Below are 70,592 nucleotides of genomic sequence, written 5' to 3'. Positions count from 1 at the left end.
ACTCTGTTAAAGAATTATCAATCTATAACATCAATGTTGCAAAAACTATGATTCAAAGAGCAGCACTACCACATTCCTTTGCCTCAAAGGTATAATGCTGCACATATTGCATATCCATTTCATACTTACATGCAAGTAGGTGGAAATGTAGAAAAATATGCAGAACATACTCCTCACTTTTCAGGCTGTCTGGGCAACAAAGTTTTTATCCAATTTCATTAATACCTTTTTTTAAAAAATACATTTTGGTTTTCATGTGTCATTAATATTTAGTATGACAGTAAATGTATCCTTTTAACAATAATATTGACTAAAAACTAACCGAGCACACAGTAAGGCCTCAGAAAAGTTCAAAGTACATTGTGATAACCACTAATCAATCTCAAATGTTTACTGTAGGTTTACGATGTAATGTTAAAAGCTTTGCACATCTATTGAAGCATCCATTCACACATATGCTCAATCGTGACTCATGTTTTTATACTACATCCACATCTATAACTGGACTCAAATACAGATCAAGTGAAATATTATATGCCTGGATTACGTCGTTCTCAGCAAAGGTATATTTGTGTGATATTTGCATAGCCTATGTATGTAATAGAGCAGATACATTATGCAAAAAGCATGACTATAAACGTGCAAAAAGCATGACTATAAACTGCTTAGTGCATTTCAAAAATATTGAATTACAGCATGAGGAACAAACAGACGTTTCAGCGTCAAGCTTTCATCAGTGTATGAGGACTTTAATCCAAAATGAGTAAACACATTCAAAGAGCACAACTTCAAACCTTGCCTGGTCTTTGGTGATAAAACAGGCGTGCAGCACTGACAATCCTCTCGGTAGAGATGGGTGGCGATAACACGGGGCTGAAATGTTAATGGAACGGACACAAACACACTTAACACATATATACATGCACACGCACACACACCCAACACAAACACACACCCATGCACACCACATACACCATCACTTCATTCTATGGCACAGGATAAAAGCCCAGGCCCAGCACTATGTCACCCTCAGACCGTCTCATAGCAACCTCTCCTCTACTTCCACATCAAATGAGCATTGTAATGCTAATAAACCCTGATAGCAAATGTACGTATAAGAAAACCCCAGCACTGGGAAAGAAATCTTCTTGTATCAGAAAAATGCTATTTTGATTTGTGTATATCTTCATACAACCTTCACCATCATATATGTGGCATTGAGATGGATATTTCCCTCAGTGGGTGAAGGGCTCAGGACTTTGGAGTTTGGTTGGCTGTCAGGAAGAGAGTATTAGCCCATAATACATAGTCATAAATACAGTGCAGAGAAGATCAGGTTTTACGACTCTTACCAAATTGAAAATTCAGAGGAGTAACTGAGGCCTTTGCTATTGATTCTTATGGTTATACACAACTTCCAATATCCGTGCCTTGTTCTCTCAGCAGTTGGTGAAACCTGAGAGCTGAATAGACTGAGTTTTATCAAGAAACTTTATCAAGAAACGTGCTACCTGGACTGTGATCACAAAATAAAGTAACTAACAATTAATTTAACTTTGGTTGAACATTGCTCTAAGTCAGAGCAATGTGGAAATCACACAGTTGTTGGTGAATGGACTCTGACAAAACACTCCGCTGCTGCTTGCAGGATCGATCCTTTCAGCTGGGCATTCGCAGATGTGTGCTCAGGTGGTGCGTCGCCTGTCACGAATTTCATCTATCTTCTCCACAAAAGCACCTTTGCGCCCTGTCCCCTCGGTAGAAATCCTCTTCGAAAGAATAGGCAAGGATCTCATCAGGCCATCAGACTGCAGTGCATGGGGACTTCACTTCATTAGTCTTGGCTGATTATGCAATGTGTCTTGTCTTGTCTAATGAGGGTCTTGTACTATCAGCTGGCTGCTGTGTCCTGTCTTGTCTTGTCCTGTGTAACTGTGTCCTGTACCATTCCAACCCGGTCTCAGGCAGTTTGTGAAATAGTCACGAAATTTAATCTATTGATTCGTGTACATGGACACGATTTTCCCATTTTTTTCGTGACACTCAGAACGACTTTCAAACTAATGTATTTCAACTGGAAGTATCTTTCGTGCCTGCAGCACGTTTTTTTTTCTGTCAGTTGGGACTCAGGAAGTAGTGTGACATTGAAATAAAACGTTTGCCTTCGATGCCGACGACCAGGGTTCGATTCCCAGCGTGTTCAAAGTACATTGCAGCCGTAAGCCACATTTAAATTTTTAACGAACGTTTTTCTTATTTAACCATGACCAAACCATTTCTCTAACCTTAACCGAGTTGTTTTATTTGCCTAAACTTACGTTTTCAAATTCATGGTGCAGGAACGTAATTCAGGTTGTGGTGGAGGCACGTTTTTTAGGTCGTGTTCATTTCACGAAAAAAAGGTTGTTTTTAAGTCGTTATGAGTGTCACAAAAAAATGGCAAGATCGCGTCCATGTACACGAATCAATAGATTAGATTTTCGTGACTATTTCACGAACTGCCGTGAGACCGTGTTGACCATTAGGTAGCTATTGTCTTGTCATGCCTCATTTTTGTATGCATTTAGTACAAGCGATTTTTTAGTGGATTGGCAACATATTTATACTTTTTACAGATTTATAAATATAACCTTGTCTACAGCCTACAGATAGGCTGCAACTATTTTTGGCTGGACCGCAACAGCGGGGCCCGCCCTATAAACGTGAATGTCTGTCACTCACTGACTGAGTGAGTGAGTGACTGACTGACTGACTGAGTGATGAAGTTACACCATTGGTCGGCCGTGGCACGTGGCACATCATAGGATCACAGAGCCAAAAATTAAAGTTTTGTTTTCTCCGCCATCTTGTTTCTCCGCTGAGATCGGGAGCCCGTTTCTCCCACACAGTAAGCAGGCTGACCAATATCATGCATGTAAGCTGAAGCTAACTGAAGCTAAAGTAGAATCTGTACAATTATATCATATCGCCGTTTATTTCGATGCATATGCGCGAGCTCAGTCCACCTGACAGCCCTCTGTTCTGTCGGCGGAGAGAGAGACACAGACAAGCATGGAGGTTTCGGTGCGCTGAGGGCTTACTGCTGACGCTTCCCGGAGTTTCCCGGGGGCACGGTTCTGGCCAGTGCCGATAGCTGGGCGGCGATTTGTTCCTGGCGAACGGCGTTTTCGGCACCGATGGGTACCAGAGCGACGGGGCTTGGATCGGGAGGATCAATGCGGGCCATTGGTCGGCCGTGGCACGTGGCACACCCATACACGGTCCAACCATATACTAGGTTCTGACCTAGTCTTGTTTCAAGATTGCATGTCTGACGCAACAATTCACCATTTGACAGTATGAATGTCAATGGCTTCTGAATCCTACTTTCAATGTCTCATAATTTCTTATATTTTTTAGCAAAATGTATTCATGGAATAATCAATAGATTCAATATTGGATGCCTTGAATACATTGCATACTGGGATTTATACTGAGAATAACTTCATACTTACCTACTGTACATGGCCAAGGTCTTGTTATGTGTAATGGAAATGCCAGTGTATGTTGCATCCCTTAAAAGTGGTGATAATATTCTGGATTAAATAGAAGAACAAAAGAAAATACATCCATACATCCATCCATTTTCTAACCACTTATCCAAGTCAGGGTCGCAGTGGCAGCAGGGTGAGTAGAGCAGCGTGGATGTTCTTGTCCCCAGCAACTTCCTCCAGCTCCTCCTGGAGGATCTGCAGGCGCTCCCAGGCATGCTGGGAGATGTATTCCCTCCAGTGTGTCCTGGGTCTGCACCGGGGTCTGCTCCCTGTCGGTCCTGCCTGGTACACCTCCAAAGGGAAGGGGGACATCCTGACTAGGTGCCCGAACCACCTCATCTGGCTCCTCTCAATGTGACCCTGACCTGGACAAGCTGCTAGAAAACTGATGGATGGATGGATGCATTTTCTTTTATTATTCTATTCAAAATAAAGCTATTAAGGAAACAGCACAGAATCCACTCAAACAGTATAACTACTACTTCTACTACTATTCAAGGTATATTCTGCTAAAGCCCATCTACAACTTCTGCTATGACCCTCTTTTGTGTTGTAACCAAATCACTGTGCTATGTTATTTCAGTGAAGGAGACTGAAGAATAGGCTAATTCATATTCAAGCGTAGGGAGGATTAATAAACAAGAAATAATAAACAGACTCTTCAGCTCGGGGTAATGGGCTTCCTGAAATCGACACAAAACACTCTGGTGGGCCTTTGATTATTTTTGTTGATATTGAGGAGATAAGAGCTCTTGACAGATGCGATGGATAAATTAGTACTCTCCATTATCAAAAGGTACCGTATTGACATAATTGAATGATTATATTACACTAGCTGCCTGCCACCCATCTTGCAGACTGAGATTTATTTATGATCTTTATATCAAGCTGAAAATGGTGTAGCGGCTTATGAGATTCATCTGAGAATTCACTAACATTATTTTTCAGATGAAGATATCTAAATTGCCAATAAAAAAGCAACATTTTATCTTTCAATATGATAACTCTACCATAAAAACGAATGTGTTTGCAGATAGGAGTTGTAGGTTATCACAAATCCAAAGCTGTAAACTTTGGATTTGCCATCCAAAACCATTACTTAATAATAATAGGCCTATTACATACAACAAGACTTTTCAGTGGCTGTAAAATATACTACACTACAGTTTTGACACTACTATTATGTACTGAACAAGGTAGAAAGTGGGGCGATCAAACCTTTTCCACTCTGAATGACCCCACATTTTTTGTCCTGCCCATGGACAATAAGCATTACAGTCATAGCCATGAGCCTCATCATGAGCTGTGACACATCTGTGCAGCAGCTGCAACTGTTTGATAATTAAAGCCTAGAAGTTTCAAGTCCCAGCTCTGGTTGCAAGTGCAAGACAAGGACGTGTGTGTTTTGCATTGTGAATGACGGGTGAGAATCCACTCGGTAACAGAAGGGTGCTTATGTAAGGTGTGGGACGGGCTGAATAATACAAGGAAGCTGTTTCAAAATGTATGCATTGATGAATATATAATGTTCAATGTCATCTATAAAGCACAGTAGAAGGTGATTCTGTGGTTGGGATTTTAAATGGAACAGTCTATTGCTGCTTATTTACATCTACACATTCAAACTTCGTAGCTGAGATATCATTCCTCTGTGTCTGATTTTTCAGACGCTCTCAATCTAAGAATTCTTCAGTAGTGATAAAAACAGTCTTAAGAGATTTGACTTGATTCGTGGCAAATGTGTTGTGGGTTCTCAGAGCTACAGTAGAGAGAATATCATTCTCTTTATTTCACCCTCTCCATTTCATCTTTTCCACCCCATCTACAGTAGAATTTATAATGTGAACCGTTTTCTGTAAAAGCAGACTTTACTCTTCTTTCACTGACATGTCAATTCTAAATGAAACCCTGACATGAAGTATACTGCATATAAATTGGGGTGAAATGGCTGAAACCCTTTAGGTGGCTGTATTTCAGTATTATCTTATACTCCCTGAGCAAAAGGCTCTCTGCTTAGAGTTCTGTGGTTAAACCCGACCACCTCGCAAAGGACACTTGTAGTTCATCAATTTTGTAAAAGGTTAAATACAAAAAGAATCAGCACCTACTGGAGTAGATGAGGAAAGAGATGGATTGAAAACACCAATCGTACCAAAACACACCACTCTCACCAGCTGAGTGAGAGAATAAACCACACTGAAACTGAGAAATCTCTTCAGTCTTAGACCTGAATCTTGGGAAAAACAGCCGGAGGAAAATCAAGTATTGTTAGCAGATTGTGTGGACAGGAGTATAAATATTCATTGGCAGCGCATCACAAAATGTAAATGAATGATTGTCATTTCTGCACTGTTTATGAATTGCTATATTAAGTTTCTTCGTGATAGGATTGTGAATACTTTCAGACATCTTGCTGGCTGTATTCTGAAGGAGAGTGTATAAATCTGTTCTGACAAGTCCTTGTTTAGAACCGCTTAACAAGCAAAGCAAACTGTCAATCACAATGACAAGATGACATTTAATGAGTGGGGATGAGAGCGTAGTGGGGTAGTAGGTTTTGTTCAACACACTTCTGCTTTACATGAACCATACCAAATCTGATCCAGCAAGCAGTGGAAGGTGGGGAGACTTAAAATGACACAATTACTAGCAGATGAAAGCCTCATAGGGGAGAGCGGGGTAAGATGAGCCACACCTGTATCCTAGCAACGATAAACAATATGTGACCAGGCATTTAGGAAGAGATTTCATAAAACTGATTTTTGCAATAAAAAGTACATTTAGTTAGATTCAAACATAATGTACAATAAATGTTGGTCTACTACCAAAGACTTAAACCACATGAATTAATTAGCAAAAGGTTAGCAGTGAGATTTTTTTCAAAAGGGTGGCTATGGGGTAAGTTGAGCCAAGGGCCAAGGGGTAAATTGAGCCAGTTGTTCAACTTACCCCCTTGTTGATTTCTGATATTAACAATAGTATTTTAATGAATAACTGTGCAATGTATGTATTTATTTATATATTTATATATTTTGTATCTTGAACAATATAGAGCAGTGTTTCTGAACCCAGTCCTCAAGGACCCCCTGCCCTGCAACTTTTAGCTCCAACTCCACTCTTGCACAACTGAACTCAATTAAGGTGTCATGAGAATGTGTGGCCTTTAATTGAATCAGGTGTGCAACAGTAGAGTTGGATTTTGTATTTCCCTGCAGCCTGTATATTGAGTAGATGTGGCTTCACAGCCAGCTGTGCAAAAATCAAGTAGACAGACGAGGTTGGAAACATTCCATCACAGTCTCTGTTATATTTTGTTTTCATGTACATAAATCTAGTTTGTGTTGCCTATGTGTGATTTTAACATGTTTAATTCCAACAAGTAATCACTATAGCCTTCATTAGGGCTCTGTTCAATAAAATATGTTAAGTCATGGAATATTGAGTTCTTGGGGAATATTGAAATGGATGTTTGTTAAATAGCCTAGAGTGTACACAAAGCCTATTTGTGCACATTCACATTTAATTTGCAGCAATGTCAATTTTAATCTTTTATTTTCAAGATTTTTCAAGTGATGTTACTTGTAAGGTCAAGTAATGTCACATGTAACTCAGGTTGGTTTGCAAAATGATATGCAAGAACATTTTACTACTGTTCCAGTTCACTATCAATGTTATGAGAAAAAGTATTGAAAAAATAGTTTTAATAAAGATGTTTTAAAGTTTTCATTTGACATAGAAATAGTTTATTTGTATTTTATCCAGACTCTTACATGAATAATTCAGTGGCTCAGTTTGCCCCCAAGTGGCTCAACTTACCCACTTGCTAGGATCAACGTACCCCCACTCAAGGGACCACTTTATTTTAAGAAGTAGTATTTTCATTCTTCTTTCGTTTAGTTGCATTCTTACCAGTTCATTTGAAAGTCAACATCCTAAAATACGGGTGGAAGCATTTGTTTTTGTTCTCTCATTTTTCCTTGCCAAGATAACATTTTGAGTAAAAACTGGCTCATCTTACCTTGCTCTCCCCTATCTCTAAAACGTCAACTTTTCAGGAATTAAGACAAACAACATTATTTTCTGACGAATGACCATTCTTTTTAGAGAAAAAACAATGGATTTTGAGTGACTTTAAAGACTCCTAAGGGCATGAAACTCCAACCCATAGATGACTTTGTTAGCTTTGAATTTCAATTAAAAAAGATTCTCATTGTGCAGTAATGACATAGTAGTTATCGAAAGATGATAGTCAACAAACCCAAAGTGGTCAGTACTTACATTGTTCTTTAAAAGGAAATATAATTGCCTGATTTCTCAGTAATGCCAAAAATATATTATCAATCCTTGTGGCTCATTTTAATTTCACACAAACAAAAATTTCACAAATAATGAGAATTTGCCGAATGTGACATTTGCGAGGCTTGTGAAAGGATTTATTTGAAGTCCAAATATCCAAATAGCTGTTCAGAAATTACAAAAGCCTGTTTACAAAACATGTTACTACATTGCACAGAACAAAACAGCAGAAGCCACCTGTTGAAACATGAGCAATACACAAAAATGGACCAAAATATAAATAGATTCTGATAGGGATTTATACCTAGATCCTAGGATGAACTTGAATACATCATCAGTCATGTTTCATGTTTCACTGGATGTTTCATGTCAAGTTATATAGAGCTGAATAAGTTGAGTTGCAGGGATATGGCCGATGAAATAACAGCACTAAGACAACGGAGGCTCAAAAGTTTATTGACAAGAAACAGCATCACAAAAAGTTGCCACACTTATTTCACATGTTTTAGTAATGTACTTTGTTGCACAGCTCTAGTGGCTAACAATGATTTTCTATCTATTCTCAACAATTTCATCCACTGCCTAATTGGCAGATATTTGGAAGTGAAATTGATTTATAGCTGTCAGAGCCTCATGTCATCACTAAATGCTCATCGTAAGCTCCTGCCTCCCAGTTTGGCAGATTGGTGTTTTAATTATACAAACATTTCTCAGAGGCAGAGCTGCTCTGGAGGCAGAAATAATCACATTGGTTGAGTTTAACCTTAATGGGTGGAGCCAAATAACATGTTTTTTTCTGGCTAATTAAGCTTAGATTGAACCCACATGAATAAAGCAAGAGGTAAGAGAGGAGGAAGCTAACATTATGAAGGCTAGTGCTCTTACTGAAAAATTTAATCCAGCCATATACTACACCAAGTTATCTAGGTTAGCTAGTTAGCCTAGCTGAGCGTCCAAGTTCAATATCTAAGATTGTGTTTGTAGCCCCAAAACACTCCAACCATAAGCACCAAATTATTCCCGCTATAATAATATTCCATTATGTAGCTCTTAACGGTTGTGGCCCTAAACATTTATGCCATGGCCGACTTTGGCTATTCAGATAAGCTAGTTAGCTTGCCTGCTAACCCTCCAAGAGCATGAGTCCAAGGGTCAGAAATTAATGAAAAGAATTCATTGCATTTATATTTTTTATTTATACTTTATTTATTTATGTTTTATATTCATATAGTTTGCCAGTTAGCTTACTTGTGCTCCAAAGAACTGTGGTTCTTTGGCTTCGCCCATTGAGGTTTAACTCAACCAGTGAGATTATTTGTATAACTAATACTCAGTCTGCTCCAGGTTGGAAGTTGTAATTACATGTGATGCATTCAATGCCCCTGGTTAAAAATACCAATAAAATGAACACTGTAACAAGCTGTGTCAGGTCGTCGGGACGGAGCTCCTCATTTAGAGCTGGGCTCTGTGTGTCTGACAGTCTGTGAGGATGTATGCAGAAGGGTTAGCCTCAATCAGCCGCTAGATGGTGTTGAGATTGGACATGCGAGCATGTGTATATTTATTATTACCAATTATGCATGGATGCCCCCTGAGCCCCAGCACCTAAAAAGCGCTAATGCACTTGTTGAAACCAACAGGCACAGAGCTGCTTTGTGCCTCAGGTAGGAAACTGATGTCTTAATTAGTTTACTTGTTGTTGTACATTACTAATATTTGCTCCTTAAGAGTGGTTAGCAAAGGGTGGGGACAGCATCACAAGGCAACACTCACAACACACACCCAAAGAATCAGTGCTCAGCAAATGAGGTATCATATAAAAGTCCATCTTTCCCACTCATAATTACCACGTTGTTTTTGTTCATGTGCACTGAAGTTGCAATTACAATATTTCAGCACTTGAAAGAACCATTCATTTTGTGATTTTGTTATCTACATAAGCATACAGGTGAACATGAAGCACTTTATGATGCCAGTATGCTCCATTAAGTAGCTAAACATGCACCAAAACCTGGTGTTACGCACTGTATTTACAACATAGTTACAAGATTGACACCAAAGTACCACAACTGCTACAGCACAAATAAAATGTGTCACAAAGAACAACGGGAATATAGAATTGACTTCAATAAATACTTTCCCCAGTGGGCATAAATAACAGAAATCTTAAAAACCACTGAAAGAAAGCCTTTTGACAAATAGTTTATCACCCACAAAGCCTATCCTAAATGAACTGTGGCCTTTATCAGGTAATGCTGAATGTGCTTGTGTCATCATCCGTTAAGTTGAACCTCCTGTTAGCGTGACTCACATCCTCCTGCTCGGTGACCGGCTCGTTGCTCTCGTGGGACGAATCCTTGATGGCACTGTAATACATCGGTGCATTGTACTTGGCCGCCTTCTCCTGGCTCCGGCCCTCGCACTTGCAGAGCTTTTTGAAGGCGATGCGGAACTTCTGGGACATGAGGTTGTAAACGATGGGGTTGATGGCGCTGTTGGTGTAGATGCACATCCGGCAGAAGAGCAAGAACCAGGTGTTGTGGTAAGGTGGGTCCATGAAGGAGTTGACCACCACCAGTGTTCGGTAAGGCATCCAGAGCAAGGCGAAGAGGATCACCACCACGGCTAGCATCTTGGTTACCTGAAGTTATGACACACACAGAGAGAGAGAGAGAGAGAGAGCAGGGAGAGAAATATGCAATTTTCTGACAACAATTATGTAGAATAGAACAAAAATTGTTTTAATGGACCAGCTGTATGCCATTAGTCACTGAAAATCTCATTTAACATTGAATTTTAGCACATCAAGACACATTAGAGATGATGACGTGGATAATAGATTTGGAAAATCTTACCCCTAACAAATGTGTTCAGTTACCAGAAATATTGTTGCAAGGAGACTGGTTGAAAAAGAGGTTATTTAATCAGAGATAATCATTAATATTACATTATTATCTGACAAAGGTGGGTAATGATCCTTTTTGGATTGAATTTCTCCAGAACTCCTTTCATTTTCATTTATCTTTTGGAGTGTGGTGTCTATTCTAGTGTGTCTAGTGTCTAGTGTTTCCAGTACCTGTTTTCTTGCTGAGACCGCACCCTTGTTGGCCTTGACCATGCTGTTGCAGTGGCCCTGGTGCACCGACCCTCCGGCTCTCTCACTGAGGTGCGACGGCAGGGGGCTCATGAACAAAATCCTTGCAATAAGCCCGTACAGCACAGTGGCCACAATGAGGGGGATTACATAAAACAAAGTGAAGTCCAGAAAATAGATTGGCATGTAGAGGCTCCTGGAGACGCGGTAGCCGCAGGTGACCACCACGCCGTTGGTGTACACGGTTTCATCTGTGTCCACTAAAAAGAACCACATGATGCAGTAGAGCGAGGTGAAGATCCAGACGCAGGCGATGATTCTCTTGGCCCGGGAAACGGTGCATATGAACTGTGCCTTGATGGAGTGGCAAATGGCAATGTAGCGTTCAATGGTGAATGCTGTGATGGAGCAGGATGACACGTTGATGCCCAGGTACTGAAGATAAGTGATGCACAGGCATCCTGAATAACCATATATCCAGAAGGCTACAACATCAGAGATATTGGGCAAACCTGCAGCCAGAAGGACAATGAGGTCTGCTATAGCCAGACTGACAAGGTAACAGTTAGTCGGGGTCACCATGTGCTTAGTGCGCAGCACAACTAACACCACCATGACATTTCCAGCAATTCCAACTCCACAGATGAGCATTGTCAAAAATATAGTTATGACCTGCTCTTCAAGAGGGGTCAGTGGCATTTCTGTCAAATTAACAAGCTGGGTGAAATTGACATTCTGAATGATGGTTGTGTTGTTCTCCATTGTATTTCAGTCCTGTGGCCGCACTTCAATTGATCTTCAGGGGCATGAAACAAGAATCCTTGAAAAATGAGACAGAAATATGGATCCGTAGCTGCCCAAGGTATTTCAGAAGTGATATAACAAGGCCCCTAAGACTGAGCAGAAATAAATTACTCCAACACTTACAATTGATTTAGGGCAAGAAAATAAAAGTGTGGAAGGATAAATAAGTATTTTAGAAATATTGTACAAAAGAAATTGACAGCTTACCATAGTTTTGCAAAAGGCGGTGTTCACTCCGACAAGGTACCGAACCTCCTTACAGCAGCAGTGTGCAGAGCAGGTGGAATCAACCAGGAAACAGAGATGACTGCTCAGTCCTCCTCCAGCACCGCTCTAGTTATCCACATCTGTCTGTCTGGCTCTATGTCCCTCTCTCTCTCTCTCTCTCTCTCTCTCTCTCTCTCTTCCCCACTGTACCCCTCCCTCTCACATCACATCTCACACCACTATATAATACAATACTAGGCATTGCCTTGTAGAACCACCTACTTCAAAATCGATTCCTCCTCCCCATCCAACCATATAGCATGTCATGTCAACTACTGTGGCCATAAACCCTGCAATTATTGTAACAACAGAGGAGGCAGCCTACAATTCAACACATCATCCATTTCAATGGTTGAGTATTGAACAGAAATGACACTAATTACAATGTAGACCACTTTTTTTCTGCCACCAACGGGCATGTTTAAGTTAATCCTTCATCCTGTGTGAAAGGACAAATTAACTGCTCTGGATTCTCTGGTTTCACACTGATTCAGGGGATGTGGAATTACCAAATCGAACTTATGAGAGGTATTTCTGTCTCAGGAGGGACACACGGGAACACACCTCCAAAAATGCAGGCTTCTTGCTATTCCTGTGAGGCAGAGGAATTGCATGGTTGCTCATTTGGGAGACGAGAGCCTTCACAGCTCCTGGCCGTCTGATGGTGTGGCCGATGCCACTGATACTGTTAAAAGTCTTGTGCTCCTTATAGCCAACCACATCGAATAACCTTGTTCTCCTCTTAGCCAACCTGATCATCCAGAAAATCTAATGTGACTGTCTCTCCAAACCAAGAGAACAGATGAAGCACCTGAAGCCCCGCTGGAGAGCTCTTTAACCCTCAGCGGACGGAGCAGTCAGTATGAATGCTAATGCGGACAGATGCTTGCGTTTTGATGGCAAAGCGGTTTTCAATCAGAGAACGGTCAATGCCATTCTACCATGTCTCATTTATACAGTTTTCTAATGAACTGTAGATACGATTTTTTTTTTGTCCCTGTTAAAGAAAATCAATAAGCAATACTTATCCAGGGAAATATCAGTACACCATTGCTGTCTGAGCTACAGTGAGAGGAACACATGAGACTGTTAGTTGACTGTATCGCAATACATTTTATTGTTATCTTACTTTCTTTTTTCTAATACACTAATAGAATTTGAATCAATATATACATCACCAGTTCTGCTTCTACAGCTGTGCAACAGACTTGACAAACTGATTTATGAGGAAACAGAGAGAGTAGAGTAGATAACTGAACAATCACATGTTTTGATTTTGATTTACACTGTAATTACAATCTTTCAATTCATTGCATTTCAATTTTTCAATTCAATGCATTTCAAATGAGGATGTGCCTAATCTACTGCTGATAGATTGCATAGTTTGATGTCAGGTACAGAGACGTCACACACATAGTATTCAATGTAACAGAAAATATATGAATAATTTATCATTTCCGGACCAACAACAACAAAGTGTATCATCTTCACACAGACACAGCTGAATTTTGAGGCAAATTGAGTGGACAAAATGTCTGGATTAAAAATAGATGACGAAGAGGTATTCTATTAATATTCTGGGATGAGGTCTTAAAATACACTTCTGAAGCCCCGCGGGGATTTGAAACAAGAGTCTGCTGTTGAAACACAAAGGACTTTTCAGAAGAAAGAAGTTAATTTTGTGGAAAGGATGAACTGATTGAAATGGGCTACTGAGTTATTGGATGGGTGCATGAAACAGCTTCATTTCATCTATTAAAGTTATCTAGGCCATTAACAATATTCACAGAATTTGTAAGAACCAAGCTCTTGCTGCTCATTTCCTGACAGAAACTGATACTCTGTGTCCTCATCTGTCCAAAACACCCTAGTGGCACCTAGTGGGGATGAACTGTACAAACAACAAATGGCCCACAGGTTATTTGCCACAGATGAAGAAAAAAAGCACTTGAAATTAGAAAAATCCTTGTTGATTCTGATTATTTTTGAGTACATCGTGTAAAAAGTGTGCCTGGTGAAGCTTGTGTTAACAGCCTTGTTTCTGTCACACAAGCAAGCAAGCTGCACATTGAACAGATGTGGTGCCAGATCTGTAAAAACCACATGGCGTGAGTGTGTTGATGAGAGGCAGAGTGGGCCAACAAGTGATGCTCTCCTTCCAGGGGCAAGGTGCTGCGACAGTGACTCACACACAGGATGCTCTGCCTTCAGCTGCTTCTTTTCTGCCTTCAGCTGCTTCTTTTCTAAAATTGAAACCCACAATAGAGACACTGAAGGCTGTGATACAAACCTAAAGAGGGGCTTAAAGTAAAATTAAAACATTATCATAAAGATTAAACTGAAATTAGGCACAGATTTTACCCTACAGTAACAAGTTCACCCGTGGGCAACGTTGACAGAAAAAATCTCTTGTTCTTTTCCATTCTGCTTCGCTTGTATTTTCTTCAACAAGAAAGCAAGTCTCTTCTCCTCCTGTTTTTTGAAAAATGACGCAGACACTTTCCTGCGCATCCGTCTGGCGTAGACCTCCAGAAACACCAAAGCGTAGCTCAGCAGCCAGAGGGATCCCAGCAGGACCGTCACTCCCAGGTTCGGAGCTGAAGTCGTCACTTCACAGAGCGACGGCTCGGGGCTGAAGGTCCACTCGTAATCCCTGTGGAAGTTTGTAAGCTCTTGTTTGACACAGGATTGGGGGATAATGCAAAATGCAGGCGGGAACCACTGAACCTATCAGGAGGAGACAAAAGAGTGAAGACATGAATACCCCTGAAAGTGTGTTGACATCTGCATGTGTGATTGTGCTCACATACTGTAATCAAATACTGCAGGTAGCCTATTATAGTTTATTCTTCTCATAAGATACTTATTATCACTCAAACAATCAGCAGTTGTCTTACCTTAAAATTCACACTGATGCTGGCAGAGGTAGGTGGAATATCCAGCAGCCACGGCACACTCAACTGAACTAGATGATACACAACGTGATCTAAAGCAACTATAAAGGTTATTGCAGTGAAATACAATGTTACCACAACTAGTGATATGAAGCAAGAGGTACATTCCTGATTTGTTATGATACAACTTGTGGAAAGAATCATATTTTTAGCTGACGTTCGATTTCCAATGTCAGCTGCCTTTTGTAATAGCTCTTTGGAGAGATGCACATTGTCAAATTGAACTGAGGTCAGATAAGATTTCAAGTACCGCGCAGATTCAATGATTAGTAACGTCACAAAAATAGCAGCGAGAATCCGGTTTGACAGCAATTTGTACTCCTTTAGCAGATTCCTGGCATGTGAGAAGTGGATCTCTATCTGCCCACTCATATCAGTGAACCTGCGTTTGACCTCTGACACGTCGATATGCGTAAAATGATCTAACTTCCTTAAAGTAGTGACAATACTCAAGTCTTCCTTTTTCACTTTGATGGTTTCCTCCACCAGGTCTTGTTTTGCCCTGTTCAAAGGTTCAGACGAGTTTAACAAACTCCTCGCGAAACCCTCGGAGGTGCACTTCAGAATACGCACAACTGCTCCTACGTTCATTGAGATGTTAGGGACGACGTTCAGCACTAAAATCAAGACGGAGGTTGAGATGATCAGTTTGCGTCCCTGCTTGCTACAGACAGTGGGCAGAATCATGGTCAGGACGCAGCGCAGAGGGTGACAGAGGAACGAGGAAAACAAGACGGCCACGCTGTAGATGCACACCGTCTTAACGGATGCCTCGTGGTCGTATCTCAGAGTCTTTGACAGCCAATGGTGAAGCAGGCCGCCGGTCACCATGGCGATCGTGAAGCAAAGAGACAGCAGAGTCAGGACGTCTTTGCCAGCCGGTGCAGGTGCAGAGTAAACATCCCAGAGATAAGGCAGGACGGATTTTAGGGCCTGAATGCAAGGTCCTTTCCTGATCCTGAGAGGAAAGGAGCTTGACCTATAGGTTAATACAGCAAACATGAGTCTATAGGCAAACTATAGGTCAAGTTACCTACAGTATATACAGCAGCTTGACCTAGGTTAACTCTTCAAAATATCCAGAATAGCATAAAACTGTAAAACGATCTTTTTCATATGCAGATAATTAAACCACAATAATATGAATAATGTGAAACAGATTTGAACTCAGCATTTTTCAAATTGTGAAGAAACTGCTGTACAGAAAAATGTCCTGTATAGATTTTGATATTCAAGTTCCATAGTAATAGCATGCCTCATTTTATTGCATAATACTGCATTTTTTAATGATGCATAAACTAGCATAGACATAGAATGAATTTAAGAATATGGTTAATATTTATGGTTTATATATGGTTAACTAGATAGATAGATAGATAGATAGACACTAAAACACTCAGAAAAAACATAGCCATTAGCCTGGGAAACTGTATCCTCTCAGTATGATTTTGATCGGAGTCATTATTTCATTTCAGGAAAACATTAGACCACACAGCCTCCATCAAAAGTGCTGGAAATAAAATAAAATAACATTTCCTACCTGAGAGGGATGACAAAGTTCTCTGGAATGAGCTTCATTGTGTTTGTGAAAATATAAATTGGATGAACAGGTCTGACAACTGCTGGAAGACTCTGAGGGAAAAAAGGGGAACTTGCTGAACAGTCACCGTCATGTTGGTATTTGTGGTTCGCCTTCCCGTTCCCACGTGGAAATAAAAGGTTCTTTTCCCTGTCACCGTACATGACACATGGCATGACACATCCAGCACAGTGTGACTCGGGTGACTTTGCTACAACATTACACAGGGAAGTTGAAAGAGTTACGTGCAATTTTAGAGTGGTGTTACATATGTAAATCATGTGTAATCAGTAATGTGTTTCTTTTAATCAAGAAGCAGATTGTGATGGATGTCAGTGTGATCAGAATGTTTACTTCAATGTTTTATTTAAATGTGAGAGTGACAAGACAGTCCCACTCTTCACACATCACTATCTTACCTAACCACAATTGTGCATTCTGCATTCATGCTCGTTAGAACATTTCCTGTTATGCCATACACACTCATATTGGTTGTGGTATTAACATGAAACTGACAGTTTCACATTATCTAACCAACTAATCCCCCCCCCCCCAAAAAAAAAATGTACTTTTTGTTGTCGTTTGAGGAAACGTAGGTAAGAATTAAGGTTAGTAAAGCACTAAAGAATATTACACATTCATAGGGCACTTTCCAAGCAACATTTTTCAGGCATATCAGCTCACACACACACACACACACACACACACACACACACACACGCACGCCCGCAGTAACTTGTTTGTCATGTGCAGTGGTGTAGAGATATTGGGATGTGAAAATGCCATGTCACCAGAGGGAAGCAGTATGCAGTGAAGGGTTACAGCTGCGGTTATGATCAATGCAAAGACATTCATGTGAATTAGATATGCTGTAACAACTGGTTAATAAATATTTTAACCTGTCTCTGGCTTCTCAAAAGGAAAATATATCATAAATTCACCTTTTGTTCAAATCATAGTGTTTACTTTATAATCTCCAACATTAAAAAGAAGCTGTATAGGCAACTGGATACTTACTGTCCAAGTGCATAGTGGGTTTTGGGTGAGTTCTCCATTTTACAGCTTTACACTTACACACTGGGGGACCTCTGGCTCCGACCCCACTAACACTGAGTAACCATCACGGTCTTGCACAAGTTAACCATTGTGGCCGGCCTTGTGACTTCAGAGAGTTTACGACGCCAAACGTCATGAGGAATTTACAACCTCACGCTCTCTCTCTTCAAACAGGGGCTACATGTTGGGGTACTAGTATTGCTGTGTGACATAATTTAACATAAGATGAAATGTGTTAAAATGACAGCAGACTGAGGTGTACTGGATTTCTAGACAGTCTTTTCAGTCTTTTCAGTGCAGCTGTCTGACAATGAACAGCTACAACTAATATAAACCTGAGGACTGAAGGTTGAATTTGGTCGCTGGTTGCTATTTTGCTGTAGTATATCAGTGTCCTCAATGATGAAAAACAGGATCAAACTGTTATAAAGAAGCTGATATAAATTCCTTTTCTTAACATTCACCCTCAATTAACTTCTTACACTTCCAGTACTGAAAGGCAAATACAGACACCACAAATGATCATAGTGCAAACTCAAACAATTTATTTGAGAGGTAACAAGTGTTATATAATGCAAATCAGTTTGTAATTAACTTACACATTCATTGGGCAAGATTCATACGCTAAAGTAGAAAAGATTCAGATTCATTGTTTACATGTTATTTCATTATGATTGCCGAAAAAAAAAAAAAAACCCATTCAAACCAAGGCTTTGGCAACTAAACGTGTGCCATATAATATAAGAATGAGTAACATGATCTCTCAGTGATTTCAACAAAAACAATAAAACATCTTTAAGGAATTATTCACAAAGGTGTGTAATATCTAAGGACAGTCAGCTCTCATTGCACCAGCAGATGTCAGCACAGTCTTAACAGGAGTTCCCAAACAGAAAGCCTCCTCACCACCACCAGAGGTCAAGCTGTTGCACTTCACAGTAGGGTTAAATGTTCCTCCAGTCCGGTTTTTACGAAGCCAGTCAGTAAAATGTAGCCTCATCATGTTTTTAAACTCTGCATTCTTGAAGTGTCAGGAGTGAAGCCAAGGCTCTGCCAAAACTAATAGTTCACAGCATGAGTCAGAAGGGGTTGCAATCTTCTCAGCACTTGAGAGTCAAAAAAAGAGAGTCGAGTATAATAAACTTATTAAATGCATGACAGCAGGTAACAGCTCAAGCTCCCAGAATGCTCTAACATATGATATAGACGTCTACAGATATTCACTTTTGTCCCTGTTTAGTGTTAACTCTTCATACAATACGCTGATACTTTCTCTATCATCACTTTGAGATTGGGTGCGTAATCAGAGAGTAGCGTTGAGTGCCGGGACAGACGGGATGTGCACGTCAATCAAGGCGCTGGACACGTTGGTGGGGTGAGCCCAGTCTGGATAGGAGTCCAGGTTGAACATGGCGATGCCCCATGTGTTCATGGCCAGAGAAACTGACAGGACACCCAGGATGTTCATGACAAAGCCAGTTTTCACCTGAAAAGACACGGAGCGAAAAGATGGGAATAGGTAGACTATTATACTGCAATTTGTAACATACTTCAGTGTCAGTCCTTCTCGCGTGTCGATGGAAGGACCTTACCATGTCTTTCACCATGAGATGCCCGGATGCGAAGGCGATGGAGTTGGGCGGCGTGGACACTGGCAGCATGAAGGCAAACGAACATCCGATTGTTGCCGGCATCATGAAATAGAGCGGGTTCACTGAAACGTGTATAGCCTACAGAGACAAACGAAAATAGAAAAATGTTTTTTAAGATATGATATAATTAATACCATAGACATAGAAGTGTGCACTGTATAGACGTATATTATGGTGTTCCGGGACCTCATAATTTACAAATTAAGCACTGATGACAGACTCTCTGGGTGAGATTTTCCAGGGGGAAGGCTGGAAAGTGAATAGGCAATGACTCGCCACTCTGAATAAAGAATCCTGTTTGCTATCAAGGTTTTAACTTTGAATGAGAACTTAGAATACACTCACCAAATCTCCTATACATCTTCTAAAGGGGTTTCTGAGTGGGTAGTCTTAACAATATTGCAGCATAGGCACTGATACAAGGTACAAAAACCTCAGATAATGATTACTGACAACAGCAGTTAATGTCCAACAGGCACCCAAACATATACAACATTTATTGCAAGAGTTTAACAAGCTTACTAAGCCTTAGTGAAAGGCTTAGTAAGCTTGTTAAACTCTTGCAATAAAGGTCAGAAGGTCATATGAAGTATATCTCAGTGTATAGGGCAGAAACAAATCCAGTTCCCAATCCGGTTCCTTATGACTTTGTAGTGTCTGTCTACCTGTTTGTCTACATGACTGTCATCTTCACCAACACATTATATTTCACACATATATTCTGATGTGATGACTATGGAAGTCCATATCTGACATTATTCAACTGAAATCATTAAATTGCAATTTAATTTCCCATATATATGTATGTGCACAATGTGTAACAAAATAACAATTAAAACTCAATAATCCAATTCTTCTTCACCATCCTGGCCGAACCCTAACACCATGATAACATTTTGTTCTGTGTGGGCATTCTGCATACCAACAGATGGCAGAGCTGATTATGTAACATTCAATTCCCTTTTCCCATGATGCTGCCGAGACAACAAGGAGGCACACTCAGGTCAGGCAGTCAAACACATGTCTCTCTTAGTCTGTTTGACTAACAGTTGGCCTCTCGCCTATGGGCTAAATGCCATTGAGTCTCACACACTGATAAATGCCACAGAGCCCCACTCTCCGCTGATTTACAGATCCACGTCTTCTGCTGTCCTGCAGACCTTAACGGTTGGTGACTTATTGTGGTATTGAAGTGACGTCAGTGGCATACGTAGTGGAATAGGTGATTTAACCGATTGCTCCCACACACAGATCACTCTCCGCCGTTAATTTACAGAAATCCACGTCTTGTGCCGCCCTACCAACTTTAACGACAGGTAACTTTATCACCTGTGGTATTTAAGTTACGTTAGCTGCGGCGACACTGATCCATTGTGTCTGTCGTCTCAAGGAGGTTCCGTCTCCGTTTATTTCAGTTCATTTTCAATAAGAGCAGTCCGTTGTCCGGCAGGACTGATGACGGTCCGTCTCAGTCAGCCTTCCATCCGTTTTGACGGACAGAAAGTTCAACCCAGTTGAACTTTTTCTGGACAGACGGATTCGTCACCATGTGTTGACAATCAGAGGCGTTCCTACGTTTGTTTTGGAAGAAATAGTGGTGATCACAGACACAACGGTACAACCAAATAAAGATAAAACGGAGAAAGCCTGGTATAATGGTGGGATGACTGGAGGTTTTCCAGGTCAGTTTCTTATTTAATTTATACTGTATAGTCTGCTTCTTCTTTTTTCTATGAAGTAGCTCCCTTATGAGCGAAGCTAGGCTGCTGTATTTCTGCCTCTCCACCATGTTGACGTTCCCAAACAGCCCAACGGACAGAAATCAATAACTCTGTCCGTTCTCCGACGGGTCAGTGTGGCCGCAGCTAGTGGAAGTCAACACACGCGTGGTGGGGCCTGTACAGGTTCTGTACTTGTTAAATACGGCAGGTTTACGCTTCGGAGTACATAAAAAACAACATGTCAATGGAGTTTTCATTTTAATTTTAATTTTGGCAGTAATAATGCATTTTCCAACATGGAAAATTGGATGATTGAATTTTAATTGTTATTTTGTCATTCATTATGGGCACATATTTGGGAAATGAAAGCAATTCGATTTAATGATTGCAATTGAATAATGTCAGATTTGGACCTCCACAGGTGACAAGTGAAACTTGAACTGTACTATGAGGCATTCAAAGTGCATTATAATCACATCAGGAAATTACGTTACATTATAATACATCATGAATCTGTAATATTCACCTCCAAGACTTGTCACATTTTATTATTATTATCAAAATGTATTATTTTTTTCCCATGGCATTTGCATTAAATACTCAATTTTATCAAAAGAGAAAAGTCATTCTAAATTTGTACAGTTATTAAATAATGTAAATGTTTGATCTAATAACAGGGTTGAACTATAGTGATTCACTTTTACAAAAGGTTAATCAATACAATCATAATACAATTCAACCTTTCCTCCAGACAAAGCTGATATCAAGCCTCTTCAGTACCTCTCAATAACATTTTAGTTGGGTGAGCTCAAGCACAGTATAAATACATAGTTCACTTATTATTACCTTTTGAGTCTAATTCCCAATGTATCCAAAACACACAAACAAATAAATAAATACATAAATAAATAATCACCCTCCAGCCATGAGATGTAAAGATGGAGACAGCGCAGTTTATGGAAGTTTCTCTTGCTTAATTTCACAGAGCCTGAACTGACATCTCTGTCACTGTGCAGTTTGAGAGAGATGTAGGCCATACTGGTATTATATATTAAACTATTCCAAGCTTATATTACTCAAGATACAGTTGTGCCAAATTTATTGTACAAATAAAGTTATTAAAGCTGCACTATAGGCATCTTTGCACGTTGGTGACTCCAAAGAGATAACCATTTGAAAAATGTTATCTTCAGTAATGTGACGTCAGTAAACTTCACACAGCATGTTCTTGTACTTTATGATTTGGCTGATATGGGTGTGATGTACTGATTTGATCAGAATCCAATCATAATGCGTTTCTGGTGCTTACGATGCCTTATGCCTTATGCTGCTATTTTTATTTTTATTTTACTCTGCATGCTTTATAGTTATTAATGTCCTCTTGTTTTTATCATATGCTTGAATGTTGTGTGTATTAATATCTGTATTTTTTTTTTCTCTTCTGTCTCTGTAAAGCACTTTGTAACTGTGTGTTTAAAAAAGTGTTATACAAATAAAGTTTTACTTACTTACTTACTTTTGAGTGCTACAGTACCATATCACCAGCAGACTGCAGACTGCTGAAAACAGTCTGACCCTATAGCCATCCTGTCAGAAACAAACTGCATGCTCTTACCAGCTCAGCGATGACGGGCAAAAATATGATGATTGTGGCAGTGTTGCTGGCGAATTCAGTGAAACAGGCCAGGAAAGCTGTAATCAACATCACAGCTGCACCAGGAGGGACCTGGGCCAGAGGCTGGAGGTGGCCGCCGATCCAGGAGGCAAGTCCAGACTCCTGCAGCATGCCACAGGATCAGGTCAAAGGTCACACAGCAAATCACAATATAATAAACCAAAGTAGAGAACAGTCCAAAACAGCGCAGAGCAGAACACAGCCAACAGTGGAGTGGAAAGGCACATTGTGTTATAATGTGCCTTTCCAGTTTATTTATTTATTCATTAATTAGTATCCCCATTAGTTGCCTCCTCAGTGACCACTCGCCTTCCTTGGGTCCCACAAACATTCACACCTGTGGGAAATTTAGAGTCTCCAATCCACCTGACCTGCATGACTCTGAACTGTGGGAGGAAACCAAACCATCACAAAATCCAAACAAACACAGGAGAACATGCAAACTCCACTAATTGGAGTTAATTCCAACAAAACTCATTATCAAACAACTGAATTGTAATAACCACAGAAACTATAATTTTACGGGAACTGTTCTATGACAGTAATTACAGTGTTCTGTTTTGATCTCTAAAATACAAATTCTACAAATTTACCTCACACCCTTTGGCCATAGCGAAGCCGCCGCCGAGCAACAGAATAATATTCCATGGTACACAATCCTGGGCTTTCTTCCAAGATAAGAGAGGAACATAAGGAGTATTTGAAGCTGAGGAGAAACGTTTGCAGACAGATGTTTTGCATCATTATTGGACACTGAATTAACCATCTATGTAAAATCAGTGGTGGAAGAAGACACACATCCTTTACTCAAATGAAAGGAGAAACACCTGAACAAAACAGTACTTAAAAAAAGTAAAAGTCTTCAATTCATGTATTTGATATTAAATATAATTATATACTTATAAGTATCAAAAATAAAAGTGTAATTCACTATAAAGCCCTGGTGTTTCAGTCCTGGGAAGTGTTTATAATCATTCATTTATCTTAAGATAAGGGATTGATGGTAGAGTTCTAGCTGGTTCAATGTCAAAATCAAAAAGTCTGTTATTTTTATGAACATGATCGTTTTATATGCACAATGTTTTGTTTCAAAGTACCTAGAGACTGCAGATATTAGATGTACCTGAATGACAGGTAAGATATTTGCTTTGAAATGTACTGGAGCAAAAGCATTACTCAAGTAAACTACAGGTAGTTCAAAACTGCACTTCAGTATAAACTGTGTTTCTTTCACTTGCCGCATATAGGTGCATTTGGTTTACAGCCACACAGGGCTGTAAACCTTAAATAGCTAGTTTCATTTTTAAATCATTAGATAGAATTTGAGACATATGAGATAGGATTAGAAAATGGAAAACGTTAATCTTAAAATTCACATACATTGTCCGAGAGGGAAAATGAACCCTCTGACTTGTTTATTTTTTTTTCTCTTGCATCCAAGTCCAGTGGTTTGTTTGACCAGCTGAACATAGCATACACAGTCACACACACTGTCACCAACACACACAAACACAAACGTGCGCACAGAGACACGCACAAACAAGTGTGGCAACATAGTTCTGAGAGATTAATAAAATCACAGAAACAGAGAGACCACAGTCTCGCCTCCCACCGCTAAACTACTCAGACTCCCTAATCTGCAGCATTAACATTCCTCAGCTTACTTTCAATACTTTGCAATAACCGCCATACAAGTTCTGCACTAAATGTCTTTTAACTTTTCATACTACTTGGTCATCAATATTAACTTTTGACTGTCTAGATTTGATTCGAAAACACAATGGAAAAGATACTGCTAACTGTTTGTTTCCCTTATTATAGCTCATGTTGGATGATATGCTTACTTTGTTCCAATTTTCTATTTCTTTGTAACTTTGTTAAGAAAAGTGCCATACAAACATAATTAATAATAATAATTAAATTTGTATAGCACTAAAGGTGCCATGCAAATCTAATTATTATAGTAATTCATAATAATTGAATAATTAGAATTAGATGATTAATCAGAATTTAGATCAGTCCTGTGTCTCGTAAACCAGTTTATTCTCCTAGAGGTGTGGTGTTTGAGAGTTCAGAGTTCATAGTGTTTGTCAAGTCTGACGTTTCCCCTACTGACCTTGGGGGTTGAACCACCAGCTAAGAGATGGTTTCTGGGACGGGAAGAAGAACAGTATTGAGACAATGATCACACCAGTGACCGCATCGGAGACGTACCTGCAGGACACCGAGAGGAGGCGGGAGAGAATTAATAGGTAACTAAATATATAGATTTTGTACTAAATTTCAAGCAGTATGCGTATGATAAGAAGCAAAGTACAGACAAACTATTGCATGTTTCCATTAAGCATGCCTTTCTTACCCTTTGTCAAAAAACACAGACCAGCCAGTGACAAATTTGGGATCTCTTGTGAACAGGAGAATGGCAAACAATACAAAAAAGAAAGAGATCGCTCCCTCTGCAAAACTGAAATGAAGCATGTAAAATAAGTGTCAGTGAAAGGCTCTGCGATGCAAACGTATTCATTCACCCTCTATTGCATGAGATTTGAAGACATACAGGAGTCCTCACTTTATGGGCCCGAGCTTTCTGTAGTCTTCATCTATCACAGCCTTGGCTCTGGCTTCTGCTTGTGCTCTTTGGTCCTCCTTCTTGATACACAGTCTGCGGGAAATAAAAAGGTGACACAGGTACAGTCGTACATTGATACAGTGTGGAAACTGTGTGACAAGGATTTCAAAAAGAAAACGAGAGAACCTTCATCTCTAGTATTGCTCCATATTTCATATTTCAAAATGAAAATTAGAATCATGACTCTGCTGCCCTACAAATTACAAACATCAGTGAAACTGAGAAATTTGACAAATTTAAAGTTATCTCCTGCCCTGACAAAAGTATTGTTGGTACAGAAGTGGACTGTATATCATTTAAAAGCCTTTATGGGTATAATTTATTTTAATATTAAATTCTAACCCCAGTCAGGACCTTTGGCCTTTAAAACACACACAAATTTGTTACTGCTGGTTGCCTTTGTAGAGCAGTATACTATTAGTAATGGATATCAACAGAAATGTTGTAAATGTACTCAATACCATTAATGCATTAAGATCTACTGTCTGATACAGTATATGATCAATAAAACCTATGTAATCTACAGCGAGTAAATGTCTGACACCGCCATACCGTGTGTTCAATCCCCCATAGAGAAACGCGATCCATATCCATCCCAAGAACAGGAAGAGAAGCATGAGTGGGAAGGCGAACGCAAACCAAGAACCAAAATTGATAACGTCACAGTCTGGAAAATAGCTGTAAAAGAACAGAGTAGTGTTTATGCAGTGGAAACACAACTTTGCCAGTTAAGTTATCCAAGGTGCTGTCTGTGCTATTTCAGAATATGTTGGACAATGATGAACAAATGTCTTGTAAACACGATACCTCTTGAGCTGTCCAATGAGGATGAGGTTTGGTGCGGTGCCTGTCAGAGTGGCTGTCCCTCCAATACTGGCCGCATAAGGGATGCAGATCAAGAATCCCTTCCACACCCTCATCTGATACTCCGACTCTGACCGGATTTCCTCGGCTGTCCTCCCTTCGCTCGGCTCCGTCCCATCCATCCTTTTGAATTTTTGAAGACATTTGTTTATCTATTTGTTCATTTAACAGGGACAGTGGGCAATTACATGAACTCCGCCAGAGTTGGCAAACTGCTAATTGTCATCTGTAGAGTTTAAGATGTGAAGGTGTTAAACACGCTTTTAACAACACCATCAACACACCATCTTAGCCTTTGAGTTAGCCTTTGAGGTGTGACAATACCACATATGATTTGGTAAATGTCAAGCGTTGAGTCAAATTTCGAACTTATTTACGTTCTTCTTACCCGTCTATTGATAGTATTTGTTTTTCTGAGGGCAGTGAATGCATCTTTACAGTAGATTGACCTGAAAGAAATTGAAGCAAAAAAGTTGTCAGGTTTACACGCAGCTTTACATTCAAAAAGAGAGGTGATGTTTGTATTGCATAAACATGAGTCAAATTCTGAGTTTCAGCTTTCTTAGGGGGCTGCTGGCAGAGATTTGGTATTTAATATATGACTTGAAAGCAGTCTAACATCATCAATCAATTACCAGTTGAGTATTGACTTTGCATCCAAGAGCTAAATGTGTTGGAACAAGTTGTGTACAAAGTTCACATCCTGGATTACATATTAAATGCTCATGCAGACAAGGTTAGAACAATACAACTATCTTTGGTGGACATTTTTGTAAACAGTAGGTGTGGATACAATTTTAAAGTAAAGTCATCCTGGCTTAATACACTTTGGACCTTTGACTTGAGTAATTACGCTGAGTTTTAGAGGTGATTGTATTAATGGGGTGAGTAGGAGTTCAGATTAAATGTGAGACAGTGCCTCAGTGTGAGATCGCAGTCTTAGCCTTGCTTGATTCCTTGTTAGATATAAATTCTAAGCAACAAACACGAGTTACCATTTATTATATCATTCTCAGGATCCTCAGTGCATTTGCAATTCTTTTTCAGGGTCTCCAGGTCGCCAAACAGACTCTCCAGGATGGCATTAGCGATAGGAAGCATCATGGCAGTGGTGGCAGTGTTGCTAAGCCACATGGACAGGAAGGACGAGGTCATCATCATTCCCAATATAAGCCTGGGAACATAATGCGATACACAATCTTGAATGAGCGTTATTATGATTGCTGACAGGGAAGATTTGCTTTTTTTGAATTAAGGAGCATTCTTGCTCAAACGGCCCTCCAATAGATTCGAAGGTGTTTCCTCACCAGGCTGGCTTTACTCCAACAATTTTAAGGACCTTCAGGGCAATTCTGCGGTGCAGGCCCCATTCCTCAATAGCTGATGCCATCACAAGACCGCTGAGGAAGAGAAAATTGGTATCGAGGAAGTACTGCGGGCAGACCTTTTTGGATGGAAGAATTCCCATTGTCGGAAAGAGGCAGACTGGAAGCATTGCAGTGACAGCCAGAGGAAGGGCCTCTGTGCACCAAAACATAGCCATCAGCAGCACCACATAAAGACATTTTCCCTCCTAAAAGATAAGCAACACATGGTTGTAAATGTTCTGCCTACTTCGACAGCAAATGGAATCACAGAAAAAATTAAATTGATTAAATAAGGGCAATGGATCATTTATGGGCAATGGATTATATTTGTCTGTGGATGTCAGTGAAGGGAATGCAGCATTTCCTTTTAGTAAGATCAAAAACTTGGCTATTGTGTGTGTGTGTGTGTGTGAGAGAGAGAGGGAGAGAGAGAGAGAGAGACAGACAGACAGACAGAAAGAGTGCATGCATGTGTGGTTGTGTAGGTATATATGCATTTCCATGCATCCATGTGTCCGTCTATGTGCACAGTGTGTTTGAGTATAAAATAAATGCATTAAGAACAGTGCTATATACAGTATATACTGTACTGTATGTAGTGGCAAATGTTTGGTGGTTGGTTTAATGATTGGTTTAATTTGAGCTATGCGTTTCATTTAGATTTAGTCAGTGTTTCAGTATAACTGAGACATTGCCTTAAGTTGCTCAGGCTCGTGTTACAAATTTTAGTGGCTGTTATGCAAAAAGTGGAGCAGCCATACTCAGTGGGTTTGCGCTGCACAACAACGTCACCCCCTTGGTTCCCTGTGACCGTCTGAACATAATCATCTAAACTTTTTTTAAAGGTGGCAAAGAGCCAGGTTGCTAAATACTTTGTACATTAAAAAGGTATTGGCACGATTAACAAGTTATCAAAAATGAGGTTTTACTTGGATATGATACAGCGATGGCAATATACTGTTTATTTTGTTCACTAAGTTTTTTCATCTGTGCCTGTGGCTACACTTCTGCTGACGGCTCATAAGTCCTTATAAGATGTTAAGAGGTTCTTATGTGGTAAAAACTAGAAACAAAAATATGTATAAGCTGCACTTAAAACAGCTTTTGTAGCCTTCATCTTTCAGCTGCATGTTTCCGACCCTGTAGGTATACGCACGAGAGATGTTAGAAGTTTTCTTGTGGAAGACAACATACTAACTAATTTTTACATGTGTAGCTACTGTCTTCAGCATCAAACTGCTGGAGGCTTAAATACCTGTCCATGCATCATGATCTTCTAGGCCTATAATATCAGGGTTCCAATAATCACAGCACAAAATACAATTCTGAAAATATTTCAATTGAATTTGGAATATTTTAAATAATTTGTCAGTGTGTCTTGTAATCAGAGCTGCAGGTTCAGACCTATGAAGCTGTGTTTCTGACACCTATATGGACCACTGCCCCTAATTAGCACATTGACAGGCAGTAGGATTCAGGATTCAGTAAGATATGAGTCATTTCAAAGTCATTATCACAAACCTGTTTAGCTAGTTGCAATGCAGCAGTGAACCCGCCTCAATGAAACTTACACTCCTGATGCTTAAAGTTTTGTAGCCTAAGCACATAATGTAAAATCTAGCAACCAGCATTAAAGTTTGATGGTCTCATGATTGAATAACTTAAGAATTTACTTGAGTAGGATGTTGAGTTAATAGTATAGAAATTGTGTCAAAGTTCATGCAGGACAGTCAACATTTTTTTTTTTTTTTTTAGCTATTCTTGTTTGTTTGTTTGTTTGTTTGGACATCCCATATAATTCTAACCTATAAAAAGATCTGAAAGTCAAAAATATTAATATTAATATTAAATCAAACAAACAAACAAACAGATCCATGCATAATTTGCCTATGCATGAAGACTAAATGGGGTTTACTGCTTAAACGTTTAAGCTGCATTTTTGTGGAGTTGTCCACGGAGTAAAGTGCAGGAAAAGTTGTGCTGAAGCAAGCGCACTGCTGTGAAGGAGACGCCTTGCATCATAAAGTGAAAACACTTACCTTCTCTGGTAGAGCAAAAAGTAAAGGCAGAAATATGAGTGGAGTGAGAAGGAGAATCAGCTGTTTGCGGACACACCACAGCTTCTTAGACAGAACTGATATTTCCATCTCCAAATGAGCTTTATTTCGTTTAGGAAGCAGCTGTAAAGTGGCTGTGTGGCGCCTGTTTGGCAGCACTTTGAAGCCTCTGTGTTTGGGGACTCTTACGGAAGATTAACTATACGCTTACAGGTTAACTCCTCACATGTGAGTGTCAGTTTGTTAGGAGGGCTGGTCGGACTTGGAAGGAGACAGCGGAGACTCAGTGAAGAGGCAGGTAGAAAGGGATGCAGCGCGTCTTTGGAGGCAAAGGAGGTGGGAAATGGCACATGATGCACTTTACCTGTACAGCACACTGCGGGCAGACTGACTGCTGCGCACCAGCCAGACCCTGAACCTCCTCTTACAGTTCATAGAGGCTTGTGACGGATGAAATTGCTGTTTTGTGGTTCACCTTTTCTAGTCTGTGGCTGCCCACTGGCTCAGAGCTTCTGCTGCACTCTTGACAGTTCTCATAAAGCTGTGGTTTAACCCTGATGGAAAACACATAAAGTAATGCTATAATACATTTTAGAGGGATTCATAGCAAAACTCTAAATCCCCGTAGTAATATTATAGCGATACCACAGGACGATTTAAACTCAATATTGGGCACCACAGACAGTGTAAGTCCCTAAAGGAATATTATAGGAAACTTATAGCGATAGCATTGGAGATGAAAATACCCCAAAGTACAATAAGGTCACTATAAACTCAATATTGATTACCACAAACACTATACGTTCCTATCGGAATATTATAGTGGTAAAATAGGAGATAAAAATAACATCAAGTACCACAGACAAACTACAAGCCCCTAACTCACATGTCATGGAGAATAATATCTAACCATAGATCATTGATCAAGAAGATCAAGAACTTTGTAGACTAGAGCCAAGGGACCTTGAAGTCAATACAGGGATGCCCTCTGGTGTCCGAATCTGTCTGGACTGTCAATACTGACCCTGACTACAGTGTGTGGGAATTTGGCCCATAGGAACCCATACTAAAAAAAAAAAACACGTTTTACATGTACTTCACAATATGTTTATAGATATGTTTTAAAATATACACAAACTTTTTTTTGGACACTGGGAATATGCATATGTGTGTGGTGTCATTTATACATTTTCTTTGCCAATTTTTGTATATTTTTAAACATATGTGCCAACATATTTTGAAGTGTATGTGAAATATATTTTTCCCCATATATCCATCATTTGGGCAATAGGCCACTGCAAAGAAGAATGTTTGTATCAATATACACTTAGCCAATAATTAAAATCCATCATCAATGAATGAAGCTTTGTGCCATCTGAAAAGTTGCTTATTATTTGTGGCTCTCCTGAGCAGCTCGATGAAGAGTGTCACTGTGGAGCCAGATCAGGTTTCACTGGGCAGGTTGGGTTAAGAGACAAGATGAGAGCAAGATAAGACAGTCAGCGGCCACTGGCAATGTTTGATGGTTTGAACTCTGTTGGTTAGTCAGAAAACGAACAGCTTTTTTTTTTTTTCACCTCTACCAATCAGCAACACACATCAAAAATAGTGCCATGCAAGTTCTTTATCTTTTCTTAGAATATGGCTTTATTGGCTGAAGATATACAAAAACAATGAATAAAAAACTTTATTTATACAGTATAGCATCATTGCTACAGAAAAATATGTATAGCTTGGGTTATCAAGTCAGTGTTGTACGTCAGCCTATTTCATCACGCTGAATAAGAAAATACAGGTTTGTACACATAAGGGATGTAGAGAAATTTGCATGAATGTAGAAGTCATGTTGCAATGTCAGTGATACTGTTTGTTCTCCAGCTTATATTATGCAACAAACACTTCAAAAAAAGACAGAAAAGGTGATGCAAAAAAATGAGACATGTTTATTACAATATAATACAATAAGACAAGAGCTTTGGCATTGACCCCGTTGCAGGAAATTATTTACAGGGAATACAACCCTATAAATAAATGCAATTGCAAAGATCCTCATGGGGAGCCTTCACTTAGGTGGTGGAGGGGAGAAGCGGCACACACACTGAAATGACAGCAAGGATATCAGGTAGGTAAGTTTAAAAACCACCCGCCAAGCAAGATCACTGGCTGACAGAAACCCTGAACAGATAACAATAATTGTGAGAGTGCAGCGCGTGAGAAAGTAAAAGGTGTTGTCTTCCTGCTTGAACTTGTGGGTAGAGTTTCACAATCCACCTGTACATGCTCCAGCTTCTGTATTAGCTGTGTGTGTGTGTGTGTGTGTGTGTGAGGGAGAGAGAGAGAGAGAGAATACATTTGTTTTTATTAAAATGGTTGTGGGCATTTTGTGTGCTCAGTGTGTGTGTCCATTGGGGAGAGTTTTTTTTTTTATCCACTTCAGAGCATCTTGTTTGTTGTAAGACACTAAGAGTGTGTGTCTTTAGGACGGGAGCAGAAGGCAAAGCAGTCAAAAATGTATTTGATGGTAACAAGTATTAACATGTGCACAGTATAAAATGTGCACTCAATGATACATAATCATGTAATTGATCTATTAATCAGTTCTGAATGTCATTGTCTTTTCTTTTTTTTTTTTTAAGAGATTGTCTTGATAACTGATCCCTAAGTTTTTACCTAAAGTAAAAACACTATCCATTATACTGTACCTTCTCAAAAGTCTGATTCAACTAAATATATCTGTATTTAACTAAATATAAGGCTAAATAAACTATATAAGTCAATGCAATCAATTAATGGAGTTTTGATCAACAGAGATCAGGAGCTATAGCAATATTTTGCATATTTAGCCCTAATGACAACACAACAAAACACTTGATGGTGAGACATAGATAGATAGATAGATAGATAGATAGATAGATAGATTTTTAGAAGTTTGAGATAAATATGGAGATTTCATACTGCCAAATGTTCAGTTATATGTGTTCTTAAAACGCAGAGATTTAGAGAGATAAAGACTTTTCATGAACCAAACATGAATAAAATGGCTACTTTAAGAAAAATTTGTCACATGCATTTAGGCTAAATTATGTATAAAATTATTTTGGCTGGATATTGAGTTTTTTTTTTCCAAGGTCATGATGTGACTCCAGGATGAGGTAAATGTACCACAGCAGTTCCACTTCAATTTCTGAGTTTGACGACAGCATTTAATTGCAAAACCACACTGTGGTTTTGCAAATTGTCCATGACAATTGATAAATAAAAACATAAAAACAACTACAGATCCAACAAAGGTTTTATATTTTCTCTACAACATTGTCTCTGCCCAGCTGTCTTAAATTCTTTGCATACATTGTTGACTGTAGTGCCACTTACAATTCTCTACAGAATTAAAACCATACAGGCGGTGCATTATTTTAGAGATATCATTGGTGATATCTTGAAATATATATACATATATATATATATATATATATATATATATGTATATATAATAAAAAATACAAGGTAAGGGGGGTGGGGTGTCAGGTGGTGTTTTGCAAATGGGTGTAGGGATGTGTGTGTGGCTTGCAAAAGCATGTAGGGTAAGGGCGTGTACATTATGTGTGTGTGTATGTGTGTGTGTGTGTGTGTGGGTGTGTGTGTGTGTGTGTGTGTGTGAATGAGGAGAGAGGAGAGAGTGAGCACAGGTGTTAGTGTGCTCAAGTTCTTGGCTTGAAGCAACTCAAGTGGATTCCATCCTCTCCTTTTTCTTCTCCTTTTTTTTTCCTTTGTGGTAAGCAAATCTTCTCAACATGGAAGGCTTCTTGGTCTTTTTGGGGAGTTTTTGATCTTCCTCTCCAGAGCCTCTCACCTCTGCCTATCTGTTGTTGGATTCAAGGGCCTCCTTTTCCATCTCTTCGGCCTTCAGCTGAATGATCTGCTCCTCCATCTTCTGGTGTAAGGCCTCCTCTGCACAGAGCTTTTTCAGCTCCTCAATCTCCAGCTCCTAGGTTTTGAGCTTGATGGTCTGCTCATGGTTGCTCGAGGCCTTGTCTTTCTCGAGCATTTCAGTAAGCTCCTCCACTTTTCGCTGGAGGGCTTTCTTCTCCTGGTGGAGGGCCTCCTCCTCCTCGCTCTGTTCCTTGAACTTGGCTGCAAGCTTCACAGTGCTGGAGGTGATCTTTTTCTGGAGCACGGTCAGCTCCTCCACTTCTCTCCGATGTGCCTCCTCCATCTCTCTGGCCTTGTTCTTCATGGCCAGCCCTTCATGGGCACTGTGGAGCTTCTCTGTGAAGTCCTTAATTTCCTTGCAGAGGTCCTCATTCTGCTGGTGCAGGACCTCCTTCTCTGCCTCACGCTCAGTGGCCAGCTCCTTCTCTTTCTGCAGCATTTGATTAAGCTCCACCACATCTCGGCGGAGGGCTGCCTTCTCCTGGTAGAGGTCCTCGTTCTCCTCCCTCTGTGTCTTGACCTCCGTCGCAACATCCTCAATGCCCATGGCAAGCTCTTTGTGGAGCATTTTCAGCTCCTGGATTTCTTTCCACTGTGCCTCTTTCAGCTCACGGATCTTGCTCTTCATGGCCAGCTCATGGGCACTCTGGAGCTTTTCTATACACTCCATCTCTTTGCGGAGGTCCTCATTCTCGTGGCGCAGAAACTCCTCCTTCTTCTCTGCCTGACGGTTATTGGCCTGCTCACCTCTGCAGAAGACATTCTCCCTCTGGGGAATGAGCCCTTCCTTCTCCATCTAAAGGATGTAAACAGGATTTTATAATTGAACTATCAAATTCAGACTGTTATGTTGAAGGAAATATTGAAGGTTTGTTTATTCAGCAGAAAGTATGAAGTCATGAAAGCTTCGTTCACTCCTTGTGCTTTATTTCTTTGCAGGTAAATCCCAGGTCATGATCCAGAAAATGTTCACTCCACACTCTCTGTCCTTTATACATATTTGCGCCTTTGTCGCTACGCATGAAAATGTCATACACCAATCAATTCAATATAAGTCTTGCCGTTGACTGGGTGTTTTTTGTTTTCCTCTCCATGTAGGCAGTCAAATACAATTAGAGTGATTGATTTGGTATTTAATCAGGTGAAGTGAACATTTGCTCATTTGCAGGTTGACCTACGTGTTAAAAACAACAATTGCGCTGGTTTGTCTCATTTTTGTGGAATAACCCAACATTAAATTCAAAATAAAGAAAATAGAAAAGCCTGACTTTCATTTACAACAAAGTGTCTTTTTTGTGTCTTTCATTTCAGGTCAGGTCAAAGGAATCCCATCGACTTTCATCCCACGTAGGCCTATACATTTTAGATTTCTCTGGTTCTGCTTTGTCTTGCTTGTGTGTGTGTTTGTGGGTCTTTGTATGCATATGCATTTGGTATGTATGTGTGTGTATTGTGTACCTACGCATGCTCTGTTTATTCATAAAGCTCATTGGATGAGCTTGTTCCTTGTGTTCAGATTGATGAGGGGGGGTGCTTGCTTGCGTAAAGGGTCACACAAGGCTCAAAAGAGAGCAGACATCCACCCTCCTCTGAGTCTGGGTCTTCTCCGAGGATGTGAGGACCAGGACCAGCAGCACAGGATCACTGGAGAAAGGACATAAAGGAGAAGCTCTGGGGTGCATCTGACTCACCGCAGCATCCCGACATTGCTCTTTTCAAAACCTTCACCTGATGAATAACTCCTACCGACAGCCTCTGCGGGGAGAGCTTCGCCTCAATGACACCGGGGAGCCTGCAGACGGTGAAGCTTCACCGGGGAACCGTACAGCTCCTGGACTGTGCCAGCAGGTCCAGATCCAGGCGGAGGTGTTTCTGACGCTGGGGATCGTCAGCCTCCTGGAGAACATTCTGGTCATCACTGCAGTGGTGAAGAACAAGAACCTCCACTCCCCCATGTACTTCTTCTTGTGCAGCCTCGCCGCTGCTGACATGTTGGTGAGTGTCTCCAACTCTTTGGAGACGGTTGTCATCGCCGCCCTGAATGACCACCTCCTAGTTGTGGGCGACCGCTTCATCGAGCTCATGGACAACTTCTTCGACTCCATGATTTGCATCTCCCTGGTTGCCTCCATCTGCAACCTGCTGGCCATCGCCGTTGAGCGCTACGTGACCATCTTCTACGCTCTGCGCTACCACAGCATCGTGACAGTCCAGCGAGCTCTTCTGGCCATAGGGAGCATCTGGTTGGGCTGTGTGGTCTGCGGTATAGTCTTCATAGTCTACTCCGAGAGCAAGACGGTCATAGTGTGTCTTATCACCATGTTTTTTACCATGCTGGTGCTTATGGCAACACTCTACATGCACATGTTCCTTCTGGCCAGGCTGCACATCAAGCGCATCGCTGCCCTGCCTGCGGAGGATGTGGTGCCCCAGCGGACCTGCAAGAAGGGAGCCGTCACCATCACCATCCTCCTCGGGGTCTTTGTCTGCTGCTGGGCGCCCTTCTTCCTCCACCTGATCCTCCTCATCGCCTGCCCCAACAACCCCTACTGTGTGTGCTACATGTCTCATTTCACCACCTACTTGGTCCTCATCATGTGCAACTCTGTTATTGACCCCGTCATCTATGCCTTCCGCAGTATGGAGATGCGCAAAACCTTCAAGGAAATCCTGTGCTGCTTCACTAGTGGATGCAGTTTCCATTGTAAATACAACTCTAAACCCTAACCCTAAATACTGAAAAGTTGTTGAAAATGTATGTCTTATGTGATATATAGAGATTAAACCCAGAAACAGACACAACTAATCCTAATACAGATCACACCCAGGCTATGCACAGTGTGCACTATATGTGCAAAAGAATCAATATTGTCTTACTTACTGCAACTGTTGGTGGGTGGGTTGGTTTGTGTACAATTAGGCTTCTTTTTGTTTTGTGAACTATGTCACAAGCCAAGATTATAGCCATATATTTTAGTGTTAGACTACAAGGATTTCAAATATATCAAACAAAGCTGCCGCGAAGAGGTAGATTCAAATGAAGATGTTTAAACATTTTAAAATGTGAATTTGTGCTCCAGTATAATTCAAGATATTCACAAGAAAGGTATTTTGTCAGAACATTCAATTCTGGAGTAAAGTATGAGTTGCAAATAGACGATGATGAAAAAACGTAGTTGATGTAATGATCCATTGTATCTGACCTGCTGTCAGACTGCATTAATACCAGCATGAGTGAATTTCAGCACATAACAGAAAGGTAATTCCTCCACAACATTATAGCCGCAGGACATGCAGCCAAACTGGGACTGGATTTCTGAAATGTTTGCCACCAGAGTAATTATTTGCTTCTTTACACGTCTCGCATAGCAACAAGATAGTAAATATAATTTTGGTCCATGATCGATTTTTATATGAATAAGCAGCTCTTCAGCTCTGTCAGAGATTTTAATATTGTCTGCACTACTGCGAAGTGCCTAATGCTTAGTTAGGGAAGCCCTTCAATTAACCTGTATGAATTGCCCTAATTATAATTACCACCTGAATAAAGAGCTCATCTTTCCTCACAATAGTCTCTTGTGTGATATTGTGCAAGGATTACCTTTATCTTCCTTTTGATTTATTTTCTAACCTTCATTTATCCTGAAAAAGTTAAGCAACTCACAGCTTCACATTCACAGTTACACACATTCACACCTTGTAGCTCCACTGGAGGAGTTGGGGGGTTCAGTGCCTTGCTCAACGGCACCTCAACAGTAGTTTGAGGGAGGAGAGAGCGTCACTGACTCACTTTCCCCAAACACATTTTCCCCAGACGGTCTATAGATTTGAACAGACAACCTTCCAGCCACAAGCCTGCTTCTCTAACCTGGAGGTTACGGTTGCCCCCTGTTATCTTTTTGAAAATCATCCTGTTACATAAGTCCTGATGATGGAGGTGATGTTTGATTTTGTCTGACTGTGCCGGCGTTATCTAAAGAATTGCCAGCAGGTGGTGATCTGTGCACATTTTTTCAAAAGGAGTTCCCCTCGGCGAGCCGCCTCACCTTCTCATGTGGTCTCCAATCGATACTCGCAATAGGCAGTGATCCATGTAATGCATTTCATACATTATTCTGAAGTTGGAAACCAGAGGAGGTCAAATTCACTCCTGTGTGATCAGTGCATGTTACTGTCGATGTCTGCCGCCCTCAGCAGGACAGTATCTAACGCAGCTGGGTGACTTTACACCCCCAACAGAGAAAAGTCAATAGAGGCTCGAGAGCACACAGAAAATAGTTGACTTTTAGTTTTACTGTTTAACCTCAAGAGGACTTAATGTGTCAATCAAAGAAGAAACTGTGGAATTACTGATAACGATTCTTGTTGAGATATATTAAAAGGATATATTGCTGATATTGTAGTGGCAAAATAGAACTGCAGAGTGACACTGTTTCTTGAGTGCTGTCATTTCCTTTTGGACTACATTCACGACAGGAACCTAAAGTATAGCACACGGTATGAAAACCACAAGCCATTTTCACCATAAAAGACAAACCAAAGCAATTTGTATACATTTAACAACAGCATAATGAAACACACCAAGAGAATTCCCATTTATCACTGCACTTTGTAATTTAAATCATGCTGTTGAATATCACAACATCATCAATATACACAAAATATATTTAAGTTTTGAGCCTTAACAATAGCTGGCGGTTACTTTCCTGGAGCAGTTTGTGTGTGTGTGTGTGTGTGTGTGTGTGTGTGTGTGTGTGTGTAATGTAATGAGTGTGATAGTCATATTTCCTCTGTCTGCACATTACATCCTCTTATTTTTGTTTCTTTATGACAAACTTAGTTGAACTGACCTCTTCAGTGCAGAAAAGGCAGTGTGGCCTTTCTGCACAGCAGTGACATGTTTCTACATACTGGGCTTTGCCAAAGAATGCATGATTCTGTTCTCCTACTGTTACACCAAATACTGTATGTACTTACAAAAACGTAAACAAGTAAAAGAAAATAAATAAAAATAAAATAAAATATAGTCATCTCAGCTGATTTTCAGCTGAGACACATTTATGTTGTAGCAATGTGCATTTGCTCCTGTAGTTACAGTATTTACAGCATCTGTGATGTTTTCAAACAGGAGGTGTTATAGTCAGCTTCGCCACCTCTGCTGTTGTTGTCTGGAGGACTTGATGCGAATGGCTCGAACAACCTGAATGATTACCAAAAAAAAAAAAAAAAAAAAAGCATAAGCACACTGTTTACTTGGAAAATGGTCGCCCACAAAATTACCCTGGAAGTGGAGAGAGGCCCCTTAAGAGGAAATGGAACCTCAGAGGATGAGAAACTTTGAGTGAGCTCGCCTACACCTGATTCAGTGGAACTGTTATCAGCACCCACACTGATAACGGCATTGCTCATCTACAGAATATAGTATATATTAATACTGCATTGCAGCTTCTTCTATGTTTGTCTCATCAATAAAAACAAAACAACCAATAAAAAAGTCTGTCTGTGTGCCAACTGCTGATTTCACTTTTCATGTAGCATAAACCAGAATTTGATAATAACACACCTGATCATATTTATATACGCATATATTTTGAAATACAATGTTTTAAACTGTGGGACAGCCTACCAAACTATGAGACCAGGATTATTTCATAACCAGTAACAAAACCATGTAGTGCAATCAGATAAATTATATTGATTTACCCCAATGGTGATTAGAGATAAAACAATTTTGGCGAGGCCTATTAATAAGAAGCCTATAATGCTCCACATGACTGGCAGCTCCTCAACGCGCATGGGGCAGCTGCTGGTGTCAGTGATGTTCAGCTTATCTGCCACTGTTGTCAGGTAAGCCTGCGTCACACAGTCTGTAGAAGAATAACACAAAACAAAAAGACAGGAAACAAATTAGTGTACATATGAAGAGCTTCAGTCCAGGCTGCTATAAATTAAAAATTATCTGATATTTGCATCTCACTGTTTCAAAAATACAGATGATTGCAGTCTCAAACATGTTTTTCTGAGTAAAAGTCTTTAAATAGCTGACAGCTTTTACAATTTTCCATAATGAAATTATTATATTAGATTAGATTAGATTAGACTATTATTATTAGATTTTTACTTTCATATAGCAATCATTTTGTCAGAGAGATTTAGACATTTAGAAAGCTGGTGAATAGGTAAACTATGTATGGAAAACTTCAAAATGTCACAAAGGAAAGGAAAATATTGCGTGTTGGAGCAGATGGATGCAAGCTAGAGTGGGCTTCACAAGACTGACATGCTGTTTGATGTTGCAGTTCTGCACGTTGTGCCTGTGCTGCTGTTTGCAGACTCAAACTGTGAAAATGAGGTTGTGTTATGTTCATAGATTATTTCCTCTGATGAGAAACAAAACAAATCTAATTTGCTTTGTCTATCAGACGTTTGGACGGATAAAGATTATGTCAAATAAAGTACTCATTTTTAGTGTGTTGTCAAAAATTGTCAACATGCAATGACTTCTAGGAGTTTGCAATCAATAAACACCAAAAAACTCTTGATTCTTGCTTTTGGGTGATTGATTGGTCTACAAGAAGGAAGTATTCAGCAGCACTTGGTGAACATAGAAGAAGGAAACCCTTTGCTGAAAGTGAAATGCGCTTTTGCTCTCATAGCCTTCATCATAAAGAATCAATGTCCAATCAAAGAAGCCACCAATGGCCAATGTGACCAATCATATTGGAATTGGTCTACAAGCAAACTAAACTCATTTTATTTCAGTAGTGTGTCTGTATGAGACGCCAGCTGTCATCCACATTCTGCTTGTTATTATTAAGGTGGTGTCATGCAATACATGCTCAATCAAAAAAGGTCTAAAGTATCAACCCACCCAAAAAGAATCAAGCTCCTGTGATGGAGCTTCATTACAGGCATCATTCACAGTCATTTTGTCCTTTCACTTATTTATTCCTCCTGAACTGTGTGGGCAAATTACTCAAGAGAAACTACTAGTAAGGGATTTCTATCTTGAAACTCGTTAGCAGAGGCTTGATGGTTTCTCAGACACTTACAGGAATTTGTCCATATGATCCATAAAACACCAGGGTCATTTAGAGCAGAATGTAATCCACAGCTTAGTTCTTATATAGTGAAACACTGAAATGCAGTTAGGTTGTATCACTGACTGAAAAAGCACCTGGAAATAAGTTACAGTTTGTTGGTTTTTAAAGGATGGAAACTTGCTAAAGCCATTGCATGTCAAGAATTTTGATGACATATTAACAATGATTACTTAATATGGTCTTTTTGTGCTCAAGTACTTTGGCACCTGGAAAAAGACATACCATGTACAAAATATACTGCAAACTGTTCTTAAAATATGGAGGAAAATACACTGTTTCCTACGTAGCTGCTACAATCTCCGTGTCACTGTAGCATTAGAAATGAAGAGCCAAGATATGAAAAAGCTCACCTTATCTGGTCTAATCCTCTCATTGAAAATTTATATATTTTGCCAAGGATGGTGGTAACAGTAATAAACGCACCTGGAACAGTGAGGAGGATTTTGGTGTTTAAGTTTTTTCCCCCTACATTTGCCCCGATGCCACACTCGTAGGTCCCTGAGTCTCCAGGTGTCAGACTGGGAAGGAACAAACTGTGGTCCTGTCCAAATCTGGCGGTCCGAGAGAAGTTAAAGTGCTGGATCCTACTGCCACTCTTCCTGACGATGCCAACTTGTTTCTGGTTGATGAACTGTTCAAAGTGAAAAATAACATGGATGATGGCACCTTTTTTCACAATAATAAATCAAATTAAATGAAAGTCAGTGACACACAAAGTGAAAAAAAAAATAAAAAATTTACGTTTATTGCACCTTAAATTTAGTACTAAATGATTGAGACAAACAGTATATTTCTGCCTGGACATGACTGACCTTATACCATGTCACTGCGCGGAAGTTGGTGCCGTTGATACCTGGACACGGCAGAGAAACATCTTCATTGCAGTCTTCTTGGATTTCTATCGGACTCTGTGTTGCTGAATGCACCAACAGCAGCTGAGAGAGACAAACCAGAATAAATAATAATGTTTTGGCAGAATAAAACACACATCAGAGTATATCATGTCATTGACACGGTCTCTGGTTTAAACAAGCACATTACGTTAAACAACTTTTGTTTGTTATATGATCGAATTGTCAATAAAACATGAATTTTAATTACTCCAAGTCTACTCACCTCAATGAACAAAACAATCTTGGACATCTTTTACAGTTCATCTGTCGCTTACGTGAGCTGACTGAAGATTGATTTCAGTTTTACAGAAATGGAAGTAGGATTTCCTGTCAAGGGGCATATTTAAGTTCAACAAGGTGTTGTACAATAAGATGCATTCAGTATCTTTTTGTGGGGGAAATATGCCACCATGTGGTGGTCGTAGTTGTTACGCCTGTTTGTGAACAGTGCATCATTACTGTATTATTAACTCATTTTCAAATAGTCTATATTAGGACTATAAAATGTGGAAAATGTGTTTGAGGTGCGGGTCACTTCCATACAGCAGCAGCAGGTCAGTGGGTCTCTTCCAGAAGACTCTCCAAGACTGACTGTCTTACACAGAGCAGTCAGCAGGCTCACATCAAACACACACCAGAGGCTGGCTTATCCTGTTGTTTTCATCCCAGGGAACTCCCCATTGTCTCCCTTCAACCATATTATTTGTATGTGTCGCTCTTGTTGACAAAGGAGGCAGATATATGGTTATTAATAGGAGACTGGCTTTATGGAAAAGGGAAGAGTGAGGTCTTTGGATTCCACCATCTGGATTAAACAATGCCTCATTCAGCAGCAGCTGACACAATGAGCGGCAGGGAGGTAGAAAGTTATTGAGGACCAAATAACATCAGTGGAAATGAGGATGCTTGGCCACTTCCTATTGCAAGCCTGTAACTGCAGCTGTGAGTGTTTTTAGCTTTAGAACAGGCAACAGTGAGCAATTGCAGACAGAAAAGTATGATACTCCACATTTCTACATAATCCAGTAAATGTGTTCTCCATTATCTTTGTGGTGATGCTTGTAACACATTTTCAAAATTATTTTTCACTTGTTAGGCCATGCAAATGTCCAGGTGTCCCAGTGTTGTGCTCAGTAAAACACACTTTAATCAAGCACAAGGGAATTTTACAGTTGGTGCAAAGTATGTGTTATACTCCGGAAAAAGTGATAATGTATTATCGAAGGTCAGTGATTGGACAAACCTCGTCTGAAAACCGTCCACGTTAGTTTGAGATTAGCTTGGAGGAATCCTTAGTCATCAAAGTTGCGATTCTCTGATGGTTTGAAATATGTGAGTAAATGCACGTGTGTGGTGTGTGGTGTGTGGTGTGTGCATGTACGTGTCTGTTTGGTTCTGACTCTCCATATTGTAGCTACAGTGTGTTGCATACTACAGTAAGTCCCAGAGGTTGTTAGCATGCCCAGCTGCATGTGTAGGTCTCCATGTTTCTGTCAGCGAGGTTGTTCATTGCACACTCTGCAGCCTCTGATTGAGGAAATCCTCTGACTGTTTGCTCTTGTGCTGAAATGAAATGTCCCAATGGTTCCGCCGTCTCTCCCTTAGGCCCAGTGCAGGGAGATTTTCCCATGAAGGCTGCGCATGTTTACTACGCTTTGACCGATAAGGCTTTTGGAAGGCAGATACCAATACCAATCTTTCTGCACTGAAGTGGCTGATAGACGATATTTTAAGTCACTTCTCAATGTTTTTAAATTTGATAATTTTCATGCCAAAAATTACAAAATTCAGTGCTTCTCCCAGAATTGTATTTTTAGCCGTATGGAAAAGAAACAGAAACAACATTAAAACCATCATGTGACAGTAAAATTCTCCAATGAAACCCAGACTAATGAAATTCTTTTAAGGTTAGCAGCTCTGTAAGGCAGGGTGACCATAGTAGGGGAGACTCTGTGATACATTACCGTCTTAAAATAAATAATTACTTTACAAAATACAATTTTGAACATGCACATTAATAAATGAAATGTGCAAAAATAAATTTCCATTGCAGGTTTGCAGACTGTTTTTATGTAGCTGTGTTCCGGGAGGAACCTCCATCATATCAGCACTGACTGGCCGATATCCAATATTCAGTAAAAGGGCAATATCGGCCTGATATATCGGCAAACCGATATCTTGGTCTCACCTTAATGTACACACATTTCACTCATGCATAACACACAAATAAACACACACAGCAACACATGCTCTTGGTGTCAATTCTCATTTTCATATTCTTCGAGTTTATGATTATTTTTCTTGAATCCATGCAACATGTTTGATCTGGGTAATACAGTTGTTCTTAGGATGCTGTTGATTGTTACAAGACCACTGCATTTGGCTAAAAGCGTTCCTGCTTTTGTGAAGGAATTGCGGCCATAGGGCTGAATCACATTGTTCAATTGTTTGTTTAAGGAAGCAAAGCCTTTGAGTCACTATTACTGGATTCTCACCTCTGCCTCTGGGCTTTGGCAGGCTGCTGAGTGCTGGGCGGGTCGTCCAAGCCTGCACCAGAACAGAGCTGCGTTACGATGGTCTGCATTGTTCCGTAATTTCTTCTCTGGGAGTTCCTCTATTCTCTGAACACCCCCTCCCTCTCTCCCTCCACCCTCCTCCATTCACTATCCATGCACAGCCCTCCATCATCCTCCCCTGTCTCCAGGCCCTGCCAAACTCTCTGGCACAGGAAAACAATTGTTCCTGTATGTTTGGGAGAATGGCCTCAGACGCAACCTGCTCCTCAGACACTCTCTTCTCCCCACAGAACCTCAGCTGATGGTCAGGCAGACTTCCTCCTCCTCCTCCTCTGGAAAAGCGGTCATGTACGGTCGGAAGCAGGGTATCCAAGTCTCAGGACAGGGAAAAACACCAAGTGTCTCACAGCCATTAATATCTTTGACATGCAGGCTGAGCGAGGGGGCCATCTCCCCAGTCAGTGAGCGTTTGAAACGTGGTGAAATAGACTTTGCTTCAAGCTGAGAGAGGATGCTATTAAAATATTACCCCATGTGCAGGTTTGTTTCCATAAAGAGCTCTTTAGAAAGACTCTCTGGGCTACAAAACGCTGAAGGTAAGCACCCATCTGGGAATCAGGGCTGCGCTCCCACATGATGTTGAAAAAACGTTTGACTTCCTTCCCTTTTCTGGATCATCTATTTTAGTTTTTCCTTTTTTTTGGGTAAGGTGAGGGTAGGAACACGTTTGAGCAGCCAGTGCTGACAGAGCAGTGATTTGTGTTTACTATATAAAGATGGCTTTTAAGTTCAAGTTTTTTTTATAGTGCTATTCCTCACCAGGTGCATCGTAAATGTTCCCTTTTCTACTTCGGAATGCTTTACTTGTGCAAAAGTTATTTATTTGTATCACCTTATCATAATTAGTCATTAAAGGGGAATAGGCCTACTACTCAGTGACAATTTGTTTGATATTTGTGCATGAATAACTCTCTCCAAAAGCTAGAAACAAGAAAACTAAAACTTTAATCTGTCATGTCACTAAGATGTAGAATATAGCCTTGAGCTTCTGTATGACAACATAATAGAGACAAACTAAACTTTATTATATAAAAGTGCAACCATCTCTGATCCAAACGATGTACTCATATCTACTGAAAATCATAAAGAAAGTTGTCACTGTCACATGTTCATCCAACTAAATAAGACAAACAATATGGCAGAAGTAAAAGAGAAAAAGTAACGAGGGTTTCCTCTCCTTTTGTTTTGTATTTTCCATCTTCCACAAACAATAGAGCACACATGTAGGCCATTTTTCATCTCAGGTCATAGAAGTGGCAGGGGGAGGTGGAACCGCCGTCTAGCTTTATTTCACCCCCGCTGAAATTCTTCCGGCACAAAATCTCTTTGGGCAGCTGGGAGATGCAAGCTTCCGAGGAAGAAAAAAACTCACCAAAGTGAAGTAGTAAAGTATAAACGTTTGCAGCCGTCCCCCAGGTGGATCCATATCCTTGCCTGTCAGACATGTTAAGCAGATCCACAGTGACCTTATTTGCTGCCTTTGCTTTTCTCCCCTTCTCTTCTTATGGCCTCTGTCATCAATTTCTACCTGTCATCTTGGAAAAGGTCTCCCTCCGAATTTGTTGAAAACTCAGTTTCGTTCACTCGCTCTGGAAGTACCACCAGAGAGCCGTACATCTGGGTCCCAGCGCCGGATGATGTCAAGACTGGCGCTGACCCAAAGCCTGCCGCACAGAGAGGAGCTCAGAGGGGTCGGCCGTGCATGTTTTCCCTTCCTGTGCCTCCGTGACATCTTCCTGCCGGGGGGAACCTCAGGGAGCCATTCCAGGAGGCCTGGGCCCGAGCATGAAGGACTTAGCACAGCAAATTCTAATTAGCCTGACAGGACAGGTGGGGAGGGAGGTGGGGAGGGGGGTGGCTCAGACCCCCAGCAAGCACCTTTAACTGCCTTGAAATTCACTTTCCATATCGCCTCCCCTGTCACCAGGGAGCCTTCCTCTGTCATTTTCAGGACTAAGTCTGCAATCTGATTCAAAGTGATCCCAGACAGGAACTTGTGAGCACTGGTCTCAACTGTCTGTGTGTCTGAGCCACAGTCTGCCTGTTGGACCGATCACTACAGTGACTTTTTCTGACTGGAGAAGAAAGAAAGAAAGAGCCCCACGGAGACTGCTTTTGCTTAGCAGCCCAATTTCAATTGACTAGTTAAGAAACATTTTGGTCTAAGTTAGTTCTTTGCTATGGAGACTGTGTTGCAAGAGAATATAGCAAATACAGTAGAAAATGCAAAACCTTTTCTGCATTCTGCAACTGGTCATATTGTTAGTGAATAAATGTTTAATAAATTATAAAACAAAATGCAATTATTTATGGATATGTAAGATTGCAAAAATGTCACTGCCAAATGTTTTACTAGATACAATAAACATGTAATTATGATCCAGCCAGTCTGTATTATGAATCATGATGCTCAGGGCTGGATGTCTATTTAAGGGTGAAAGTGAACCTGGGAAGTGCAGATGTGTGAACTCTACTAATCAAACCGTATCTACTAATAAGATACAGTATCCTGAAATTATAGAAAGATAAGTATTTTCACAGTCGACACCAGAATTATATCAGCATCAGTCTCCATCATTAGATGTCAGCAGGGTTTCACTTCTGTGCTCCACCATGACCTCCGACCTCTCACCCCATCTCTCCCTGTCCATTGGGCCCACAGCAGTGATTTATCCCTTTGACATACCAACAGCTGTGTTGGGGGCTCAGAGCAGAGTGAGGGCTACTATTTGCCGTGACTAATCGATAACAGACTTCAAAAAACAGCAACCGTGAGATTTGCAAAAAATACACCAGTCAATGACACCAGAAACCCTGACCCTTTGCTGTGGCTCCACGGGCTTCATAAACAACTTCTTGGCAACGCTATTGGAAACAATGGAATGGAATGTGTGTGTGTGTGTGTGTGTGTGTGTGTGTGTGTGTGTGGGCGGGTGGTGGGTGTTGTCACATAAAAGCCATTTCACATTTCTAATTTGGTGATATGGAGGATCGATGTTTGCAAATGGAGCTGAAGATAAAGATATTCATTGAGCATTAGGCTGTCGAACAAAAAGAAACTTTGCATGGGAGTCTTCATAAGAGCTGAAGTAGTCAAGTGTTTGGGTGGGGACCAGTCTTTTTTTTCACTGCATGCTCTGAACTGCTTGTTATAAAATAACAGCACCCTTCCTTATATAGCTACCACCCAACTAGCAGAAATAGAGGAGGTCTCAATAGATAGATGCTATACTTGTTTCTCCCAAAAAGACAGCACATCTCATTTTGTTCTTTTTCTTCTATTTTTTCTTATAGAGTCTCTTTTATATAGTCATGTAGCTTTCCATTCACATCCCACTGTAACCACATAAATCAGAAATATGTTCAGACAAGGCTAAAACTTAATTTGCTTTTACAAGTATTTCTTCAATTGTTAACAAACTTACTATAGTGTTACAAGTGATTTCTTGTCAGCATGGGATAAACTTTATTTCATCAAAAATAATCAAGAGTCAGGAAGAAAATCAGCTTTCATTTTGATAAAAATATATTTTATTTTAAACTTTTGCATTCATGCTCCAAAAAGTCATAAACTCTAAACAAATGCACTGCATTTTTGAAAGGCTCATGCCTAATTTCTCACTCAAGTATAAATAGTCTCTTTGGTTCCGTTATTTTATCCAGCAAGTGTGTTTGTGTGTGTGTGCGTGTGTGTCTGTGCGCGCGCGCGCTCTGTTAAACCAGCTTTGATTCTTCCCTGAGAAAGTCTATGAGGATTTTCAGGTTGCTGATCATTCACTGGTCTTCAATCAGCGTCTCATTCGCAGGGAGCCCAGCCCTCGCATTTTTAAACAGTCTTTGCCATCCTTTATCTGGAAAAAAGAAATGGAAATCAATTAGTCATACAATGCCACAACGCCTTGGACAAAATGACAGATTCAGCATTTTCATTATTTTTTATTTAAGCATATTTAATTTATCTGCCCCAGACTTCAACAGATTTATTTTCTAGGGCAATGACAGCATATCTAATAAATCATTTCAAGATAATTTATACAAATTACCAACCCACTGACAAGCGCATCGTTATATTTTTAAGGTAACAAGGAACCATGAGCTAGCTCACTAGTATTTGGTGTATCAAATTCCAAAAGGATGCTGAGAGTTATGCTGTATGTTATTGTGTTACGTTGTGCACTATAGTAGTGTGAACTATTAGGTAAAGAGGTTATAGCGATAACCATCTACAGCTGTGTGAGGAAGGCGTGCGTCATGAGAGACAGTGCGTAAAAGTGCTTTTTACGCACACACACCCAAGACAAAATAATGGAGTACAATAACAATGGGTATGACTAAAAGGTAAACAGATACTGCACGAGACACTACACCCCTATAAAACATTATCAAAACCAACAAATAGTGTCTGGTCTCAGAGATGATTGGCCTATTTCATGCCAATAACCAGCCACTGCGTCATATTTAGCATATTTTAACACATCAATTGTATTTAAGCTGCACTGGGGCTTTGGGCTGTTTGGTTGAAAATATGATCTAAATAGCAGTAATTACCCCTTTCCTCTGGTTGCTCAAACAGAAGGTGCAGATGGTCCGCGGCTGCTTTGCGCCGCTCTCTCCTTGCGCATAGACCGCACCGAGACACGGCTGTCCATCACCGCTGCCGCCGTCTCCCAGAAGAAGCACGTTGGCCAAGTGGGAAATGTAGCTGGACGCCAAGCGAAGAGTTTCTATCTTCGAGAGCTTTCTGTCCACCGGCTCGGTGGGAATCAGAGTCCGAAGTGCCGTGAAAGCAGTGTTGACGCTTTGGGTCCGGTCTCTCTCCCGGGCATTAGCTGCGTTCCTCTGTTTTATAATCACAACGTTGCCTCCTTCCGATTTTCGTGAAAGCCTTCGTCGTTTTTCGGTGGTGGAACAAACTCCGTAACTTTGATCCGAGCTGCCGTCGCTCTCGCTGCGGTTTTCATCATCCTCGGACATCATGCTGAGGTCCGAGTAGATCAAGTGCGTCGCCATAGGCCGCAGCATGGCGAAAGTCATCATCAAAAGTTTGCCGATCCTAGCCCGAAATAACTGCAGAAATCCTCTCTGTAAAATCAGTCCTCTAGGTCTAACCCTATAGAGCCATCTCAGTATTGAACGAAGGCTGCACAGAACCGCTGAAAATAATCCACGACGGTTCTGATATAACTGACCGACCTCTCATCAGTCAGGAGTCGACTTTCTTTGGCCTGTTGAACGAATGGACCCGGACTACCTGGTCAGCTGGACTCTTATAGCTGGATGGGAGGAGTTGCCAAAAGGAGTCTACCCTCATAAAAAGAACTATAGCAATCCTAGAATACAATTTAGAAGGATATGCACCTATACTACAATTATCACAACGAAAGTAGCCTAAGCCCCTGTAGGAAAATTAAAGAAACATTATAGGCCTAGTGATTTTTCGTTTGGGTAATTAATTATCAATAACAGCACGCTTATATAAATTTTAATTTAAAAAAAAAAATTATTATTATATGTTTATAGGTTTTATGGTTTCATTTTTGGAGAGAGAAATTAATGCTGTCTATATTTCTTATTTCACCCAAACTATATTTCAGCGAGATATAGAATATACTTATAGCTACCTATATAGCTGTAGCTGCAGGACTCTCTCGCCTAATTCATGATATCAATTAAAAGTCAGATGCATGATTATAAACTTGCAAAATTCTCATCTAGGGTATTTTAATTTTAATCCCATAAAGAAAGAGAAGTGTTGGTTTTTAATTGCTTTTTGACAGTTACCTTGTGTTTGCTTGACATGTTTATGGTGCTGCCACCCGCTGAGGTTTATTTACCTTGATTTTAACTGGGCCATATAGTCAAGGCGCAAAATGGCGCTTTTTCCATAATAAATAGCTATAATATCAGCTTGCCACTCATTCCTTCATTGTCACCTTGATTAAAACAACCTGAGGACACGAGTTAAATCAATTTCATAACAATTTTGTCCGCAATTACGCAGGCGCTTGGAGTATTGAAGTGCATGTGATTATGTTTGTATTGTCAACTCTCAAATTTCCAATGGAAACTGTCAAGTCTCAAATGTAAGGAGTTCACTTCTGTTCTTTGTATCTTTGAATATCTTTTCAGGAAGCCCAATTTACCTTTTTCTGCCACTAATGCACATCAACATATTGGCCTATAGGCTCTCTTTTACTGAATGCTGACAAAACTTACATTGTAGAATTGATATCGTACCTATTTCCTGGAGTTTCTATATACTTGTTATATCTAAATTTTCCTATGGTCTTGTATCAGTAGCTGCCCTTGCCTCATGCTGAGCAGCATGGGTTAGGCAGAGGGAGAAAGTGAAGTGTGAGTAAATAAACACTGAGCAGATGTCCAGGAGTGATCCTGGAATGGCAAGGATTTATTTTCTTGTTGGTCTGGGTTTGAAAAAACAAAGTGGGAGGGCAAATGGCTGATTTAGAACCTCCTAACCCCTAACAGCCACGTCACCAGAGACCAGATCCGACACACGTCCCCTCCAGCCACAGCCACCGGCTCATCCAACCACTTCAATGTACCTCAGCTGCATCAACAATGCTGTCAGACACCAAGACTGGCTGGTGAAGCAGCACTGAGGTCTTTCAAAGGACCTGAACCAAACACAGGAATCTGACGTGGCAAAGGCACGTGAATGTGTGGACTTGCAAACAATTATTCAGAGAGATTTAACTCCATACAAATACAAAACATTTACAACAAACTGCACTGCTGAAACTACGCAAGATCTCCATAAAATGATACAACTTTTAACTTGTCTATCTCTGTTGTGATATCCAATATCCCAGCAATGACATGCAATTTTACATAAAGCAAACCTTATAGGCACTGGATGGGGTTAACAAGTGTTATTCTCTCAACTATCAGTCAGTAAATTATGTTGTATAGCTTCAGTGGCCATATGGTTAACACCCATACCATGACACATGGAGGCTTAGTCAGAATTTATCATTGTGTTTGTAGCCTATATTTGTGCTGTGTGAGCATGTGTATGCCTTAAGCAGTACGTTTCTCTCTCTCTCTCCGTGTGTGTGTGTGTGTATGTGTGTGTGTGTGTATGAGCATGTTGACTTGGGACTGAGTCATGGAAGGTTAAGCCACGCTTTCTTAGAACAACACTCATATTTCATGGGATTTTGGAAGGCTCTTATGCTCATCCGGAAGAAGTGCTGCCATTCATCCATAGTGATGAGGCAACAGCCTGTTGGCTTCGCCACCCGCAGAGTCCTGTGTTGTTTTGCTTCAGAGAGCGCTGAGAACAGCAGCTCTGTCTGAGCCGCGGAGCGCAGAGCGGAAAGCTGTCTGCCATGTCTGTGCCACTGCATATTTCAGAGGAGAGCGTCCCGTACTGAGTCCCACTGAACCATCCTCCGACGGGTCAGGGGAAACTTGTGAGAGAGACAGAGGCCTATTCACAGACAAAATGTTTTATGTCTTTTCTTAAAGTTTTAATTAGCTGTACCGTTAAAACAAAGAATACAATAAATGTGGTACGATATATACATGTATGTACATACACTACCAGTCAAAAGTTTGGACACACCTGATTGAATGTACTATGTTTTTCATTATCTTAAAGCCATTTTGACCTAAAGGCTTATGCTTAAATGCTTGAAATTTGTTTCTTAGACAAACATAAATAGTGAAGTTGGTGCCTATGTATGAATTTCTTTCCAAAGCATTTGCCTTTCCATCAAGGCAAAGGGCGGCTACATTAAAGAATCTAAAATATGAGACAGTTTTGATTTGTTTAACACTTTTTTGGTCACTGCATAATTCCATTTGTGTTATTTTATAGTTTTGATGTCTTTACTATTATTCTTAAATGTAGAAAATAGTAAATAAAGAAAAATGTGGTGTGTTCAAACTTTTGACTGGTAGTGTATGGTATGATAGCGACAGGTTATCACTTATAATTTACAATAACTGTATTTTAAATGAAGATCTATTGTCTATGCTGATCAAATCTGAATTACACATCTAATACAAGTTGTGGGAGCATGCCAAATAAAAAAAAAATCACATCAAGCTACATAGAGTTGTGTTAACCAGAGGTGGGGAGGTTGGTGCACAATGCGTGTCTGTGCAGCAGGGAGGTCGGAGGTTGAGTACAGCATTGCAAATCTGGCGCAAATTACACGCCTGTAGCGGCCGGTAGTCTGATGGAATTCCGGATAGGGAGCTGTGAGAAGACATCATCTCCTCAAACACCTACGCTGAACCTCCTTCAAAAGGACTGCGGCTGTAATGCCTCCCCAAGTGGAACAAATGGGTGAGCTGGCTAACCAGAGATCACTTTCCAGCTTTCGTTTTAAATTTAGACAGACTCTACAGGGGAGCGAGGATCAAGGGTGCGTTTAAACACCCCTAGGTAGAGCTTGGTAAGATCTTGGTAGTTTTATTCCGCCACTGTACTGGATCACGTTACAGACCCACCAGTGACAGAGAGACAAAAAGAGGGTAGAGCGCTTTCTATAGACGTGTTGTTCACTCCTATAAGCCTATTTGCAAAAACTGTAAGAAATATAAAGATGTGATTACATTTTCAGGAGAGCCTCACAGTGTCCAGTTGGATAATTTCTTTATATGGACTCTTTCTATGGATGTTTGTGAAAACATTAAAGAGGAATAATCCTGGTGGCTCAGCTGGGTGAAGCGCATACATCCTAGGTTCCAATCCTAACCTGCCCAATAAATCTTTAAGAAAAAAACACTGCAAGTAAATTACAACTACACAAATAAACAGTAACTGAACTCAGCATAAGTTAGTCTGGTGAAAGTCATCATTGAACAAAACAATTCCAAATGGCAAAAAGCACAGAGGGCAGGAGTGTGACATGGCAATAAACCATTTATCAAAAATGACCTGAAACATTTCCGCTTCTTGGCCCCTAAACCCCCTTGATCCGTTTAAATCCTCAAAGATGAAGCGTAGAGAACCACCCATGGAAACGGCTCCCCAAAGTAACAGGTGCAGTGTTTTTTTTCATACCGGTTTTGCGTGTCAAAAACCCTTTGAGGATATGGTTACTTCCAGACAGTGAGGGAGCCACAGGAAATCTTCTCACACGCGACGATTCATTGGAGAAATTTACAGTCCTTCAGGGCCTCGCCGGTAAAGACTGCCCCGGGTCTCCCCTCACTTCCTCGATGGCCACAGAGGGACGCCATCAGGCGGGTCGGAGCTCGCATTGTGAGGGTACTGATGTAGGAAAGGCCTCGTCTCTGCGTAATGACCTGCGATGTATAGTTTACCTGGTATTATTCTGCTCTGCTGCAGTTCCTTCCTCTATGATGCAGGCAGGGGAGCCGACTGACTTAGTAAGCAAGGCCGGTCTCAAGGTCTGCACCAACAAACAGGCTATTATGTAAAATACTCCACAGTGATGCATTCACTTAATAAGATTCTTCATCGTATCTGCAGGACAAATCATTAAGTTTTGGCATGATTAAGGAATGCAAAGGACCAATTTCTGTGCAATGTATTGTGCTGGAATGCGTACTCTTTTAAATAAATGCGCCAAGGACTGCAGTGCCATGCATTGGTCAAGCATATCATAATGTTATGGCTTATTTACAACAATGTGTATGTAATTAAATTTGACCTGATGTCATTCACCCTGTCAGTCAAGATCAAGGATGTGAGAGAAAGGGTCTTGTTTTAGAAGGGGGGTTTTCTTATGAATTCACCCTCAGCCCTGCCATCCCAGAGGAAAGACTGCTTCTCATTCTCCTCTTTAGTTGGGCAAAACACAATCTGGAAGGGGGTAGAAGGTTAACATGAGGCATCCTTTTTACAGACGGCGGCTGGGTAAGACTGATGATGGGAGGAAGGGGCAAGACTCCAACGCCTGTCTCAAAATAGCCCGTACTGTAACATGGAGTGAAGACGGTCTTTTCCCAGTCAGCCTGATCCCGGCACTGTGTTCTCATGACACCTGACCCCTCCTACAACCCATCTGGTCTATCTATAGGCTCCTTTACATTATGCTGCCTTGTTGTGCTGTTGAAAAAGTGGCACAAAATACACAAACCTTCTCCCTGGGTTGTACCACTCAACTATATCCCTATGGCAATAGAAATATTACATCTACTATAGGAAACGGCTTTTCAGCCACATGCAGAAGAGAATAACGGCAGAGAATTTAATATTTAAGTTACTTTTTATGTACGAGGGAATGACAAATAAACACTTACTTGGTAGAATGTGAAACTTACACAAAACACACACACACACACACACGCGCGCGCACACACACACACACACACACACACACCTCCAGATGTTGGTTGACAGAGCAGAACCAGGCCAGCCTGCTATTCCATCTACAACATACATTTTTCTTTACATTTTTGCACAGTATCTATCCGATACATAAAGGACAATGCTAAATATGGAATCTGTTTTGAATAGACCTTACTCAACATTAATTCATTAAGTAATTATAGGTCTGATAATAATGTGTCTTCAGCTGCAGCTTCCTGAACAGGAAAGTGTCTTGTGTACAATAACTAAAGAGTTACATTTCCCCCTGCTGGTGCACACTTTGCTCTGCAGTCATCAGCTGCAATTGAATCATCACTCCTGAAGGGAAAATATAAATGTGCCCACTTATGAAATACAAATGCAGTCTAACTTCAACAGGCGTGAGCTAACTGAGCATGTCTGTTAAACAACCCAGACTACTGCAGCCTCACAGCAGATCAGGCGTCGAGGCACCCAAGTAGGTCCTAAGGTCTGAGATGTTTGATTTGAAGATCTTGGCTGGGATCGTTGTCATGTTCAGCCTCTGGTACGCAGCGAACCTGTGACAGCCTCCAAAAGAGTAGTAGTAATTTCCCCCTTCTCTACCTTTGATCCAGAGGACATCGATCGGAGGAACGGTGTTGATGTCTGCTGTCTCCTGGAGGAAAAGATCAATGTCAATTAATTCATAGGTGCATGGAGCATTAGGCAAGTGTGTCATTCAAAAGAAATGTATGCAGTGGAAATGATGAGCAACATGCATGATAACAACCCACTGGGATCTGATGTGTAAAATGACAAATGTAACTATCTGTTCGAGCCTCTATCTTTATTGCCACTTTAAACTCTCTTACGAAAAAGAACTATAATCAATTTTAGAAGGATACTATCCTTCAGAAGGATACATGCTTTTTCTTTGTACCTGAATTTATGTGATTCATTATTTCATCATTATACATCATTAAGATGTGCCAGTATTGATCTTTTTTGACTGGTGGTCACAGATACTTCACAAAACTGAATTACTTCTCATCAAAGGAAGCCATCTCTTTGCTCTTCATAGAAAGATACTACACAAATAACACAGACACACTGCAAGTCCCTACAGGAATACCATAGTAATGCTAGTGTATCACAGACACACTCTATGTTCCTATAGGAATATTATAGGAATACTATAGTGATATCATAGGAGATAAAAATACCACCTATGTTCCTATGAATATTACAGACATTTTATAATGATACCATGAGATAAAAAAATAATAATATAAAAGCCAAATACAAGGTCACTATAAACTCATAGTTTAGAGTAGGCCTACAACAGACACACTATGTGACCCTGTAGGAATATAACAGTAATTTTCCATATAGCATCATTGTAGACCAGGCAGGTAGGCTACTATCTCTTCCTATTCGAGCTCGTCTCTCTTTAATGTCATTTTTAACTACAGCCACCTCTCTATAAATTAACAGAGCTGTCTTCAAACACACCGACAAAACAGTAAATATGTATATATGTTTTACCTTTATTGTGTTCATAAGGCTCTGAAGTTTGTGCTCGTCCAGTACAGGAGGGATCGGCCTTATAATGACATGCATTGGGACGTTGTGAACCTCTTCGACGCCGTCGGAGTGAACCGACCTGTTGTCGCTGTTTTTATCGGCCGGACCGGACTGCGTAGACATGGACGGGCTTTTAGGGAAGAAAGCTGACAGGTTCACTCGAGTTTTTGTACCGTGAAACAACCGAAACATTTCCCTACAGTGTTTAGTGTTGCTTAGTGTCGTGTGTGTTTATTTCTTCACTTCCCTGACGCGAGTTTGAACGCGGAAATGAAACGTGCGTAATGTTTTGTGTTTTTTTTTTCACAGGAAGCTTTTCATTGGCTCTTCCGCGCTGTCCATCATCGCGCCCCGCCCACCATCTCGCCCTAGCTGGCCTGTCTGGTCTCTGCACTCAAAGAACTCAAAGAAATGCATGTTTTTTTCCATCTAAAGTAAGTGAACACGTCTTATTTGTTTTGTTAGCATATAACATAAACTGTTCTCTTTCTGCTCGATCTTGTTGTGCAGTAAGAACCACTTTCCTGCTGTTGTATTGTAGATTACAGTGTCATTAACAGTATCAGTCACAGGTCTCCTGCTTCTTACATGCAAACAGGCCTGTAAAGTATTGCAGGTGGCTGATGAGTTTTAGTGATCCAAACAAAACAAACCTAGTTAACATCAACTTTCCCCAAGCTGCATGGCCCACCCTTTGGATAGCGCACCCTCTGCAAGATAGCCTATTCATATCATGGCCAAACTATCTCTCATTAAAATTCATTCCAGCAATTAGTCGTACAGTTGAAAAGAACCGCTACAAGCTCAGAATCCTTTGGTGACAATAATTTTTAATGAGGTGAATGTTTTGTATTGTTGAGTGTTGCATGATATTAGGCTTCCTCCTTCAAAGAGCACTTGGTAATATGCTATTTTTGTAGAGATTTCAAAGAGCCAGCCAGGTTGCTGTGGTTACAAAAAGGACGTCTGGGCTCAGAGCTTTGCACAGGTAAGTGGAAAGCTTCAAAGATCTGCGGCAGTAGAGTGGAAACAGAACTATTGTTGTTTTCTCCAATCCACTGCTACAGCATCTTCTAATGAGACAATTAAAAATGATTTCTTGGACAGGAGAGGCAGACCATTATATTGAATTATTACAAATACTTTGAACTACAGTGGCAGCGCCTTTTATGTTGATTAATTGGTCACACGGGGATCAGTTGCAATATGCAGGAGGTCTATATATAGTGTGTAATCATTAACAATGGTAACAGTACATAATATCGCTTTGTAGAATAAAACTGAACAAAATACACCATGTAATCTGGCTGCTGCAGTGAATATAATCAACTTTTTAGCTTCATCGTTATTATAATGACAGTTACTCAGCAGTAGCAGCAACAATCTGCTTCATAATTTTCCCAGAACAGTTAAGCATTGAAAGCCACTTTAAATTTTTAGCTTTTTTCTGAGAGAGCAATTCAGCTAATTGCAATAGGTTATGGTGTAAAAAGCCAACAACAAAAAAAAAATCTAATAACACTATAATTTGCTCATAAACTGTGCACCTGGCTGCATGACTTGGTATTTCCGTATGAATAACGATGGTAAATATGTATGGTGACATATTCCTCCTGGGCATTCACTTCTTTATACAATGCCACATTCAAGGCGATGCTTTGCTGTCAATCAAAAGCCACTACATCGCAAACCGCCAAAAGAGCATCACATGAAGAGAGCGGACCATGTCAATCAAACCATATAGACATGTAAATGATCTGCAGTGCTGAGGTGTATTTGGAGTCCCACTACACTCTGTGTGACCCTCGGCTGTCACAGCAGGACTGTATTCTAGTTGCTAACATATCTCAATTACTTAGATTGAGTTAGTCACACAGGTACAGCGGCAGGTCATGGAAGAACAGTTCCCACATAATGATTTGCTGTTAATATTAGATTTCAGTCCCAGTGGGATTGTCACACTTAGAGCAGCTGGAGAAAATTACCTGCCAGCTCCCCGACAGGGAAGTGAGCTATATTTATTTATACCTTCGTTTTTTTTGTTTTTTTTAACACATTGACATGCTTTTAAAGTGATAATTATTCTAACGGTGATTTTCAGTCTTCAAACCAGCTTTGTGATAGATGAATGTGTCTGAAATCATGACACGGTTTAGCAGCAGCGGATGTTGCTGTGTTTGCAGCTGAATATGTGACTGATTTGTTCAGTGATGTTGATTATTCACTGGTGGCTCTCGCTGCCTAAACCTTTGAAATTATTTTCATCGCTATCTCCTTCCAGTACAGCTGCCCAGAATGGGATTTCTGTTTAATGATCTTCCTTGCCTTGAAATGAATTTGCTCGCCCAACCTCATCCGGAGAGAGTACAAGTGGTTCTTTGGAGAGTGGTTATTTATATGTGGATTAAGCTCGCAATGCTGTAGTCTTTCTTTCCACTTACAGTAAGTTAACATAAAAAAACATGACAATTTTTCAACTATTTATTCCAGCTTGGGTATCAACATGAAGAACCTCCCAGGAATCATGAAAATGGTGTATATTTCCCTCTAAAACACATTATAAACACCTTGTAACTATTTTATCTGTAATTCATTTGTCTGTTTTCCTTGTCACTGCATTTATTGTACATTAAGAAAAAAAAGTGTCTATTTAAGGAGTGCCCTTTTTGACTTTTTCCCTGAGTGCTGATGACAAGTTGGATATCTTAGATGCATAAAAATATGATTTTGACATGACTTCAAAAAGAGAAGCATACGGATGAGGTGGACCCTCTGCCAACAGAGAGAGGAGGAAACAGATGGGTTTTACACAAACAGCACAAACATCAAGAACACTGAGTTAAAGAGCTTGGCAGTCTCACTTGATGAAACAGTGAGGAATGGAGGCGCTTTAATGAGCATCTCTCTCCTGTGATGCAGAATGTGAAAAGACAAACTGTTAGCTCTTAAAGGGGAAGTTACAGTTGGTTGGCCTTGACTGATTGAACCAACTGGTGTTACCAGCCTCGTGTTGAGAGTGACTTTGGTCAGAAAGCATGCAGGTTGGTTATAATGAGGAGACTGGCTGCGTGGAGATGGAGCTGCAGGTTAAGATGGAGATGGAGATGGAGATGAAGTTTCCATTTTGAAAATTAAATTGCCTACATCATAACTTTGCCTCCAGTTAAAGCATCCAATTTAGCTGATGACAGTGTCATCAATGAACAAAGGGTGCCGAGCTTGTTTTATTGTTTCATTGTTTACGATGTGAGCTGACAGTAGGTGATCAGCCAACAGATGGCGCCAGATGGATGCGTAGGGTCAGAGCAAGAGCCCACACCAGTTCAAAGACTGTTGGATTCAGTAGTGATAGTTTTGCTTTTAATTATAAAGATGTCATGTTGTGTATTGCGTCAAGTGTGAGCAACAGACAGACACTGATTGCAATTAAAACACTCATTTTCACCAGTGAATTTGATTTGGACAGCAGCACGCATTATGAAGATTATGCTTCTCCTTATTTAGTTTTCCTGCCCATAATCTCAACAATAGAGGGGGTTTCTTTGTGCTGGGCACCAGAGCAGAGTGTGAATAAATAGTGTTTACCAGTAAATAAGGCGATAATGACAGATGGGTTGGGATCTCATCCTCCTGTCTGTGTTGTTTAATAGCCCTATACCTGGTGCTGAATGCAGATTTGTGCAGTAACCTTGTGATGCCCCTTACTCCATCAGAAGACTGATTTTCCTCTCTGACAGTCACTTAAAAGATGAAGGCGCTCTCAGGTCAGTCTCTTTGAAGTGAGAGTGTACCGCGCTCAGTTTTGCAGGTTAGTTTTCAATAATTTACTTCATGTTTCTCGGAGTGTGTGTGATGGTGGGTGGCGATGGCTGTCATGCAGCAGAGTGATGCAGGGATATGTATGCAGGGCCACGGTCCCCCTGCCTGCGTCCCGGCGCTGATCACTCATAGCCGCTCTTGTTACACACGCAGCACACCCAGGGGTGATGTAATTGGATTCCATGGGTCCCCATTTTACAGTCCATTGGCATGTAATGAAATCAGTTATTTACTTTCATCATAAAATCTGATAAGGGGCAACATCTGCCACGCTAAACTTTCAGTGAGCAGCGCACATGAATGTTGATGTATGGTCTGGAGCATCCTCATCTGCAACACAGTGAGCTGCTGTTGTGCTGAGTGTGGTGTAGCGCGCTCCAGTCTGCACCCACACACACTCGGTGTAAACTTAGCGCTTGACTCTCAAAAGGGGGCAACGTGTCGGTGAATACATATTTGTCAGTATGTGTATGTATTTATTTGTTTGTTTGTTTACTTTTACTGACTGGACTAGCGAGGAAGCTTGTAGCTACAGTCGTGGCATTCAACACTTTCCTGCAGTTGGATGGGAGGAGAGTAATGTGCAGCAAAGAGTCTTGTTTCAGAGTCCTTGCTCAGCCTGCTGTCTCATTATACTGCTGCTGCGCTGCTGGAGGACACTGAAGGACACAAGCGATTGAATTCAAGTGTTGTATATTCCCTGGAAACCAATCAAGAAAAGCCCCAGAATAATAATCCCTGTCCTCTGCCATGATTCATTTTTATTTTGTTCCATATTTTTCTCTGGCTTTTGAGTCACTCAGAAAGAGTAGTTCCAGCATAAAATCAATGTTCCATTAAAATTTAATGGTCAGGAAGGGCTTAATAGTACTGGAACAGATGCCTCTGCTTTTGATATTACCCTACATCTCAGGAAGTCTTATTCAAAGCTTTATTGGTATTGTCAATGAATCCGACCATTCCTGTTCTCTTCGGCTGAAGACAGGCGCTGTGAAAAAGAATGGTTATTGGCATTGAAAGTGTTGTAGATTCGTAGAACTGAAATTATAAGTTAGCAAATTGATAATAAAGCTCCTAAAATCCATCAAACACTGAGAGAGGAAGCTACAGCTGATGGCACATTATTATCATAACTATGATTACTTCATGAATTAATGTCGAGTAAGGTCTATTCAAAACAGATTCCATATTTAACATTGTCAGCTATGTGTTGGATAGATGTTGTGCAAAAATGTTAAAAAATAAATAAATAAATAAAAAATGTATAAAAAATGTATGCAGTAGATGGAATAGCAGGCTGGCCTGGTTCTGCTCTGTCAAACAACATCTGCAGGTGTGTGTGTGTGTGTGTGTGTGTGTGTGTGTGTGTGAGAGAGAGAGAGAGTGTGTATGTTTCCTTGAGCAGTGATAGCATAATCTTGTGTGTGTGTGTGTGTGTGTGTGTGTGTGTGTTTCCTTGAGCCGTGGTAGCATAATCTCCAAAATATCTATCTTGGCATAATAAAATACTAAATAAAAACAAAATATCCTTTGAAAGTCCAGTGAATATTTCATAAGAAATAAAAATGGACTTGTAGGTTACTTGTGCTATTGTTTTTATTAACTTTATCATTGTTATTGTTGTCATCATTATTAATTGTAGCAGAACAAGATAAACCAAAACACCCCTCAGCAATCATGGCTTAAGTTTCTTCATACTCAGCTGGAACAGAGAGATAGAAAGATAAAGAGAGAGAGTGAGAAAGAAAGTGGAAAATCTAAATCAGTTTTTTTTTTGAGGACCATATGGAAGGTTTCAAGCAGCCAACCATATGTTGAAGGCTTTTGTCATGGAAATCATACTTTTTGGCACTTTTCATTGCGCAGCCAAGCCGGGCACATAAATAAAAGAAAACAAGAACAGAAAATTATACAGAACATGGTCAAATCTTTCAGAATACACAGAGTTTGAAGTTTTGTTGGTAACTTACAACAGATAGCTTTTAATCAAGACACTCCCTGATTCACATTGCCACCCAGACTGCAATTGGTACCTGTATTTGTCTTTTTTTTAAAAAGACAACATGAATAAAAAAGAGCAATTAAATGTCTACATGCATTGTCATATTATTGCTGTGATATATTTACAAATATATTTACAAAATAATCAAAGAGGAACAATGTTTCCCTATATCTAAGTTCAGAATCAAGTTGTGCCTCCTTTTTCTGTAATTACTATTTTCTGTGTGGACAATCTGGTAATACTGCCAGTTTTAGATACAAGCTTGTTCAACCTATATTTCCGGGAGTTTGTGATGATCTCAATGTTTTTCTGCAATATTAAATCACAGTCCCCAGCTTTTTGGATATAGATCCCTCTCACACAGTAAAATAAAGCAAAAAAAACACAACCACTCTATAGGAAATAATGATTCTGCCTCAATAGAAAGTTGTGTAACGCAAACATAAAGCGACGTGCCGAGCCATGTGTGCACTGCAAGCTAATGAGGAGACAGGTGGTTCGGTTGCTCTCATGCAGCGATTCAACTGTAGCACTTAGGCTTCCATTGACAAGATGATGGTGGAATAGAAAGGGAAGGATGGATAGACCGGAAACTCCTATTTTCTCTTTTCTCCCCAGCTTTTTTTTTTTTTTGTCTTTTTTTGAAGACAAGCTCACCATTACTGTGACTGTGTCATCCATTTAGAATATGCAAATCGCTGACAGTGCATTTGCCTGCTGGTGCTTGACCTTCCCCTTGGAGGTCGCTCACCGACTCAATTACGCTCCCTATCTGCAGTCTGTCTGCAAACACCTGTTATCCTCCCACACTCCGCCACCCTCCGCCAATCCCACTTCAGCACTTCTCCTGCTCCGTGCGTCTGTTTAGAGACAGTTGGGATGGGATGCGGACGGGCGGTGAGGGATGCGGAGCGGGGACAAACGATGGGGGAGTTGGAAGTGCATTACAGTGCATCGTTTTTATTACGACAATCATGAGAACTTTCTCTACCAGGACAGTCTGCGTCAAGATCATTCCCGTTAGCGCTGGTTAAAACTACATCTAACCCCCTAACGGCCAATCGTTCGGTTATCTCAGCGGGATTTTCTCCTTTAACACATCCGAGACTGACTTAGCTGTTTTAAGCCAAGCAGCATGATTTGAAAGCAGCGGTGACTTTGACTTTAATTTGATTTAAATGCCCTATTATGTCAGTGCCCTAAATGAGAATTATTGTCATCCTGTTGTGTAATACTTGTCCTTCCAGCAATTCAGTCAAACCATACCTTCCCTTCAGCTGCCAGGAGAGATTAGTTGTTTTTTTTAGCTGGTTGCTCTTTAAAACAAAAGAGGCATTAAAAAAAATAGTAAAAAAAGAAAAGCTTTCTTCTCAAATTGGGTCTATTCAGCACACGTTTTCCCCAACACTTCTATCAATTTTGGAATCTGTTACACTGTAAAAAGGATCGAGTCTTGCTCATATATACTGCATCACTATTATTATTGCTTATCCACCTTTGAAAACTGAGTGTAACTAGATTACACCTACATTATACTATTCTCTAAGTTTAGCAAGCTGCAAATTTACAAATGGGTAATGTTATATTTTTGGGGGGAATATCTACAAGCACAGGTCTGCCATCTCTGTGAATTATTGCCTGAGATTTGAAGACAAAGGGGCTAGAAATCTTCAATCATGAGGAGGCAGTGGACTTCTCTTTTTGGAAACAGCAAAATGGAGAATATTTTAGTGTTTCATTTTCATTGTTTCATTTTATTGCCCTAAATAGACTGAAAACAGGACAGCTATGATTGTTATACATGTCAATTGCCGTGCCAGTAAAGTTATTGCCGTGAAACAAAAGTCATCTGCATTCATTTGTTTGAAGTACTCTACCACTGGTACTGTACATTGTTCCTCTTTAAAAAACTAAGTCCCTCGGACTCTCTACAGTTTCATGCATATAAACATTTTCTTTGAAGATCAGCAGCATCTTACAAGGTCAATGGATGTTCATTTTTTTAAACTCAATTATAAACAATAAATAAATAAATAGATGATAATAAATTAAGAAGCAAGTCTTCAATAAATACACAGAAAAAATAAGGTAAATAAATAAATAAATAAATACATAAATAAATAAATAAAGTATTTACATGATAAATAGATGGTATGTATCTAAACCATGGGCAGAGCTTTGAGCGACGTACAAACAGACAAACAGAATTATTTGACTGTCACTTTGTAACTGAGGGTGTGAGTCCATACCTTCATCACTCTGAGGTATCAGTGGAGGAGGGGGAGCACCTCAAACAGTGGAGGAAGATTGCTTGTTAAGACTGGATGATGCACCATAAAGGCAGCAGAGTTCATGCAAGCCACCATGGTGGAGGAAGAACAACGAGAGTTTTCATTGCTATAGACAGGATCACCGCACATGGCACTTATAACGATAGATCATTTGGTTTGGCTCCCAGTGTTTTTGTCCAAGTCAATATATCAGGGCGAGAACATGAATTTGATTGGACGGAGTAAGTGATAACCTGTTCAACAGGCTTGCCTAACATCAAAATACCTGCTCTTTCAGAATTGGGTTGAATGACCTATGGCCTATGAGCTTGTGTAGCTTATGTGATTCACTAGAACGAGCTAATTTTTTAACTTGTTTGAATACCCACAGTTACAAAGATACTTTTGATCAACAAGGGATAATAAGCACAAAAAAATAAATTTAGAAAAATCAAATAGAAAAATAACATCCGTTGAATTGAAACATTGGTGTGGAAAAAGGGGTTTGTCTTTTACCTTTTAAAATGATCTCCCTTTTTTGCAAATACTGTCATAGTTCACATTTTCATAAAAAGTTCATGTTGGCAGTTGCAAAAGAATTCAATTCTTAGCAAATAAAAAGCAGCATAAAAATACAAGAGGTCATTTTTGTCTCTAAAAAACAAAAGAACACTGTTACAGTCCTTTTTATGTTTTTTTTTTTTCATTTTCCCGTACTATTTGCTATAAAATATCAGGAATCTAAATATTATTACTATTGATATCAATATCATTATAGTCATTGATAAAAATTCACATGCCAGGCCTCATATATAATTGTGTGAGCGTATGTGTGTGTGTACGTGTGTGTGCGCATGCGCGCACGTGTGTACGTGTACGTGTGTATGTGTGTGCATTAGTTTATGTGTGTGTGTGTGTACATGTATGTGTGTGTGTGTGTGTGTGTGTGTGTGTGTACATGTATGTGTGTGTGTACATGTTTGTGTGTGTGTGTAGTGTGTGTAAGCGCACATCCGTGCGTGCACCTGTTAGTTATTTGTGTACAACTAACATCTACAGTTTCTATTTGGGGGAAGGTTGTTTGATTGTATGTTTCTGTGGACGATTAGCTACTGTGCAGGGAAAAAATCCAGCATCTTTTGAAATTGTCTTTGCCATAATCATTATAGTTTCTTCACGTAATCTCAGTGAAAATATTGCTTTCTAAAAAAAGGGAAGAAAAAAGGCATGGAGGGCAGAGTGAACAGGGTTATTGGTTGAGAACCTACAACAGGGGTTCAAAATTTTGCTTCCTTCTTGCAGTTAGTTTTCTGATCCAGAGTCGTCTTCGTCTGCGGAGCCCTTGAAGCAAGCTGACTCATAATGCTTGTTCAGGTAGGACTTGAGAGCGAAGGTCTTATTGCAGCGCTTGCATCTGTAGTGCTTGAAGGCAGAGTGTGTTTGCATGTGGGCGCGGAGGTTTGAACGGTCAGCAAAGGCTTTGCCACAGTGGGCGCAGGCAAAGGGCTTCTCCCCCGTGTGTGAGCGCATGTGGCCCTGGAGGAGCCACGGTCGGCTGAAGGCCTTGCTGCACACGTCACACTTGTGCTTGAGGTCGTGGGTGAGGATGTGCATGGCTAACGCAGGCATGGACACGTACACTTTGTCGCAGGTGGGACACTTGCGGGCCATCTTGCTGTCCAGGCTGCGGTGCGTCTGCTTGTGTCTGCTGAGGTTGGAGGAGGTGGCGTACGTCTTGCCGCACTCGTTGCAGGTGTGGCGAGGCGTGCCGGCTCCCCTCTCCTGGGCCGCAGCGGTGGCAGTGCTGCTTCTGGAGCTCCCCCCGCGACTCTCGCCCTCCCCCTTCCGCCTCGAGCGCCCGTCAGAGATGAAGAAGGCATCCATGGTGTAACCCTCGGTCAGGGCCTCCGATTCGCCGCTGTAGAAGCCGCTGGCCGTCATGCCGGACTGCGGGCTGTCGGGGTGCTCCAGGTCGGGGTCGCAGTACTCCTCCCCTCCGCTGCTCACCTGGGTGTACAGGGGGTCCGACACCGGTGAAGCCAGCTTGTGCTCCATCTTCTTCTCCCCCTGGTATACAGATGGCGTGATGTAATCCTGGATGTAGCCTGGGGAAGAGATGCACGCAATTACAGTTGGCCAGCGGTTGTGATGGATAAGGACGCAGTGACATGGTGGTGATTACATGATTATCATGTTGGATGATTGCCCTTTGTGGAATGATGGAATAATGGCAGCACAGAACAAATTGCATTTTTTCCAGATCACACAGGTTGTATACACAATAGCGCGGTGATGCAGGAAAACATGATGTGCTCAGCTGCTTTTAGGAAGGTTGCACTATTACGTTGAGGATGAGCAGTGGATTTGAGGCACAGATAATAGCTCATCAAAGAATTCTCCTGTGAAAGGAGACGCACATTAAAGCCCCTCTTACATAAAGTAGTCTCATTGATTAGACCTCCTTCCCATGATAAGATTTTCTTCATCTACGGTATGTCAGTCCTCTGTGGCTGCGGCCTATCTCCCTGTTTGCTCAATTAAGGCTCTGTGAGCTCTGGCATTATGAGTCAAACAGACAGCACACTCTGTGCAAGAAGCCACTGGCACAGAACAGCATTATGTTTCAACTCTGAACTTTGAAAAATGGTTAATGAATTTGAGGACATGCATAATTTTTCGAAAGTATTTTATTGCTGAACGGGTTTTGTTTGTTGTTTTTTTCCAAATCAAAAGGTTTGTGTTATAAGAAAACACTCCTCTAAACAGGTTGCACCTCTGACTTGAGAGAGCTCTCTGTATTATTCACTGATTTTTCATTGCAATGAAATATATTCTGGCACATAGTGGGGTAGATAGCAGATCAACTTGTTACATTCTGTAGGGTTTTATGCTGCTTGTTCAAGCAGGTTTAGGCATGATGCAGCAAAGCACAAAATACCATGAGCGATTTAAACGTCTACAACTATATAGTACATGATTACAGAGAGATATATTTTTGTTGGCATCATTCCTGTCTTTCTTTGCCTTCTGAAGCAGCGCAGTGCCATAGGAGCTAAAAGGCTTGCTGGCAGCTAAATGCATCTAAACAGAAGTCAATATATCCTTGTGTAGTGAATCTCAGGAGCTGAATGAATTCTGAATGTGCTTTACCTCCAGGGTTGCTATCCTATAGGAAGAACATATGAGTGCAAATGTAAAAAGTGGTGCAATTCCTACCCTGAGAGAAATAGTGCATAACTGCAGAAAAAAAGCCATTCCTAAGCACTGTGTGCAGCAAGCAGTGGAAATTAGGTATTGACTGCTTTTTAATGAAATTCAAAGTTTTGCACTGATCAATAGGCCATCATCTGTAAAATAGTACAGCTGTTAGAACAGCCGAGCGCAGGAGAGGATAGAAATAGTGTAAGGAACCGATTAAGTGTCTGCGACACACAATAATAGTTTATTGAGCACGGTGTACTTGAGCACAGAGTTGAGCTGATATCTGATACATGGCATTACAGAGGAGCAAAATCCCCATATTGTTTGTGAAGAGGGTCACCTGTCTACAACGGCAGGCCTGCTGAAGTGCCTTCAAGAAGCAGGTCATTAGGAAATCAATTGAAGTGCTCTCTTACTACACCATCTCCATCCCTAAGGGTTTCTGCTCACACAGCCCACCGTGTCAAAGGCATGACCGTGACACCCAGGGACAGGGAGACACCAGGCACACACACTCACACACACTCACACACACTCCAAACACACAGACTGCTGTTTGTGTGAGGGAGCCAGCAACGCTTTCTTTCAAAAAATGAAAAAATAAAATAATAATCTGTATTTAATTCAAGCATTTTATTAAGTATATCCTTGCTATTATTCTTGAATTTACAAGTACCACCTTCAACAATTATTTGTAGCCATATCACAAGCCAAGATTAATTCAGACTTTCATGAACATACAGTAGCTAAACCAGTTCTGCACTCCATACGACCATACGGCCCTTATTTTGTTGAGATTTTTTTTTTTTTTTTTCAGCAAAATGTATCAGTGTAAGCGGAGTTGTATAATATGTTTCAATTACCCAAGGTCAGACAAGGAGTTCATCATTTAGGACTAGCGCTGTATCAGCCTTTACAGCTCACAGACTCATTTCTCTAATGCAAAGCAAGCATGTAATTAATGGACCCTCTCAGCCACCCCTCTTTGTTGTTCGACAGACACTCAAGTCAAATGTCTCCACAATGGGGGGAAAGAAAATCTCTTGGCACGGCAGAAGTGCTGATGCTAGGTATTTCAGCCATGTTGAGAATTCTTTTATTTTGCCTTTTTTTTTTTTTGACTCAGCATGAAAAGGGAGATTCTTTTGTGTGAATTAAATGGCTTTTGTCAAAGCCAATGTAGTGCCTTATCGTTCTTTTCTTCTTTTTTTATATAATGCTTATTTATCATGGTTTTGAACAATAGAATCAGGAACAATAGAGGGTGAGAATAATAATACAGAGATTTCCCATCATAATGATCTAAAATTGCACGGCATTAAAGCTAAATAACATTCAGTCCAAGTTAAAAATAAACCTGGTAAATATATCTATAATTCTATGCTAGTCTATAACAAATGCATTTCAAAAAATGTTTAAAGAAAAATGTATTTTTCATTTCTTGTCATAATTTTCTATTGTTCAGCCTGTAAGTTGTTTTTAATTTAACAAACCATCACTGTTTACAAACCCATGCAGCCTCTTTTCACCACAAATAACTATGCATCCATGTGCTTGTTAATACCACTAATGCTGATCATCTAAAATTCACTGAACCTTGGCATTAATGCGATTGAATAACAGGTGGGCATCATCTCATCATTTAGCTGTGCACTGTGAAGCTTATCTTATTGTGGAGATATCATAACAAATCACAACAAAGAAAGACAGACATCTGGCCCTCTAAATATGGCCACAAAATGGAAGCGGCAGGCTTAAACCTGACTGTGAAAGTGAAGGACGCCTCTCAGCACGGACCGGAGCTTAGTGCCTCAGTCCGTGTGTTGACCACAGTGCAGCTATGTGCCTTTCTTCATGTTTACTGTACAACCTCCGTCACGTGATCCCCCTCAATGCTGCCCCAAGCATTTTTGTCTCCTTTTTCTCCTTCCCTTCACGATCCCTTCAGCCCGGCTCCCCACCTCCCTCCTGGCTGTACTGTACAGTGTGTTGATGTCTCTTGTGGCGGCGATAGGCCTGCATGGCTGAAACTCTAACCCCTGCTAGTTTTCAAATGCCCGGAAGGAAGAGAAAGATGTAGCGGAGGGATGGGGGTGGGGAGACTGTGCATGCTCCAGTTGGATGGGAAGAGGGGGGCAAGGGAGGCTCGGACTGTGATGGGAACTCAAGGACAATAACAGCTAAGGACAAATGTATCATCCGATACTCATCTCTCATATTCATGAATTTTTTAGCCCGCATGACGAGCAGATAGAGTCAGCCTGTATGTGTCCGGCCACCACAGGGCTGGCGCAGTCATACAAATACGTAACTGAAGCTTCTCCTGATTAGAGACACGTTTTGTTCCCTATTTACATAAGCTAATCCGCCGCTGTGACCTGAATTGTGTCTGTCCTTCACTGGAGTCAAAAAACAAAAGTCTGGGAGCGCGGTGATGGGGGTGGGGTGCTGCTGGTGGGGATTATTTGGGATATTGATGCAAAAATCAGCAGGCTACATGTCACATCTCATGTTAATTTACACACTATGGACATGTTACAGGCTGAGGCACAAGGAAATTTCACAATAACACACAAACAAAAGAGGATGCATTCTGTGTTAACTGTGGAAATGTCAGGCATGCTGAAATCAGCAGCAGAGCTTTTCTACAGGGCAGCGGTGCTAGCAAACATCTTTGAGACCAGCGGCATGTTAACTCACCATTCTCACTGAGACGAACCCCCAGGCTGGTCACCGAGTCTGTGATGGAGCGTGCAAAAGTGAACGAGTCGTCCAGGTGGTGATGATGATTAGAGGTGGCCACATTGGACGAAGAGAAATCATCAAGCTTGATTTTCTTCACCAAAAATGAACGGGGCATGTTTCAATGGATAAAAACACAGAGCTGAGAAAAAAGCATGAGAGAAAAATAAGAGACCTTCTGAGAAAGCACACAAGCGGAGCTGGCTTGACGGTAATCCTTGTGGTTAATGTGGAGACAACAGCCAAAAACATAAGATAAGAAAGAAAATGGAAACCAGTGGAGAACAAGGCTGACGGCAATGCTGTGTGATACTCTATGGCTCCCCCAGCTTTCCCCCCCCAAAAAAAAAAATAAAAACGATCCTGTTCAGCACTGGATAGCTCCTGTGATGCAGCAGGCTTAAGGGACCAGCGAGAAAGAGAAGAGATGGAGACAGACAGAGAGAGGAGGGAGAGAGAGAGAGAGAGAGAGAGAGAGAGAGAGAGACTGTCAGACTAGCTGAGATCAGCAATCACGCCAGCCTTTATATGGGGCACAGGCAGTGGAAGATCAGGTGGTGCTGCGAAATGGAGCTGCTTAGCTTTAATCCATCAAATGTCCCCGGGGACACACATCAAATTACTACTGAACCGTCTGTGCATTCGCACACA

The 70,592-nt window shown here is 40.7% G+C and overlaps 8 protein-coding genes across 8 annotated transcripts; 1 reads left to right on the top strand and 7 right to left on the bottom strand.

Annotated features, from left to right (window-relative positions):
- Positions 1-10,074: 10,074 nt before the first annotated feature.
- LOC139928773 (thyrotropin-releasing hormone receptor) lies at positions 10,075-11,685 on the bottom strand. Its single transcript, XM_071921428.1, has 2 exons — positions 10,906-11,685; positions 10,075-10,470 (listed from the first exon to the last, which is right to left on the bottom strand). Exons 1-2 carry the CDS (start codon positions 11,683-11,685, stop codon positions 10,075-10,077), a joined length of 1,176 nt encoding a protein of 391 aa, XP_071777529.1.
- Positions 11,686-13,124: 1,439 nt separating this feature from the next.
- Positions 13,125-16,538, bottom strand: ocstamp (osteoclast stimulatory transmembrane protein). Its single transcript, XM_071921401.2, has 3 exons — positions 16,489-16,538; positions 14,892-15,927; positions 13,125-14,721 (listed from the first exon to the last, which is right to left on the bottom strand). The coding sequence occupies exons 1-3, from the start codon at positions 16,524-16,526 to the stop codon at positions 14,371-14,373; spliced, it is 1,425 nt and encodes a 474-aa protein (XP_071777502.2). The 5' UTR covers positions 16,527-16,538; the 3' UTR covers positions 13,125-14,370.
- A 2,348-nt stretch (positions 16,539-18,886) lies between these two features.
- Positions 18,887-27,682, bottom strand: slc13a3 (solute carrier family 13 member 3). Its single transcript, XM_071921416.2, has 12 exons — positions 27,432-27,682; positions 27,120-27,298; positions 26,513-26,573; positions 26,068-26,247; positions 25,813-25,938; positions 25,201-25,293; positions 24,991-25,095; positions 24,748-24,845; positions 23,225-23,337; positions 22,572-22,733; positions 19,176-19,313; positions 18,887-19,069 (listed from the first exon to the last, which is right to left on the bottom strand). Exons 1-12 carry the CDS (start codon positions 27,665-27,667, stop codon positions 18,887-18,889), a joined length of 1,674 nt encoding a protein of 557 aa, XP_071777517.2. The 5' UTR covers positions 27,668-27,682.
- Positions 27,683-35,209: 7,527 nt separating this feature from the next.
- On the top strand, positions 35,210-36,205 carry mc3r (melanocortin 3 receptor). Its single transcript, XM_071921400.1, has one exon. The coding sequence runs from the start codon at positions 35,210-35,212 to the stop codon at positions 36,203-36,205; it is 996 nt and encodes a 331-aa protein (XP_071777501.1).
- A 512-nt stretch (positions 36,206-36,717) lies between these two features.
- On the bottom strand, positions 36,718-41,778 carry LOC139928797 (uncharacterized). Its single transcript, XM_071921454.2, has 5 exons — positions 41,698-41,778; positions 41,394-41,516; positions 41,005-41,212; positions 39,182-39,345; positions 36,718-38,678 (listed from the first exon to the last, which is right to left on the bottom strand). The coding sequence occupies exons 1-5, from the start codon at positions 41,722-41,724 to the stop codon at positions 38,619-38,621; spliced, it is 582 nt and encodes a 193-aa protein (XP_071777555.1). The 5' UTR covers positions 41,725-41,778; the 3' UTR covers positions 36,718-38,618.
- Positions 41,779-47,666: 5,888 nt separating this feature from the next.
- tcf15 (transcription factor 15) lies at positions 47,667-49,249 on the bottom strand. The gene is made up of 2 exons (XM_071921440.2): positions 48,599-49,249; positions 47,667-47,901 (listed from the first exon to the last, which is right to left on the bottom strand). The coding sequence occupies exons 1-2, from the start codon at positions 49,085-49,087 to the stop codon at positions 47,839-47,841; spliced, it is 552 nt and encodes a 183-aa protein (XP_071777541.1). The 5' UTR covers positions 49,088-49,249; the 3' UTR covers positions 47,667-47,838.
- A 4,990-nt stretch (positions 49,250-54,239) lies between these two features.
- On the bottom strand, positions 54,240-56,149 carry srxn1 (sulfiredoxin 1 homolog (S. cerevisiae)). Its single transcript, XM_071921450.2, has 2 exons — positions 55,869-56,149; positions 54,240-54,999 (listed from the first exon to the last, which is right to left on the bottom strand). The coding sequence occupies exons 1-2, from the start codon at positions 56,097-56,099 to the stop codon at positions 54,790-54,792; spliced, it is 441 nt and encodes a 146-aa protein (XP_071777551.2). The 5' UTR covers positions 56,100-56,149; the 3' UTR covers positions 54,240-54,789.
- A 9,151-nt stretch (positions 56,150-65,300) lies between these two features.
- scrt2 (scratch family zinc finger 2) lies at positions 65,301-70,059 on the bottom strand. Its single transcript, XM_071921449.1, has 2 exons — positions 69,900-70,059; positions 65,301-66,103 (listed from the first exon to the last, which is right to left on the bottom strand). The coding sequence occupies exons 1-2, from the start codon at positions 70,057-70,059 to the stop codon at positions 65,301-65,303; spliced, it is 963 nt and encodes a 320-aa protein (XP_071777550.1).
- Positions 70,060-70,592: the final 533 nt, after the last annotated feature.

Source organism: Centroberyx gerrardi, chromosome 14 (genome assembly GCF_048128805.1).
Source record: "Centroberyx gerrardi isolate f3 chromosome 14, fCenGer3.hap1.cur.20231027, whole genome shotgun sequence".
NCBI lineage: Eukaryota > Metazoa > Chordata > Actinopteri > Beryciformes > Berycidae > Centroberyx > Centroberyx gerrardi.
Note: the sequence above shows the minus strand (reverse complement) of the source record. Positions and strands in the feature narration are given on the sequence as shown.

Bases quoted from the DNA above. Each gene is read 5' to 3' on its own strand.
- LOC139928773 (XM_071921428.1), bottom strand. From the start codon at position 11,685: ATGGAGAACAACACAACCATCATTCAGAATGTCAATTTCACCCAGCTT. The intron at 10,471-10,905 runs GTACTGGAAACA...TCATAACTTCAG, and splicing joins CGGTCTCAGCAAGAAAACAG to GTAACCAAGATGCTAGCCGT.
- ocstamp (XM_071921401.2), bottom strand. From the start codon at position 16,526: ATGAAGCTCATTCCAGAGAACTTTGTCATCCCTCTCAG. The intron at 15,928-16,488 runs GTAGGAAATGTT...ATTAACCTATAG, and splicing joins AACTTTGTCATCCCTCTCAG to GTCAAGCTCCTTTCCTCTCA. The intron at 14,722-14,891 runs GTAAGACAACTG...TCCTCCTGATAG, and splicing joins GCATCAGTGTGAATTTTAAG to GTTCAGTGGTTCCCGCCTGC.
- slc13a3 (XM_071921416.2), bottom strand. From the start codon at position 27,667: ATGGCTATGTTTTGGTGCACAGAGGCCCTTCCTCTGGCTGTCACTGCA. The intron at 25,294-25,812 runs GTATGGCGGTGT...TATTTCCCGCAG, and splicing joins TATGGGGGATTGAACACACG to ACTGTGTATCAAGAAGGAGG. The intron at 24,846-24,990 runs GTAAGAAAGGCA...GGTGTCCTGCAG, and splicing joins TCTGTGTTTTTTGACAAAGG to GTACGTCTCCGATGCGGTCA.
- mc3r (XM_071921400.1), top strand. From the start codon at position 35,210: ATGAATAACTCCTACCGACAGCCTCTGCGGGGAGAGCTTCGCCTCAAT.
- LOC139928797 (XM_071921454.2), bottom strand. From the start codon at position 41,724: ATGTCCAAGATTGTTTTGTTCATTGAG. The intron at 41,517-41,697 runs GTGAGTAGACTT...TGTCTCTCTCAG, and splicing joins AGATTGTTTTGTTCATTGAG to CTGCTGTTGGTGCATTCAGC. The intron at 39,346-41,004 runs GTGCGTTTATTA...ATTCTTCTACAG, and splicing joins AATCCTCCTCACTGTTCCAG to ACTGTGTGACGCAGGCTTAC.
- tcf15 (XM_071921440.2), bottom strand. From the start codon at position 49,087: ATGATGACTTTCGCCATGCTGCGGCCTATGGCGACGCACTTGATCTAC. The intron at 47,902-48,598 runs GTAATTACTGCT...TCTTTTTTCCAG, and splicing joins TGAGCAACCAGAGGAAAGGG to ATAAAGGATGGCAAAGACTG.
- srxn1 (XM_071921450.2), bottom strand. From the start codon at position 56,099: ATGTTTCGGTTGTTTCACGGTACAAAAACTCGAGTGAACCTGTCAGCT. The intron at 55,000-55,868 runs GTAAAACATATA...CTTTTCCTCCAG, and splicing joins GCCTTATGAACACAATAAAG to GAGACAGCAGACATCAACAC.
- scrt2 (XM_071921449.1), bottom strand. From the start codon at position 70,059: ATGCCCCGTTCATTTTTGGTGAAGAAAATCAAGCTTGATGATTTCTCT. The intron at 66,104-69,899 runs GTGAGTTAACAT...TCTCTTCCCCAG, and splicing joins GGTTCGTCTCAGTGAGAATG to GCTACATCCAGGATTACATC.